The following is a 72,089-nucleotide window of genomic DNA, read 5'->3' as shown; positions in this document are numbered from 1 at the left end:
CACTTCCTAAGTGTACATGCAACCCTAAATACCTTGGATCTATGTTTTCTCTATTATACATGCAAATAAGAACATCCAAGGTATTATCCTAATCTAGCATACAAAAACTATGAATGTAACAAGATAGAATACATACCTCTTGATGTAGCTTGATGTCTTCAAGCTTTAAGAGCTTAGCCCCAATAGTGTGGAAGCCTCAAGTGGAATCACAAATCACCAAGACACCTTGGAATACTTTAGAGAATATGATTACTTGGTTCTCTCTAGTGAAATTGGCTAGACCTTCTTTAGTGTATCCACACTAGTGCCCATTTCACCAACCAAGGACATCTTTATATAGTATGGAGACTAGGGTTAAACCCATGACCTTTCATTTCATATGATCCATGGGTTAAACACTCCATGGACTATCCATGAAAGCTTAGTCCAACCTAAATGAACTTGGCCCATTCCATATATACAAGAGTCCATATTTAATTAGTTCATTTTGATCACTTAATTAATTCTAAATTAATTCTTGATCAATACTAATTAAATAATATGATTCCATATTAATATATTAGAACTTATAATATATTAATATTAATCATAAACATACTATTCTCAAAAGATTATCCATATAAATTGTGTTAGTGAAGTGCAACCCAAATGGACCATGCCGGGTCGGGTTAAGTACATACCAAATATAGTTATGGACTTAGACATTAGTCCAACAGATATCTCACATGGCAATCAAGGTGAAAGATTAATCCCTTTGTTGTGCATTAATGAGACTGGAAATCATGCTTCACTTCATCCACCTCCTCCAATACTTCTCCTTATCCCCTAAGTTTCAAGACTTGAAAAGTTCTAAGTCACTCAATACCTATTGGCAAGAAAAGACTATATGTGCTTACATCTTGAAGGTTAAGTCACATATTGGCAAGACGGGAGAGTCGTGCGTCGAATTCTTGAGGTAGCTGGCTGTTGACTTGGTTCTTCAGTTACTCCCCGATGACAAATCACGACATGACCCATTAGTGATCTTACCTATTTGCTTGTTGTTACTCAATCAGCAATGATTTGGAGCATTGGTAAAGCAAACTAGACTAAAAGATCTACTTCCCAAACCTATTTGGGCATTGACAATGGTGACATTAGATGTCCAGAAAAGGTTTTTGTTCCCAATGGAAAGGGATTAGCCATGGTCAAGTCATTTGACCGATGGTAAAGAGAAAGGCTAAGTCTAAGACAATCATGTGTACCATTTCCAAAGATTCCATATGTTTCTTTTTTCCAAAAGAAGGGGCATTGGTTGCTAAGCTGCCGAATTTACCTGAAAGTTCATAAGGATGGTAAAAGTCAAAAAGATTGACTTTGCTTCAGGTTAAAGTCCATTATATAACTCTATGAAGTCTCTTTTGGAGATTCTTAATACATGATGTAATGTAATTACATTTTTATGTTTTTAAGAATCAAAGGAAACCTAAATAAAGTGTATGCTGATTCTGATCGCAAGGTTCGGTGATCAAGAATTTTGAGCTAGTACTTAAGAGTTATGATATATTTCTTAGGAATAGACAACAACATGTTTTTCATATGTATTTGCATTGTAAGGATAAGTTTTTTTTCCGCAAGTTTTAAAATAAAAGAAAAAAGTTTTGATTTTATTTATTTTAAGTATCCTTACAATGACATTAGTGAAAAATTGTTGTTTATATGTTTCATTGATAGCAATATTGGAAAATGGATTTGATTCTTTCATTTGTGGTAATGTCATAATTTACCAAATAAGGAAATATTCTCATCACCAAAGTTTCAATTGGATCGAAACTTGGAATCATGCAAGTTTTATAGTATGATGAATGAGAATTTTCATCTTTGGAAAATTAAGACTAAGTCCTTGTTCACATGTATGTGTGAGTCAAGTGAAGGACTAAAGGATGGGGTACATTAGGTTGTGCATTGGTCAAGTCCACCACAAAGGCGACTAATATTATTCATTATGATTTACTACATTTTAGTAAATATGGTTATTCTTACAAGTTTAAGTGTAATTCTGAAACATTAGAAAGGTTTCAATGATTGACAGAATGAATAAGAAGAATCAAATTAGGCAGAAAGATAAAAGCTCTCCAATCTGAAGAGATGGGAGAGTGCTTGAGTATCTTGTTTTATGATTATCTTAGTGAAAAAACCATATCACAATTTGTCCTCTAAGGACACCTTAGTGCATTTGTTTGGCTAAGGAGAGGAAGTGTGAATTTTGGAAATGGACAAACCAAAAGATAAATCAAATTTTGTTCCAAAAACAAGTCTTAGAGTCATACTCCCAGATTGTAACTTGAGTGACATAATCTTTAGGAAGTTTATAACACTTGTCAAATGTAGAGTAATATGTTTCCTATTCTTGTACATTTGAAGTTGGTTAGTTGTAATGTTTTGGATAAAACAAAGACCAACTAAGACCAATTGTGAGAAGTGTTTAACTTGTTAAGAATCTGCACTAACTCTTGAATATTTGTTTTGTCAAGGAATGGTTCTTGACAAAGATATTATCATATGTCAAGAGGGCAGTGGGAGTCTTAAAAGATCTTAAGAAACTTTCAAGAACTAATCAAGAATGAAACCTATTGTTTAATCACTAGCACACAACTTGAGGTTGTAAACCTATCGTGTTGACATATTCTTATTTTTGTGTCTATTCCAGTTAAAAGTTGACTCTGCTTGTGAGCTCTATGAGTTCTCAATTATTTTCATAACAAGCTAGAAGCAATGGTAGGCCCTTGTGTTGTCGTGTGGCAAGAAAATGACCGGGCAAGTTTAGTCCATATGAGTTTGGATTTGTCACTAACCTTGTCTTGTGAGTTTGGTTATGACAAATTTAAATGGATAGGAACACTTACACCATAAAAATCTAAGTTTCATAAGGTTTCTCTTTGATTCATGAAAATGATGGTGAGGAAACGCATTCACTAAGTAGATTTTAAGTAGATAGCAATTGTTATTTGCATTCTCATGTCGTTAGTGGAGCGTGTGTGGTTAACCGGCACACTAACTAGTGAGAATGGAGAAAGGTCTAAACATTATGATTACGTCATCCCACTTCATAACTGTTTAGACAAACATGTGAGCTATCTAAGGAAAAGTTTATGGTTTTAATAAAGTCTTATCAAAGTATCTCATATCAGAAATCTAAACTTTGGTAAGAAATTCAATAAAGTGTTGATTTCTAGAAGTCCAGTTGATTTTTGGGTACATGTCAAAGCTAGTGGGAGCATAAAGTGTTATGCTAGTTAGATTATAATTATCATGTTAGTGGGAGCATGATTATTATGTTAAGTGATGCAATTTAGCAATGTTAATTATAGAAAACAAAAGTTTCAATTATGATTTGAAAAAGTTTTTTTGCTATAATTAAGGGAGAGGATTTTATACTTCATTCTAATTCTATAAGCTTAGATTGAGATTTTAATGAACTTTAGTCAAGTACATGTATGAATGTTATGTTGGAATGGTTCAACATAAGGAAATTTTGTATATTTTTCATTCTCAAAATTCGATTATGATTACTGCATCCCTTTTCATAGTTCGAATTGTGAGAACATGGCAAATAAAAAAAATTATAGCATGAATAGATGTCCCATATGCTTCGGGTATATGATCGATTGCATGTGCTATAATATTTATCCTTTCTAAATTTTCCAAATTCCTGGGGGCATTAAGAGGAGAAAAGGTCTAGCATTGGATATGACTAAAATGATTAAGAAATTGTCGAGGAAAATCTGAGGTTTACCTAAGATTGGTTACTCATGGACAGTTGGAAGTGTATAGTTAGGACCATATTGACATATTCTGAAAAGACTATTCAGAAGTGATGGTCAAAATGAAAATATGGAATTGTTTCCTTAGGTGGAAGTTATTCTCTGAATCTGTGTAAGATTAGAAAACTTAATGCAAAGAAGGATGTTCAAAAGAATGTACTTTGAATATGAGACTTTGTTTCCATGGAATTGATCTCCATTGGAATACTTTGTAATGTCTTTTGCCAAGTCTTTGTGACTTTTGTGCATAGTCATTACAGCAGGATCATTGCATATAAGTTTCGAATCTAACAGATTACAGTAAATGGCAAGAGTTTGGTATTCTTACATTTACAAAAAGGATTTGGATTCTGAAATGAGCATCATTGGAGTCATGTTCAATTGATCTATTTCAGAAAAGAAAGGATCATTGGTAAACATAGTGTGCATCCTTGAAGTATGGCATGACTATTATTTAATTCAAGTATAGAGTTGTTAAAATCGAAACAATGAATAATGAGTAATCAATATGGTGCTTAGATAAAAGGGTTTTATTTACACTCAAGAGTTTGGGAGCATAGAGGATTAGTATTATTCTTGTGTTTCCCTTTGCATGTTTTGACTTCCAAAATAACTAGGTCGTTCTTCCCGAATGACTAAGTTATTCAAACCATCCACAGTCGGTCATATGTTGGAAGTAGATATGAATCAAGCCTATCATGAAGCTGGTTTGTAGATGTCCAAGGTAGTGGACATAGCAAGAGTTGTTGCAACATGTCACACCCCAAAACCGGAACGGCGGAAACGTATTGGGGTGGATGACGTCATGTCAAGTATCACAACATATGCAGTATAGTAATCAAAGTATAACAACCATCGCATTAATAGTAATAGTTTTACATGGTTTACATTACATAGAAACATCAAAGTAATACAAGTAATAATAATATAGGTGCAGCTTAGTACTAAACTGTCTTCACCAAAAGCTCCTGGGATGTACCTGTCTATTGCTGACCTGAGAATACAAGTTATTTGAAAGCGAGTATCAACATTTTACAGATGTTGGTGAGTTCATAAGTATTTAGTGTCATTTTATTCAAATAACTATATAAAAAGTAGTAGTTTAGAATCAACGGTGTATTAGAGTCCCTTTCCAGAAAATCCTATATTTTCTAAATAAAAGCAGTCTTCTACCAAGACCCGACAGTGTTATGTTTTAAAAAGAATTTCCCCTAAATATTATCATTACCAAAATACGGTATTTGACTTTAAAGAAAGTATGAGAATATTACTAGTAAAAGTACTAAGGGAAAATATCATATGCCTCAGCAGAAGATACTGCTGACTAAGGAAAAGAAATCATAGACTCCAGGAGAGTATCGAATGAACGACACGCCTGGCTCAGTCTAAATCAAGGAGACACAGACCCCAGATAGTATCAAATGAATGATACATCTAGCAAGGTCTAAAAACAGTGAATACAAACCCCAGACAGTATCAAATGAATGATACGTCTAGCAAAGTCTAAAAACAGTGAACACAGACTCCAAATAGTATCAATTGAATGATATGTCTTGCAAGGTCTAAAAAGAATGAATACAATATTAATTCCTATTACCTTAAGGCCATGAATTATAAGGTAACCCCGAGATACTCGTAACCATACTGATAGACACTAGAGAACTTGACGCCCTGTAAGCGTTGGAAACAATGTGACATTTGTCACCCCTTGGCTTGGTAGGCCGTGGACTGTAGCTAGCAGTCACGGTGTGGGGGTGTCAATCCCGTATAGATCTATACACACAATGCCCGCTCTCCCTACAGGAGACTCTGGTTACCAACTTGACAACGGAGAAGGCCGTGTCCTGAAGATGCATCTCGTATAGTGAGTTCTGAGGTAAATACTGGGCTAATAATAGAGACTCACAAATAACTGACCGATGTAAACCTACATGTCTATACATGTATACATAATATATAATTAATGATCAAACGACCTTCGGATGGATATCCGATCCCACCATACCACATCCCAACGAGGAAAAGGAAATAGGGCGAACTAACCTTCCTGAGTCCTTTAAACATTATTTATATAACTATACAAGTACAGACATACATTTAACTAAGTAGAAACATTTAATGAAGTTGAAGTGTTTAACGAAGTAGGAGTGTTTCACGAAGTAGAAGCGTTTCACGAAGTAGAAGCGTATCACGAAGTAGAAGCGTTAATAAGTAGAAGCGTATGACGAAGTAGAAGCATTAACAAGTAGAAGCGTATCACGAAGTAGAAGCGTATCACAAAGTAAAACATTAACAAAGTAGTAGCATTTAACTAAGTAGGAGCATTAACTAAGAAGAAGTATAACGAAGCAGTAGTATCTAACGATGTAGGAGTATAAAAACATGAAAGAAAACTTTGATGAAAACTTTGGAAAACCTTTACACTTAAAAAATCACGACTTGGTATTCTTTTGTAAACTAAGTTTGAAAACCTTTAGAAATCCTTTGAAAACCTTTCATAAACAAGTCTTGAATGAAACTTTCATAAAACATTATAGGTAAAGAAATCCTTTGTTTAAAATATTGTTGTAACTGAATCTGAAGTAAAGCATACAATGTGAGAGACAATTTGAGAAAAGCTTTGAACAAGCAAAGACGTTTTAGAAAACCATTTACAATATCATACTTGGTAAAACATTTGACAGTGTAATAACTCCTTGTCATGGGTTTTATGCATAAGAAACAATCCTATGTGCTCATACAAACCCTAATGCTTGGATCTAGGTTTCTCTATCGTACATGCTTTGAATCCAAGACTAATAAACTTAGATCTAACATGTTATAAACTGAATTAGGGTTTAGAGAATTACCTTTGATTGTTATATAGCAATAACAATCAATTCCTTGCTTGGATTGGCTTCAAAAGCTTAGTGCCTCAAGTGCTGCACCTCTAATGGAGTCACAAACACCATATACAACTTGGATTAAAGAGGAGAAGGAAAGAGGCTGCCCAAAAACGACTAGAAACCCTAGAGAATCAGTTGTCCCCCATGTTTTTGGGGCCTAAGGGGTCCTTTATATACTTGTGTGGGCTGCTAGGGTTTCAGTCAAAACCCTAATGGACAGCTTAAACTCTAAGCAACCCATGGAACCTTCTGGATAAGGCCATGAACGAAAATATGATCGACTTCCATCATAATTTCGTTCACCCCTTATTTCTTTAGCATTCCTTAGCCCAATAACTCAATTATCCAATAATTGCAGTCCAGTCCCCTAAATTTAATTAATCTCTTTTAGCCACAAAATTAATTCTTAATTAATTGTTGACTAATATTAATTAAACAATATGATTTCTCATTTAATATATTATTCTCATAATATATTAATAAATCATATTTAAACCTTTCTCTCCTTAAATCATCCTACATATTGCTATGGTGAAGGCAACCCAAAAGGACCATGCTCATAATCGGGTCAAGTACATACCAAAATAGTTATGGACTTAGACACTAATCCAACAGTCTCCCACTGGGATAAGTCAAATAACTATTTTCCGTATGACTTCAGAACCTGATCAGCAATCGTAGCTTTCAAAAGCCGCTGTCAACTCTGATCTTATCAGATAGCGTGTCCTCTATATAAGGGATTATATATTCCTCCATTCTCAAGATATCGTATAGACAAAAGCCATGAATTTCAATCATTATCTCTATACTGTTTCCCGACTTCCGATTTATGACGACTGACAACAGACTACAATTGAACACATCAACTTAGTCCCGGCTTGGCCAAGCGCTTAGGTGTCATCACTAAATCATCGAGAGGCCCACATATATCGCTTTTATCTCACTTTGAGTAAAAGGAATGGATAAACTTTGACTCATATGCTTGCTTGCATTTACTGATCGAATTATACACAACAATAAGTTTTATAACACCAAGTTACTGGTGCGTTTACTTATTATCAATGTGCAACCGACCAACAAATAACAACTCACATGTCTCGGTTTCAAGAATATACAATATTATCGTCTCACTAATCACTCGTGATAAATCTATGAAGTGATCCAAGTGAGCGTGGGTTTAATCCAATACTCTAATCTTATCAAAGCACTCATGAACTCTGCAGCAAACTTGTGCTATGTCTAAACACTTCAGACAATCTACAGACAGATTCATGACAGTCTTTATTCATACCTACTCCCAACGGATGACCGACTGTGGATGTTTGAATAACCTAGTTATTATGGAAGTCAAAACATGCAAATTGAAACATAACAATAATATTTAATCCTATATGGCCTCAAACTTGTGAGAGTAAATAAAACACTTCTATTTAACCACCATATTGATTACTCATTATTATCGTTTACTGTTTCAGAAAATCAACTTATTACTTAAATTACAACTCATTATTATCGAAGAGTTAGTATCTGGACTCGGCGAGTCCAGGTCTGACTCGGCGAGTCAGTGCGTCAGGCAGAGGGTATTTCGGGATTTAGCTGCTGTTTTGACTTGGATTTGATCCTTAAATTGTTTTATGAAGCTAAAATCTGAATTTTATCTTAATTATATGTTTATCCTTGCCAAAACAATAGATACTTTCAAATCTTTTAAATATTGGTTGTTTATGTGATAAATATGGATTATTTAAAGTTATTTGGTAATTATCTAATGACTAAAATGTCACACCCCAAAACCAAGAACGGCGGAAACGTTCTGGGGCAGAGGACGTCATGTATAGTATCAACAACAATGTAAAGTAGTAAACAAGCAACAACATCATCCATTGCATTAATAAAATAATTATTATACAATTGTATTATGTCAAATTTTGATAAACACTAAAGCATAAATCAAAATGAAAGATAAGTCTTGAACAGGCTCCATCTTCCTTTCTCCTTGCATCGGTACCTGTCTATGATGACCTGAGGATACAAGTAATTTTGAAAGCGCGTATCAGCTTTGAAGCTGGTGAGATCATAAGTATTTAGTGTCTTAATTTGTATGTAAAAATTTGTAAGTCTTTGTAATTCAAGAATTTGTAAGTGTACAAGAACTGTAAGTATTTGTAAGTGTATATGAACTGTAAGAAATTGGTAAGTGTATATGAATTGTAAGTGTTTGAAAAACCCTGGAATCCCTATGATTCCTATTAGTATGAAGGTGTCTTCTACCAAGACCTAATTGTTCTGTGTGTGTCTCTTGTAAGAGTGTATATTTTCCCAAGTCTGACTACTATTTATCAAAAGATAGTTTCTACATTACCGTGCGTCGTATGAAAAATTCACGAAGTGAATGTAATGGGAAAAGAAATAGTACTATGGTGTAGTGTCGAACTACAACCGTACCTATTACCTTAAATCTAGGGTAATACTTCCAAGTACCGTAGTATTTGATATATATACAAATAACTACATCGATACTCAATTGCCTTATTTGAGGGATAAGCTATAATGTGATGTCTAGATCCCAGACTGTACGCTCCCCTATCAAAGGGATTTTGGGACCTACCCACGACCCCTGCACGAATGCAAGCCGTGAGCATCCACATTACTAATGATCATGTATACTCGATATAACTATCACAATTGCGGTGTGATTCATCAGTATAGTTAGATCCTGAACTGGTTCCGTCCTATAGCCCTAATGACGTCTATTCTATGTATATGTAAGCGTACTCATGTAAGTGTGATCATGTAATTGTACTCATGTAAGTGTGATCATGTAATTATACTCATGTAAGTGTGATCATGTAATTGTACTATAATGTTCTAAGTGTGCTAGTTGTAATGTGTGTTCTCTCTATCTAGCAAGTATAATAATGAAATCATTCTAGTATAGATGTATATGTAATGTACAGTAATGTTCTAGAAAGTATTGACTCATGAATGAACTGACTCATTGTATGATATCGCGTTCTAGTAATGGTTCTAGTATCTTCCTGAACTACCCATATGGTAGCTTACTAGTAATCTAAGTGGTACGTATGGACGTGGATGTATACCCTTGCTACCCAAGGGCATAAGATGAACTGGAAGGACCTTTTATGACTTTATATGTACACATGATATATAACTAATATTTAAACGACCTTCGGACGAGTATCCGATATCCCACCAGACCACATCTCAAGCGCGAAAAGGAAATAGGGTGGATAGCCTTCCTAAATCTTTTAAACATTTCTTATATAACTATACATATAGAGGCATGCAATTTATAATATCAAAGCATAAATAAGTTTAGTAAAACATTTGAAATATAAATATTAGTCTAAGGAAAGATCGACTTGATGTCAATCTATAAAACAATTTGAAGGCATAAGTTTGATAAAACAATATAAGTACAAGGAACATTTGTTTGATAAAACAATATAAGTACAAGGAACATTTGTTTGATAACACAGTTGTAAATAAGTTTGAAATATGATAAACACAGTAAGAAGTACAGTGTAATAAGTAGTTTGAAAACATATAAAATGTTTATAAAAATCATTTGAAGGAAACTGTTTGGTAAAACGGCTAATGAGTAGCCAAATCCTTTGGATGCTGTATATTAATCACATGTGATTGATGTAATAAGTAATATAGTCCTACTTACTAATCACATGTGATTGACATAATAAGAAGCATGATTCTACTTGTATCCCCCCCATAAAACATTTAAAATAATTTAAAACATTAGTTAAGGGGTATGAACTCACCTGCAGTATGTGACTGATATTGAATGGACTGTTATCGTACGGAAGGATCGGACAAGTGCTTGGTGTCAAGTGGAGACTTAGACACACACAATGATCCTAATTACATATGAAGACATATGTATATAAATAATTAGAGATTTAATCACTAATTATACGAGTATAAACATTTAAGCGCGAGGACAACACTTTTGGTCATGTGCTAGGAGGCTAATGGGTTGCAACAAAGAAGTGCAATGCCCCTAATGGAAGTTTAAGGTCAAAAGACCATATTCATTAGAGTTTACGGCCCAGGGGAGTAAGCTCCTGGCCGTAAACTCTCAACCAAGTTATGAAATGGAGTTTAGAAGTACTACAACCTTAGAGGGGAATTGTTTCAAGGCTATACAAGTGTTTGGGCACCACATTGACCCCTTTGGGGAGTTTACGGCCCAAAGACCCTTTTCCCTTGGAGTTTACGGCCGTAAACTCCCTTGGGAGGGTTCCTGTTGTCCTTTCAAGTCTCTAACATTTCTAGGAACAAGTCTAGGTTTCAACCATTGGCTTAAGGAAGATTTATGGCACTAAATGGGACCATTTGATGGAGTTTACGGCCATAGAACTCTTTGGGCCGTAAACTCCCTCACACAAGAGGTTCTAAGAATTTTAACTAGCCCATATCTCATCTAGGTACTTGCCCTAAAAGTCTCTTGGCCTAAGGAAGTGTCTAGGGTGTCCTTTGACCCCTTAATAGGAGTTTACGGCCCAAGAAATACTCTTGGCCGTAAACTCTTCCACACTTGAGTTTCCATGAGTTTTCTAGGTTCTAATCTTTTAGGGGTACATGCCAAAATAAAGTCTAAGCCTTAGGACAAGTTTGAAGGCACTTAGGAACACAAAACTTGGAGTTTACGGCCCAAGGAGCTTCTTGGCCGTAAACTCCCTTATAGAAATGATTTCTAAGGGTTTTGATGGCATAAATCATGAGTTTAAAGCTTCTAGGTTTTTGTTCTAAGGCTAGGGATCACAAGGCACTCATTTGTACCCTTTACTTGGAGTTTACGGCCCAAGAGGTGGTTCCTTGGCCGTAAACTCCTCAAACTACTTGGTTTTGATTTGTTTCTAGCCTCTAATGATCAAACACTAAGTCCTTAGTTAGATGCCTAACACGGAAATGGGACTAGGTGGCCTTTAGGCTTGATTTTTGGAGTTTACTCCCCAAGAACGTTCTTGGGCGGTAAACTCCCGGATCTTGCAGTTTAGACATGTAAATAATGTTATTAATCATATCACAAGTATTAAAATACATCTATGAAAGTAGACTCACAATCTGGGATGAAAACCCGAAGATCCGTGAGAGAGTATTTGACTTTTCTCTAATTGGAAATCAAATAATGAACCAATTTGGTTCAGAATTCTATTTATAGTCCTAAGATTTTTGGCAGAAAATATTTCTATTCTCGGAATGGATTCTAATGACCTAGAGTAATGGAATTACAGTGTTGCACCAAATCCTAGTGCAACCACTCTCCTAATATCTGTTGAGGTGTAAAACCCTAAAACTGCCAAACTTATTCCAAAAGTTTGAATTGTCACTGTAACTGCTCTACTACTATTGGATTGAAATGGTTTGATTTGGATGGAAATTTCGGGTTGTCACATCATCCCCCTGTTAAAGGGAATTTCGTCCCGAAATTAGAATTTAGGCAAGGAAGTATGCACGAATGATCGAGTCGTGAGGAGGAAACTTCCTAATCGGTTGTTTCTAGCGCACTTAAGTGAAATCGGGCTCTCGGTTGGTATCCCAATGAACCTTCACTAACTGACGACGGCGTTGCTTCTTCCGCTTGACCTCTCGGTCGAGGGTCACTACGGTTCTGATACGAAGGCAAGGATCTCGACGAGGGGACTTGTAAGAGTCCAAACGGAAAGGTATGGTTTCACGATCGAGATGCGAAGAGTAGAATGTACGTTACTGAGTTCGCGGAGTAGGTCTAGTTTGTACGAGGCATAGGACAGATTCCGATAAGAATCTCGGAGGTCCTAACTATATTGGATTTAGATTTCCACGCTTTACGAAGCGTATTAAGCCATTCTCAGAGTGAGTTATCCTGAAGAATTTGGTCACTCACTCGGAATCTCAAAGGTTCCTTTTCTTGCGTAATTTCCCAGTCAAAGGCCACCCCTCGCTGGGTCAAAGTCGTACGAGTTTCTGAAGCTTGCGAGGAGTTCTGAATGAACTAAGGCGGTAGGTCGGTAAGACCTAAAATTTTTGCGAAAGCTGTCGGCGTCTCTAGTGTCGATGAATGCTCAATGGTTTTGGCAAATTGAAAGAGTACTCGAAATTTCCCACATTACTAACAGTGTGTCCTAGAAATTTGACTCTTCAATTTCCAAATCTCGTGCCTAGAGAACGTTGCTAAAAGTTCCTCTGTAGGAAATGTTTTCATGGGTTTTCTTCTTACTACGAGGGTAGATAAGTAAGTCATTTCATGGAGAAATGACGAATCGATCCAAGTAAGAAAGACGTAACCCTAATCATTTGTCTCATGAAAACCATGGGCGTATTGGTCCTATCCGAAAGGTATCACTACGAACTCGAAGTGTCCGTATCAAGTTCAGGAGATAGTCTTTCGGACATCCTTCCCTAACACTCGAACTTGTGATATTCGGATTTCAGATCCATTCCTGGAAGTAGTTTCTTTCCTTACGTGTGATCAGTCATTTTGTCTATGTGAGGCAGAGATAATGATTTCTATGAAAATCTTGACGGAATCCTCGATATCCGAGGCACATACAATGCGATCCTTCGATCTCTGGAAGAATCTGACCGGGGTTCTCTAGGGTGAGAAGCCTAGTCTCCCAATTCTATTTCTGTGTGGTTCGCTAAGTTGCTCGTGCTGTTCTTGTATCTCTGTGGGTGTTTAAACTATAGGGTGATCTGTTTTCGGGAGTTGTACTGGGTTCTAAGTTTGTTCACATGACGATGTGATTACTCGTATACTTAAGCAGTTCTCCGTCCTGAAGTTCATATTAGAATTCATAAATGGTTTCACCATCACAATTTCGGGTATATGAGTCGCATATAATTAAGGTTGAAAAGGTAGTCGAATAACTGATTCTTCTTTAAGCTTACATTCCATCGGGGAGAAAGAAGTTAAAGTGGAATCATCAATTCTAAACCCGTAGAAGCTTGATTATATATCACTCTTATGTATACCATTCCTCAGTGATAGATCATCCGCATGAATTCCTGGATTGAACTTGACGTACTGCACGAGTGATACTTCGGGGGTTTCTTTGGAAAGAAAATAACTAAGAGGTACTCCTGGAATGAGTACTTCGGGGATTTCTTCGGAAAGAAAATATCTAAGAGGTACTCCTGGAATGAGTACTTCGGCGTTCTGATATGACGTCTTCGCTGGAAAAGTGATCTAGAAGATAGGGACGTACGTATGAAGTTGTTTTACGTCGATCAAATGGAATCTGATTGTATGATAATGTCGGAATCATACATAAACTTTAAAGACATTAGAATTAAACATAAGATGTTTACAGATAAAACACAACCGTGCAACCATGAACAAGAGTTACAGTACTTTCAGATTTACCACAAGACTATTGCTGCGAATAAGATATACTACAAAAGACAAGTATACGCAGCACGAGACTCCCTATACAGACAGGATCTCGCAAAAGGTAAGACTCTAGTTGCACTAGTTCTAGGTAGTTTATAAGTCTTTTACAACGAAACACCTTAATAACATTAACGTGGTTCCTGAGCAGGCTCTCCTGCAGCTGTGATCCTGAGAATCCTCCCGTCTGCGCCAGAGTTCTGCGTTATCGGGCAATCCTTGTGGAGGTGTCCAATTCACCGCATTGGTGACATATCTGGACAGTACCTACATAAGTGGAGGAAGTGAAGTGTCGGGTAGGAGTTATGGGATCACGGGTTCTTTCCTTGTTTTCCTTCGGGCAATCTCTTTTATAGTGCCCAAACTCACCACAGTTATAGCAATTTAGGCTTGCCCCAGTGGTGAAGGTAGCTCTACAGAAACGAGCGATGTGCCCTTTCTTGTTGCAGTTTACGCACTGCAAGACTCGGCACATTCCCTTGTGGTGGTAATTGCACCGGTCGCACTTCGGGAGTGTTCCCTTATATGGTCTGCTCGGTACTGGGATGGCAGAGGTTTGTGGCTGTTGCCTGGCAATTTTCTGAAATCGTTTGCGTTCTGCTTTGGCTTGACGTTTTCTTTTCTTGTTCTCTGCGTTCTGGCTTTGCGAGCCTGTGGCTGTTACTGTTGGACGACTTCCTGGATGGATATCGCGATTGGAAACTTCATTCCCATCAGCAGCATTGACTGTGCTGTTAGAGCTACGGTGCGCCATGACCGCGGTTACGGCAGCCACTACGGCAGCTGTAACTGCCGTTTGAAAGGTGGCGGCGTCCATCGGAAAAGTAGAGGTCTCGTTGCTTGGCTGGTTGTTTCTGGATGACGACATGATCCTGTAACACGTAAGATAAGGATTTGTGAGCGATTCTGCATGACCCTGATGTACTTAGATTGTTCATGAAAAGAGTAAGAGTATGATCTTGAAACTTTGACCTACATCCCTATGATGCAGTCCTGGTTAAAGAATGAAAGTATGTTCGTGAAGGTTTGAACTACATCCCTATGATGCAGTCCTAGTACGGAATGGAAGTATGTTCGTAGAATGGTCTCAAGACGTTTGTCGTTCGAGCTGAGGTATCGTGGGTTGGGGAATAACAAGATCCAACCACTGAAAGAGACTTGGAAATGCCTCTGGAGATAAATCACCATATTCCAATGACTTGACTAAAGTATGATTCAGATAGACTCCAATGAAAGTAAGATAAAAGTACTTGAGTGAAGAATGACACAAAGGTTAGCCGGCTGTCAATACCTTTGATATTCACGATGTAAAGATTCAGGAAAATGACCTTGTAAAGGTCTTACATCATATCCACAGAAGATAGTTCCTGACAGCATAAAGACCTAACTAAAGTACTTACGGTAAAAGATAATTTCATAGAAAATACCACATCGGGCATAGACAGCAAAACACGATTTCTTTTTATAAGGGAAATAAAGTAAAGCGTCTACTACGGGCGACGGTCATCCCTCTGGTGAACTCTTAGTTCAACCAATTGACGTTCCATGTCAAATAGGTGTCTTTCGAACACCATCTGGCGTACTCGGAGCTCTTTGACTTCGGCTCGTGATTCAGCCAGTGCTTGCAAAAGGGTTTCATGGTTTCTCTCTGATCTCTCGTGAGTATATGCTAGATGAATGGTGTAGAGGGTATGCATTCTAGCATAGGCGACTACTTCCATAATCTGACGTAAGGCTATCCTGCCTTGAATCTCATTTTGGGCCGTTCGGCGGCCCAAGATTGGCAAGACTCCATCTGCTGAGCCCCCATTGCTCGAGTCGTAAAAGCTTCGGTCACCATCAAATAGCATAACTGATGTTGTCCTTAGCTCCCTGTTTCGAAGCATTCCACTCACTTAGGGTCGGGCCATGAAAAGCCGGAAGAGGGTAGGAATTGGAAAGGAGCTGCTTGGGGTAGGTTCTCAACCTCTGGTTCGGGGTTAGTATCATACGAAAGGTCTTCTTCAGGGTGTTCATCCAAGGGGATAGGATGATCATTCTCTGGTTCTTCTCCAAACCAACCAACTATGACTTCATTCGGAAGATACTGGTTGTCAAAGGGATGGAGTCCAGCTATGATTTCTATGCGAGAATTTAGGGTAAAAGGATAATTATTAGACGAACTATCTAAATAATTATTTAGAAAACCTTCATTAGTTACATCGCTATTTGTGAAGTGCATACCAGCTATGTGTAATCTAAACAGGATAGACCCTCAAATAAGTGACCTTAACTCCTTATTCACACAGAATTGGGGTAAGGCAAAATTATCACAGATTCTGAGTCTATAACATCCTAATTACATGTAGCCTCAGTGTATCCACTTAGCAACTATCAACTTAGTAATGAAGAACCCTTTTTTTTATTCTCAAGTATAAAGTACTTATAGTAACACCAAAATACACCTATAGTATTTTAAATTTATTGTTATGTTCTATTGTTCTCATTGTGGTAGGGTTGGTAAGATTTTAGCATTGTTGCAACCACACACTTAAACTTAGGCACATGCTAGTCAACCCTCGGATAACATAGGTGATCAGACTATATCTTCCCAGTTTTGACCATATGTCTCTAAGCCCACTTGTGTTGCCCAACAATCGTAATTCTTTTGTACTGTCCTAATGACATTGATTTTAATATGAATGCAACACGTATACTTACTTAAATATTTTACTATTTAAAGTATAAACTCTTGGTCAGAGTATTTTAAATCCCTTATGTATTTATAGTTAGTATATCTTTTATGGGTTGATATACTTAATTCACTATAAATAATGCTCTGATACCAATCTGTCACACCCCAAAACCAAGAACGGCGGAAACGTTCTGGGGCGGAGGACGTCATGTATAGTATCAACAACAATGTAAAGTAGTAAACAAGCAACAACATCATCCATTGCATTAATAAAATAATTATTATACAATTGTATTATGTCAAATTTTGATAAACACTAAAGCATAAATCAAAATGAAAGATAAGTCTTGAACAAGCTCCATCTTCCTTTCTCCTTGCATCGGTACCTGTCTATGATGACCTGAGGATACAAGTAATTTTGAAAGCGAGTATCAGCTTTGAAGCTGGTGAGATCATAAGTATTTAGTGTCTTAATTTGTATGTAAAAATTTGTAAGTCTTTGTAATTCAAGAATTTGTAAGTGTACAAGAACTGTAAGTATTTGTAAGTGTATATGAACTGTAAGAAATTGGTAAGTGTATATGAATTGTAAGTGTTTGAAAAACCCTGGAATCCCTATGATTCCTATTAGTATGAAGGTGTCTTCTACCAAGACCTAATTGTTCTGTGTGTGTCTCTTGTAAGAGTGTATATTTTCCCAAGTCTGACTACTATTTATCAAAAGATAGTTTCTATATTACCGTGCGTCGTATGAAAAATTCACGAAGTGAATGTAATGGGAAAAGAAATAGTACTATGGTGTAGTGTCGAACTACAACCGTACCTATTACCTTAAATCTAGGGTAATACTTCCAAGTACCGTAGTATTTGATATATATACAAATAACTACATCGATACTCAATTGCCTTATTTGAGGGATAAGGTATAATGTGATGTCTAGATCCCAGACTGTACGCTCCCCTATCAAAGGGATTTTGGGACCTACCCACGACCCCTGCACGAATGCAAGCCGTGAGCATCCACATTACTAATGATCATGTATACTCGATATAACTATCACAATTGCGGTGTGATTCATCAGTATAGTTAGGTCCTGAACTGGTTCCGTGCTATAGCCCCTAATGACGTCTATTCTATGTATATGTAAGCGTACTCATGTAAGTGTGATCATGTAATTGTACTCATGTAAGTGTGATCATGTAATTGTACTCATGTAAGTGTGATCATGTAATTGTACTCATGTAAGTGTGATCATGTAATTGTACTCATGTAAGTGTGATCATGTAATTGTACTATAATGTTCTAAGTGTGCTAGCTGTAATGTGTGTTCTCTCTATCTAGCAAGTATAGTAATGAAATCATTCTTGTATAGATGTATATGTAATGTACAGTAATGTTCTAGAAAGTATTGACTCATGAATGAACTGACTCATTGTATGATATCGCGTTCTAGTAATGGTTCTAGTATCTTCCTGAACTACCCATATGGTAGCTTACTAGTAATCTAAGTGGTACATATGGACGTGGATGTATACCCTTGCTACCCAAGGGCATAAGATGAACTGGAAGGACCTTTTATGACTTTATATGTACACATGATATATAACTAATATTTAAACGACCTTCGGACGAGTATCCGATATCCCACCAGACCACATCTCAAGCGCGAACTGGAAGGACCTTTGAAGGCATAAGTTTGATAAAACAATATAAGTTCAAGGAACATTTGTTTGATAAAACAATATAAGTACAAGGAACATTTGTTTGATAACACTGTTGTAAATAAGTTTGAAATATGATAAACACAGTAAGAAGTACAGTGTAATAAGTAGTTTGAAAACATATAAAATGTTTATAAAAATCATTTGAAGGAAACTGTTTGGTAAAACGGCTAATGAGTAGCCAAATCCTTTGGATGCTGTATATTAATCACATGTGATTGATGTAATAAGTAATATAGTCCTACTTACTAATCACATGTGATTGACATAATAAGAAGCATGATTCTACTTGTATCCCCCCCATAAAACATTTAAAATAGTTAAAAACATTAGTTAAGGGGTATGAACTCACCTGCAGTATGTGACTGGAATTGAATGGACTGTTATCGTACGGAAGGATCGGACAAGTGCTTGGTGTCAAGTGGAGACTTAGACACACACACAATGATCCTAATTACATATGAAGACATATGTATATAAATAATTAGAGATTTAATCACTAATTATACAAGTATAAATATTTAAGCGCGAGGACAACACTTTTGGTCAAGTGCAAGGAGGCTAATGGGTTGCAACAAAGAAGTGCAATGCCCCTAATGGAAGTTTAAGGTCAAAAGACCATATTCATTAGAGTTTACGGCCCAGGGGAGTAAGCTCCTGGCCGTAAACTCTCAACCAAGTTATGAAATGGGGTTTAGAAGTACTACAACCTTAGAGGGGAATTGTTTCAAGGCTATACAAGTGTTTGGGCACCACATTGACCCCTTTGGGGAGTTTACGGCCCAAAGACCCTTTTCCCTTGGAGTTTATGGCCGTAAACTCCCTTGGGAGGGTTCTTATTGTCCTTTCAAGTCTCTAACATTTCTAGGAACAAGTCTAGGCTTCAACCATTGGCTTATGGAAGATTTATGGCACTAAATGGGACCATTTGATGGAGTTTACGGCCATAGAACTCTTTGGGCCGTAAACTCCCTCACACAAGAGGTTTTAAGAATTTTAACTAGCCCATATCTCATCTAGGTACTTGCCCTAAAAGTCTCTTGGCCTAAGGAAGTGTCTAGGGTGTCCTTTGACCCCTTAATAGGAGTTTACGGCCCAAGAAATACTCTTGGCCGTAAACTCTTGCACACTTGAGTTTCCATGAGTTTTCTAGGTTCTAATCTTTTAGGGGTACATGCCAAAATAAAGTCTAAGCCTTAGGACAAGTTTGAAGGCACTTAGGAACACAAAACTTGGAGTTTACGGCCCAAGGAGCTTCTTGGCCGTAAACTCCCTTATAGAAATGATTTTTAAGGGTTTTGATGGCATAAATCATGAGTTTAAAGCTTCTAGGTTTTTGTTCTAAGGCTAGGGATCACAAGGCACTCATTTGTGCCCTTTACTTGGAGTTTACGGCCCAAGAGGTGGTTCCTTGGCCGTAAACTCCTCAAACTACTTGGTTTTGATTTGTTTCTAGCCTCTAATGATCAAACACTAAGTCCTTAGTTAGATGCCTAACACGGAAATGGGACTAGGTGGCCTTTAGGCTTGATTTTTGGAGTTTACTCCCCAAGAACGTTCTTGGGCGGTAAACTCCCGGATCTTGCAGTTTAGACATGTAAATAATGTTATTAATCATATAACAAGTATTAAAACACATCTATGAAAGTAGACTCACAATCTGGGATGAAAACCCGAAGATCCGTGAGAGAGTATTTGGCTTTTCTCTAATTGGAAATCAAATAATGAACCAATTTGGTTCAGAATTCTATTTATAGTCCTGAGATTTTTGGCAGAAAATATGTCTATTCTCGGAATGGATTCTAATGACCTAGAGTAATGGAATTACAATGTTGCACCAAATCCTAGTGCAACCGCTCTCCTAATGTCTCTTGAGGTGTAAAACCTTAAAACTGCCAAACTTATTCCAAAAGTTTGAATTTTCTATGTAACTGCTCTACTACTATTGGATTGAAATGGTTTGATTTGGATGGAAATTTCAGGTTGTCACATAAAATAATATTAGGTCAAATGTAGATAATTATGAAATTAATTGTTTAATTTGAATTATTTGTTATTTGATCCCTAATGTTTTGAAATGTTTCAAAACTTGCCCTCAAGTTTTGGAATTTAAAAGTTGATTATAAGTTTAATTTTGAAATGTCAAATTCTAAAACCCTAGTAATTTGAAAAGTTCGAATCACACCCTTTTGGTTTTGTTAATTAATTAAAGTGTATAATTAAAAGTGATTTAATAAACCCATAAAGTTTTTGGTTTACATTTAATTAAATTAAAAGTATAATTTACTAAGTTAAACCACCTAGTATTTTAAAAGTGTAAAATACATCCTATACTATATATAACATTAAAAGTCTAGTATTATATATGAGTAAACAGTCAGTTTTACCGTTAGTAGGCCTCATTCACGAAGCTATTCTATAAGGGGTGTTTAAGGAAATTGCCTATAAAATGGCGATTGAATGGGTATCCACTCTTACCCACCGCACTCTTGACTAGTGGAGGGTCGTTAGCTGAACGGGTAGGATAGGACAGAAACCTTCCATTATATGTATAATGAAGTACAAAGTAACTAAATGCTTTTTCAAATTCCCAAATCATAGTTACTTTAGGAAAAATGTGAAATTGTATGCTAATCCATAGAATTACACTTTGTACCCCTGTCAAACGTTAGTGGAGCGTGTGTGGTTAACCGGCACACTAATTTGGGGATGACATTGGTAGCGAAGGGTGACTCGATGTTTATCATAGATCAATGGAGCGTGTGTGGCTAACCGGCACATTGATTAGGTGATAGTAGCACTGGGTGCACCACGTGATTCGTATGGTTATTCACACCTTGTTTGTAATCCTCGGCATCCCAGTCACAAATAGTAGGGCATAATCGAGATTAAACATGCCATTGAAAAGTTCAATGAATCTCAAAAGATCTAGGAGTTTCAATTCATTTAAAACTTAATCTTCCTTTTCGTTTTTCATGGTGGAAATTGGTAAATCGTCATTTACCTACCTTCAAATATTTTGCAACTAGATTATGACATCCCTTTTCTAGGTTGTAGAATATTGTGTTGGATCCTAGCTTGATGTTTCATTTGGGTGTTACATCAAGAATTCTAATCAACATAACTTGAATTTTCTCCCGTTTTGTAGATGTCTGAATCTTACAAGGGTCTTCCCAAATCCTTTGGAACAAGCTTTCCAAATGCAGATGACATTCCGAGATACGATCAAGGAAATGAGAATCATGCTTCACTTCCTCCACCTCCTCCAATCGTTCTCCCTGACCCACAAGTACGAAGACTTGAAAAGTTCAAGCTCACTCAAGCCCTTTTGGCAAGTAAACACGAAGATGGGAAACCTGTGTGTGCACACGTCTTAGAGATGAAGTCACACATTGATAGGTTAAGCATGTTGGGTGTCGAGATTTCAAGCGAGTTGGCTGCTGACTGAGTTCTTCAGTCACTTCCTGAATCATATAGTGAGTTCGTTAGAGAGTACTATATGATGGATCACGATGTAACCCTCATTAATCTCACCTATTTGCTTCTAGCTGCTGAATCAGCAATGATTTGGCGTGCTGGTCAAGCAAACTTGTCTGGTGAATCAAACTCCTAAACTTCAATGGACACTGGCAACATTGGATGTGCAGAAAGAACTAAGTCTGTGATTGTCCGATGTGCTGTGCCAAAGGAGTCCATTTGCTTTTATTGCCAAGAGGAGGGGCATTGGAGACGAAGCTGCCCTATTTACCTGAGAGATGGGAGAGTCAAGACGTATGGCTCTACTTCAGGTAAAATCCATTAACTAACTCTTTTAAGTTCCTATTCTAGATTCTTAATACATGATGTAATAAGATTACATTTTGATGTTTTGTAGGATCGAAGAAAAGAGAGGAACCTCGAGGGAAGAAGTGAGCTGAATCTAATCATGAAGAAATGGATTTCGATCGCATTACTTGAAGAATGGATTCTTGAGCTACTACTTGGAGTTAGAATAGATTGTTAAGAAATATGTAATAACATAGTTTTTCAATTGAATTGCATTGTAAGGACAAATTTTTTTCTGCAATAAAATGAATTTTGATTTTATCTTATTTATTTATCCTTGCGATGGCATGTATGAAAAATTGATGTTTGAATGTTTCTATTATTAGCAACAATGGATTTGATTCTTAATTATGTTATTTGTGGACATATCAAAAGTTTACCAAATAGGGAGAGTTTCTCATCACCCAAGTTTCAATTGGACAGAAACTTGGAATCATGCAACGTGTATTGTATGATGAATGAAAAAACATTCACATTTGGGAAATTTAGACTAATTCTTTGACAAAGTGTCAATTGAAGGACAAGGAGATCAAGTACACAAGGTTGTGCGTTGATCAAGTCCACCACAAGAGTGACAAAGATATTCGTCATGATTTACTAAAGTTTAGTAACTATGATTATACTTATAAGATTAAGTGTAATTCTGAGTTGATTGAAAGAGTTTCGATGAATAGTAGAACGAATAAAGAAGAATCAAGTAGACAGAAAGATAAAAGTTTATCTTTTCTAAGAAGAAGGGAGAGTGCCTTTTATTGTGTTTTATGATAAGTCTTAAAGATTAAGAACCATAGATCCTCTAAGTGAGTCTTAGCGCAATTGCATGTCTAAGAAGAGGAATCGAGTATTGTAGAAATGGTTAAATCAATAAGTCAATCATACTTCGTTCCAATATCAAGTCTTAGAGTCAAGATTGTGACATTGAGTGACAAGTCTTAAGTAGGTTTATAACACTCATCAAATGTTGAATTTGGAAAAGTTTTCTTATTCTTGCACATTAGAAATTGGTAAGTTGTGATGTCTTGGATAAGACAAAGACCAACTAGGACCAATTTGTGAAGTGTTTTGTCTTGATAAGAACTACACTAACTCTTGAATATTTGCTTTGTCAAGAAATGTTTCTTGACAAGAGAATCTTATATGTCAAGGAGTCAGTGGGAGTCTTAATGGTCTTGAAAGGTTTCAAGAACAAATCAAGAATATACCTTATCGATCATCACTAGCACATGACTTGAGGTTTGCAACCTATCGTGTTGACATTATTTTGTTTTTGTGCCATTCCAATTGAGTTAATTGCCTATGTGAGTTCTATGAGTTCTTATTTGAATGCATACTAGAGCCTTAGTCGATGGAAAGTACATTGATATGTAAGGACAACTTTCTAAACTACTTGGAAGACATGGTGGGCACTCGTGTTACCATAAGGCAAGAAATCAAGATTAAGAAAGTTCAGTCCATATGAGTTTGGATTTGTCGCAAACCTTGGTTTTGGATAATTCACATGGATAGGAACTCATACACCATAAAATCTGAGTGTCATAAGATTCTCTCCTTCATGTAAATGACTGTGAGTAAATGCTTTCACTAAAAGAGATTTTAAGAAGATAGCGATTGTGAAAATTGTATTCTCAAAATTCGATTATGGTTACGGCATCCCTTTCCATAGTTCGAATTATGAGATTTGGCAATTAGTTTCAACATTTGGAACTTAGTAACATAAGTTCTGAATTGTTTAAACACATATGAGCTATCTAAGACAAAGGTGTATAAGGCTAAGAAGCCTAGATAAAGGCTTATCGAAGCATCTGGTATTAGAAATATGAATTTCAGAAATTCAATAGGCATTGTTTTCTGAAAGTTCATTTGTTTTCTGAATACATGTCAAAGCTAGTGGGAGCATAAGTGTTATGCTTATATGATAATAATCATCATGATAGTGGGAGCATAAGTGTTATGCTTGTGTGATTATTATGGCGAGTATTGCCAGTTAGCAATATTAATTATAGAAAAACAAAGATTCAGTTCGCAAAGTTGCATGGGTTGAAAAGTTGTTTTAATATAATTAAGGGAGAGAATATTATACTTCGTTTCAATATTTAAAGCTTAGATTGAGAAATTTTAATATTTTCAGTCAAAGGATACATTGTGTGTTCTTAAAATTCGATTATGATTACGGCATCCCTCTTCATAGTTCGAATTATGAGAACATGACACATAAAATATTATGGCGAAAGATTGGTAAAGTATCATATCGCTATGTAAGACATTATTCATCGTGTCCCATACGCTTCGAGTATAGGATCGATTGCAAATGTTATAATATTTTACCATTCTAAAATTTTCTAAATGTCTAGCGCATTAAGAGGGAAAAAGGACTAGAATTGGTTTTGACTAAAATAATTAAACAACTATCAAAGGATGATCCAAAGTTCGCTGAGGATTGGTCGCTTGTGAGTAGTTGGAAGTATGGTATTGGATGGACCATATCGACATTATTATGAATAGATAAGATTCTATTAAGAATGAGTTGTCATATGGCAAATGTGGAAATGTTTCCATATTGGGAGTTGGATATTGAGATTCTATGCCTAGATTAGAAACTTTTATGCAGGAAAGATGTTCAAATGAATGTACTTTGAATGTGAAACTTCACGTCTATGGAATTGTCTTGTAACAATGTCCGATAGAATACTTCAAAATTTCATTAGCCAAGTCTTGGTGACTTTTGTGCTATGACTTTATGAAAGGATCGTTGCATAAGATGTTAGAATCTAGCATATTCTAATAGTAGCAAAGAACCTTGTGTTCTTACACTAATGATAAGGATTGGGAATTATGAAATGAGCATAAGAAACAATCCTATGTACTCATACAAACCCTAATGCTTGGATCTAGGTTTCTCTATTGTACATGCTTTGAATCCAAGACTAATAAACTTAGATCTAACATTTTATAAACTGAATTAGGGTTTAGAGAATTACCTTTGATTGTTATATAGAAATAACAGTCAATTCCTTGCTTGGATTGGCTTCAAAAGCTTAGTGCCTCAAGTGCTACACCTCTAATGGAGTCACAAACACCATATACAACTTGGATGAAGAGGAGAAGGAAAGAGGCTGCCCAAAAACGACTAGAAACCCTAGATAATCAGTTGTCCCCCACGTTTTTGGGGCCTAAGGGGTCCTTTATATACTTGTGTGGGCTGCTAGGGTTTCAGTCAAAACCCTAATCGACAACTTAAACTCTAAGCAGCCCATGGAACCTTCTGGATAAGGCCATGGACAAAAATATGATTGGCTTCCATCATAATTTCGTTCACCCCTTATTCCTTTAGCATTCCTTAGCCCAATAACTCAATTATCCAATAATTTCAGTCCAGTCCCCCTAAATTTAATTAATCTCTTTTAGCCACAAAATTAATTTTTAATTAATTCTTGACTAATATTAATTTAACAATATGATTTCTCCTTTAATATATTATTCTCATAATATATTAATAAATCATATTTAAACCTTTCTCTCCTAAAATCATCCTACACATTGCTATGGTGAAGGCAACCCAAAAGGACCATGCTCATAATCGGGTCAAGTACATACCAAAATAGTTATGGACTTGGACACTAATCCAACACCTTGTGCATGCGACTTATCAATCACATGTGATTGATATGATAACTGGCATGTTTTAACTTGTATTCCCCCCCCCCCCATAAAAGCATGTAAAAGCATAAAAAGGTTAATTCAGGGGTATGAACTCACCTGTTGTAAGTGGATCAGACGAAGGTGCCGGTTGGGTGCTCGGTGTCAAGTGAAGACTTGAACACACTTAGTGACCTATTAACATATGATGACATATGTTTACACGCAATTAGTAAATATAATACTAATTAAACACGTATACGCATCCTAAAATGCGGAAAGCACTTTGGTCAAGTGCTAGGAGTGTCCGGGTAACATCTAAGGGTGTGTATGGCCTAGATAGGGAGTTTACTCTTTAAGAGTAAACTCTTTATAGAGTTTATGGCCCTAAGACCTTATCCCCATGATTTTATGGCCGTAAACTCATGGATGGTGTGTTCTTTGATGCATTAAGGTCTTATAACACTTGTGGAATTAGGCTAGGTTCAATTCTAGGGCATATGAAGGGTTTAAGGCCTCAAATGGACCATTTTAGGGAGTTTACGGCCCATGACCACTCCTTGAGGAGTTTACGACTGTAAACACATGAGTTTATGATAGTAAACTCATGTTCGTCCATTTCTTTTGTTGTTTGGTGGTTCTAACTCATGCATGTAAGGTTGTAGTCACTTTTAGGAGCATATGAAGGTGTTTAGGGCACTTAAACACCTTGGAAAGGTGTTTACGGTCTAAGAAGATGTTCTTGGGGATTTTACGAACTTAAACACATGATTTTACGACCTTAAACACATGATTCTAGGTCCAATTCCAAGCCATACAAAGTGTTAAGGGCACTTTAACACCCTTTGGGGTGTTTATGGTCTAAGAATAGGTGTTTACGGTCTAAGAAACCTCTTGGACCATAAACACAAGTGTGACATGATTTTGTATGCTTTGGTGCATATCATGAAGGAAAATAAGGTTCTATGCACTCAAGGGAGTTCATGGAAGCTCTAGGTGGTGTTTGAGGGGTAGTTTAACACTTAAACAAGTGTTTATGGTCCAAGGAGATGGGTTTACGGTCTAAGGATGTTCTTAGACCGTAAACTCATGTTTACTCCCCATTTGATCCGATTTTGGTGTTCTAAGTTCTTTCGGGTAAGCCTCTAAGCAATTGCTAAGCATGAGAAGTGGTTTGGAAGGGTTTTTGAGCATTAAAACCCCATTATGACTGTTTACGGTCCATGAAGGTGTTATTGGACCATAAACTCATGTTCTTGAGGTTTTTGGATGATTAAGTCATGAATTTGCAAGCTAGATAAGTTAGATAACAAGCTAGGAAGGTTTACTTACCGATTTCAGGCTCGGAGGGGCGATTTTTGACCAAAACCTGTTTGTAGAGAGAGAAAGTAGAGAGAGAGTCTAAGGTGGGAAAAAGTTGGGAATGAAATCCACTCCACCCTTATATAGGGTGGAGTTTATGGCCTAGTTGGGGTTCACCTGACGCCAATTGCGAACGAGGTTTTTAACGACTACCGTTAAACACGACAACTTTTTAAAATTATGCCACCTTAATTTTGGTTCGCTTGACGAATATTATTTAAAATATTCCAACGGGTTTAAATCCGGTCAAAAATATTTTCGGGATAAATTTGACTAATTTTTGACGTAATTAATTTCGACGTTAAAACTAACGGAAATTTTTGGGTTGTCACGTCATCCCCCCGTTAGAAGGAATTTCGTCCCGAAATTCAGGCTTAGGACAGGAAGTAGGTATGAATGACCGAGTAAAGGTATGAGGGTACTTCCTATTTGGTTGGTCCTCGCACTCCCAAGTGAATTTCCGTCTTCGCTTGGCCTTCCAGCAAACCTTCACTTACGGGATGCAGATTCCGTCTTGTGTAGTAGTGATTCCTATAGGTTCGTGTACGAAGGTAGGGTTCCCAATGGTTTCTATCAAGATGAGTGGGATACAAAGAGTGACGTCGGGCAAACACTTATCATGTCTGAGAAGTGGATTGATCTGTGGTGAAACTTGTGGAATTTCCGAAAGTAGTAGTGGTCTGACGAGGGTTGGACCAATCTCCGTAAAGAATCTCGGATGGGCCTAAGCTCTCGGAAGGGTAGAGCTTTTCAGTACTTTGAACATAGTGTACATCTACGGCGAGATCATCACTGGCATGAGTGCCATTCCGAAGTTCCAAATGTTCTCTCTCATACTGGAAGTGTCCTTCAGGCTGTTTCATAGAAAGCTCGGGTTGTCCTTGGATTCGTGTTCCCTGTTGATTGGCTCTCCGTGGTTTTCTATATCATTGGATGGATTGCATGTCTACGGGTATCTGTTTGCTGTAAGGTGGCTATCTCAATCTTGTGCAAAATGAACCTCCACTAATGATTCTTGAGATGTTTCTAACGGAAACTCTCATGGTCGGGGAGATAGGGTTTCACCAGACGGGTGTTGGACTATCTCGGGAGGTGGTTCTACTACTTCTATGCGAGACAGTATTCGTGGAACACCTAGTAGTCCAATGAATCTCTAAGACATGTCATATTCTCCAATGCGTTGGTTTATTTTAGTTGCAGAAAGCGCGTGCTCTTGTATAACCCATCGACTAACACCTAGACTGGTGTCAAGTCTATAATCTCTTCAGGATCTAGGTTATAAGGCATAACACAACCTACTCTCGCACTTTATTCAAGTATTCATGGATGCGGAGGTTATCCTGTGGTCCTTGGTATTCTAGTGTTCACTTCGGAGAATGCAGTCTATCGTCTACAGGGCGATGGTGACTTCTTCCACGTAAGGGGGCGGAGTGTCCTAGGCACTACTCGTCGGTAACGGGGTGGACGAAGTGCCTGAGTTGTGCGAACATCTTCAACAACTACTCTTCCGAAGGTCCTGATTTTTCTCGGTCAAGATCAAATCTAGTGAGTATAGGGTTCCATCACTCGGAACTTTCAATATCTTCATCCACTCTCATCAAGGGTTAACGTATCGCAACTTCTAGATTTCTGGGACATCCGCTGAGGTGCTTAATTCGGGGGATCAAGCGTGAGTGGATGGTCGTAGTCAATGTCCTTGACTCTAACGACTCAGATTTCTCTTGACTCTAGCTCCTATTCTATGGAATATGATGAAGGGTTTTACTATGAGGTTCGTGGTAGAGCTCATACTTGGCTTAACCACTAATACTTGGTTTATGTAAGTCGTATATAATTGAGGTCAGCAGGATGTTCAGTTGTGTGACTCCACCCCAGACCCACAACCCAACAAGGAACAGGGAGTAGGGAGGAAGCACACATCTTAAATCTTTTTTTATCTCAATTATATACCGCCTTTATCAATATACTCAGTTATAGTGGTCAGTCCCATGAGTTCTATCCTCTTGATTCACGAACCTGATTGCGAGGTGCGAAGGGTCTGTCTGGGTTTCTACGGTGTCTGCCTCGGATGGTTATCGTCTTTTTGAATGCCTGCAGTGCCTTTCGCTTTGGTTTCTATCTATCTAATAAGGGTTGGTTAACAGCGCGCAGTACCCTTCTCCTAGGTACTTTGGAAGGTCTGAAACAAGAGTGACGACTGACGGATCGCATTAGTCTTTATTATTTTTATTTTGTTTAGGTTCGGAAGAACCTTTATTTGCCGAAATGGCTATGGAGAAAGTTCTTTTTACATAGCACTAAGGATTTACACATGGTTGCACGAAGTCGAACCATGATTGATAGAGGCGTCGAAGTTGGCATACTTCGACATGATATAGAATAAGGGTCGATAGAGTCATGTGCCGAACGGGCACACAAGTTCTAGGCGTCTCGGGTTTCGTCCTGTGTATCACTGTCGCAGATACTTGGACCGATAGAGTCGACGCGGAACTATAGAGGGTCGTGAGTGTTTCTGAGTAAAGTACCTTTTCATGAATGGATTCTCACGAGGCATTTCTACAATCGCCTAACATATACTATTCATGTATAATTAAGGTGGGGAGGACTGTTGACTGAGCGACTCCACCCTAAATCCACAACCAATCGAGGAACAGGAAATGAGGCGGCCTTTACTCACTCTAGGTCTATCCATCTCAATTATACATGGCCGTAACGTATATATTTAGCCATTATAGTTTTACCTGATGAAATTTTAAATTTTAAATCCGTGCTGCGACTTTCGCCTTAACGGGGAAGTAATTACATTTTGAATTAGTATTTTAATGTTTTCGGTTAGTTATCTGAGATTGAGAGACGTACCAAAAATCTATCAGGTTCCTTGATGCGTCTCCCTAAGCATTAGAGTTAGACTCCTCCTGTGTCCTTGTCTTTTCTTTCAGTTGGACAGTCCTTCTTGAAGTGTCCAATCTCACCACATAGGTGGCAAACTGTATTGGTCGCCACATTGGTGGTTGATGTAATAAACTCAACCGGGGTTTTGCAGGCGCAAGCGATATGCTCCTTCATGTGGCACCTATCACAATAGAGTTCCCGGCATATACCATGATGATGGTAGCTACACTTGCTGTAGTGGTGAAGGTTTCCTAGGTATGGTCTCCTAGGTGTAGGGATGGAAGGGTTGGCAGAGATATTGACTGTCTCAGCTCGTTATCGTTCGAAAGGTCCATCAGCCGAGGTACTTCCCTCCTCGATCTTAATCTTTCTCTTAAGTGGATTTGATTGAGGTCCTTGGGTGGCTGGGTATGCAGGTGTTGGTTGCTGTTGTCCATTGCTAGGATCGGAATTTCCGATAGGGCTCTTGCTAAAATTGGCGTTGTTATCATTCAGTTGAGCCATGACAGCTGCTACAGCTGCCGAGACTGCAGCTTGGAACGTAGCTTCATCGAATAGGAGAGTTGGTTTCTTGCCGGTGGATGGGTTACGCTTCTTTGGAGGCATGGTTTTTCCTACACGGAAAAGGAACACAAGCTGATGAGAGACGAAGGTTAACCCTGGATGTATCTGTCCTTACTATATTAGGCATAATTTTTTCCCGTGCATCGGATACTGGTTGTCTGAGTGTCGACCTACATCCCTATGATGTAGTCCAAGTATTCAAGGTAGGAGTATGAGTATCGGAAAAGCCATAAGATGGGAGTCGTTCCTACTAAGTTACCTTTATACTGGGAAAGGTTCACTCTCCGGCTTGGAAAGATTCGAGAACAGTTAGGAACGAAGACCGCCGGAAAAAGGCTCATGAAGACTTATGGATAAACAACCTCAATAGAGGTGTCGGGATCCGCTCTAAGCGTATTACTTGCAACGGGAAAAGCACGATTTACCTAACACATAGCGTGAGTAGTGTAATCACCAACTCACTAAATTGTATTATTTTATAGGTGTATTAGCATGACGAATACGAGGAAAAGACACCTCTCAGGTTCCATGTACTGGTTCCCTCTGCCTATCTCGTATCTTTGACTAAGACCAGCGTTGGTTTCCTTCGGGTGGTTACCTAGGGTTTTCTTCTCCTATAGACATATTGAATTTCTACCCCACCTTACTTTTGAATCCGACTCTGGGTGTCATCACTTCATGATGGATGACTGGAAATCTCGGAAGTTTAGGCGAATTTTTCACCGATGTCCCTAAATGATATAGACACTTGGTGATTTCAATAGTCTCGACCTAGTTCATTTATTTCCGAACTGGAAATCTTCTCAATGAACCTCTTCGGGGTCTGAATTAACTCTTCTGCCGAGTACTAAAATGGATATGGTTTTCTACAGGGTTCGTGCGAGAATGGAAATGTCTAAAGAATCCTAAGGGATTATTAACATTTCACTGGGTGATCCATATCGAGTCCTGCTACGATTACATAGGGTATACAAATCATATATAGCTTAGATCCGATAGGCCTTCAAATATGTGATACTAATCTGTATCCACATCCCAACGAGGAAAAGGAAGTAGAGCAAAACCACACATTCTTAGCCTATGGGATCCTTATTATATATAACCTTGGGAGTATACCCTCTATAGTTGTAGGTATATCAATAAGTATCTTTTTAGTTCTTCACACAAGGTTATCTATGGATCCTAAAATACCCCTATGGTATTTTAAATTCTTGTTTGTTTCTTATCTTCTGAATATGATTATGGGATTAATGTGAGTCTTTTAGTATTCCAAAATACTTCCATAGTATTTTAAACTTTATGTTTGGCTCTAGCATTCCTAGTTGGTAAGTTTCATACCTATTGCAACACCACTATCACTCCTAAGCACACGTTCATCACATCTCGAATAAATGTAGTTGATCAGGTTACATTTATCCTAGCTTACGATTACATAACTGCCCAGGTTTGATGGTAATGCTCAACATCTGAAGACTTTTATTCTTGTTCTTCTTGTGATACTTGTGTTCGAGTGTTTAGATTCTAGATGTTCCTATAATTTGGTAAAATATGGTTATATTTTAAAGTATAATTCTTGGTCAGAGTGTTTTTATCACTTTGTATTTATAGGCTGTATATCTTTTATGAATTGATATACTTAGCTCACTATAAACAATGCTCTGATACCAATCTGTCACACCCCAAAACCGGAACGGCGGAAACGTTCTGGGGTGGATGAAGTCATGTCAAGTATCACAACATATGCAGTATAGTAATCAAAGTAAAACAACCATTGCATTAATAGTACTAGTTTTACATGGTTTACATTACATAGAAACATCAAAGTAATACAAGTAATAATAATATAGGTGCATCTTGGTACTAAACTGACTTCACCAAAAGCTCCTGGGATGTACATTTCTATTGCTGACCTGAGAATACAAGTTATTTGAAAGCGAGTATCAGCATTTTCACAAATGTTGGTGAGTTCATAAGTATTTAGTGTCATTTTATTCAAATAACTTTATAAAAAGTAGTAGTTTAGAATCAACGGTGTATTAGAGTCCCTTTCTAGAAAATCCTATATTTTCTAAATAAAAGCAGTCTTCTACCAAGACCCGACAGTGTTATGTTTTAAAGAGAATTTCGCTTAAATATTATCATTACCAAAATACGATATTTGACATTAAAGAAAGTAGGAGAATATTACTAGTAAAAGTACTAAGGGAAAATATCATATGCCTCAGCAGAAGATACTGCTGACTAAGGCAAAGAAATCATAGACTCCAGGAGAGTATCGAATGAACGACACGCCTGGCTCAGTCTAACAAAAGGAGACACAGACCCCAGACAGTATCAAATGAATGATACGTCTAACAAGGTCTAAAAACTGTGAATACAAACCCCAGACAGTATCAAATGAATGATACATCTAGCAAGGTCTAAAAACTGTGAACACAGACCCCGGATAGTATCAATTGAATCATACGTCTTGCAAGGTCTAAAAACAGTGAATACAGTGTTAATTCCTGTTACCTTAAGGCCATGAATTATAAGGTAACCCCGAGATACTCGTAACCATACTGATAGACACTAGAGAACTTGACGCCCTGCAAGCGTCGGAAAGAATGTGACATTTGCCACCCCTTGGCTTGGTAGGCCATTGTAACGCCTGTGTTTCCGGGCTTGCCGTTTTTTAGCAATGTAATAGTCTAGGTTAACTTTTGTAACCCTTTTTGAAATAATAGAAGTATATTATTTGAGTATTATGTGTTTTGTGCCTAATTGCTTAATTATGTGGTTTGATTAATTAAGAATAAAAATAAGCGTCAAAAGTAAAGTATGAGATAAGTCCGATATCTTTACATAAAGTTGTAGTGGTCGAAATGAGGTTTCCGAATATATAAGGAATGCCGAAATCCGAGTTATAACGAAGAAGTTATGACCTGTCGAAGTTTCGCGACAAAACCGGCACGACCCAACGCGACGTAAATACTGAATTTAAGGTAGATAGATATCTATCCTTAGTGATCTAAATGAGAATTGAAGATCTCATTGATAGTAGTGCAACGACGGAAAGACAGACGGAATCGGAGTTCAGATGAAGGAGTTATGAATTTCGAACGGAGTTTTCCTGTCCCGGCCTACTAAAGATAATATATAAGTAATATACTTATAATATATTAAACATAAAGTCACAATTAGCCAATGGAGTCTAAACGAGAGTTTTAGAGCATAATCTCACCTTCGCGGCAATATAAAGAACGTCGAAAACGGAGTTCGTATGCGAAAGTTATGAATTTCTGAAGTTCGGGGCGCGAAACCCCAAAACTGTCAGATGCCACGACGTGGCAAGCAGTGCCACGACGGGGAAAATCTCCTGTCACCTATGGAAGGCCCCCAGATGCAACTTGGGATGACGAATGCAGTGACGACCAAGCCCACGACGTGGAACAAGGTTGCCACGACGTGGCAAGGGCCAAATTTGCCCTATAAATAGATTTGAAGGGCCAGCCGTTTATGGTTGCTATTTTGTCGCTTCTCTCTCCCGTTTTACATCGTTTTGCGTGCCAGAAGTACCCCGAAGACCCGGTAATATCCCCGAGACCCGAAGCAAGTCTCGAGATCCCGAAGATCCCGAGAAGTGCGATTCCCGAGTCGAAGCTCTGCCCGCGAGAAGTTCGATTTTTGTAGAGATCTTCCAGATCTGCTGAGGATTACTACTTCTGCAAGTCATAGTGTTGTCCGATCATCTTTTGATCAAGTGAGTGTATACTACCTTTCATAAACACGATAATAATACAAGTGTGGTTTGAGTGTATTAAGTAAATTGTGGTTTATATGTGTGTAGGTGCAGTTGCTTTCTTCTAACAAGTAACTATGAAGTATTTTATGCGATATACTTGCTATGTGTATATTTTGTGATTGTATGCGTGAATGGATATTCACTTTATTCCATCTCATAGATCTGAATTGCTTTCTATGAAATACGTGTTATGTGGTATGCCTCATCTGTTATATGGAATATATGTATTGAATGAAAATGATATATAGGCTTTAAACTATGTATGAAAATATATTCTTATCTACTAATATGTTGGGTAGAACATGGGTAAATAGTTGGTTTGTAATAAACAGATGAGAGGCCTCGATGTTGTTGTTGTTGTTGATCTAGTTATTCAGCGGAGTATGGATAACGACCACGGACTCTTTCTAAACAGTCCAGTGGAACGCTAGCAGGTTCATAACCTGTAGGTGTTGTGAACGATATGTTCACTGTTGTACTCTATCCCCCTCATGGTTGCCTTTAGGATATCTATTGTTGAGGAAACCCCTTAGCAGTGATGTCCGTCCCGATGAAAATCCTAGATTAGGTGCCTTGAGATAGTTGTTGTTTTAGGGACGTAAAGTGAGGATAACGGGAATGGGTAATCGGGATAGTGATTGGTTGGTGAAATTAAATATAACTTATTTATTGTGGGTTGAAAAACCTATATGCTCACCAGGCTCCCAAGCCTGACCCACTCAGTTTTAATTGTATTACAGGTAGTGGCGCGAGGGCATAAGATGGTTGAATCATCAAGTTGTTTGGTTTACAAGTCTGTATATGTATATATTTGTTGAATGACTTGTAATGTTATCGTTTATGCTTTATGGTATGTATCGGAACATGACATCCCGAGTTTTGATTATATAATGAATATGCATCTCTTGATGAAATGCTTTGATAAATATTATTTTATCATGTTTTGTTTTGGGACAAATTCCGCAACTCTTTCAAATCAAAAGGATTTACTCTGAAATTATTTAAAAGCATAAATGAAAATCGGTCTTTTCTGGCCGAGATTTTGGGGATGTCACAGTTGGTATCAGAGCATTAGTTTAAGTGAACTAGGAATTTGTTGGATTTCTAGACTTAAACTTAGAATGCTAAGTGGAATGTTGAGATGTGTGTCTGTTGGATTTTAGACACGAGCACTAGTTTATTTTAGGAAAGTTGCCTAAAATGCTCTTATGTGCTAAATGTTATATGTTGCCATATATGATATTAATTGTTAGGATCTACGGTCTGTTGCCGACCGGATCTGGAAACCTTATGTGTGTAGGATTCTAAGCGTATGCCTACGTTATTAGAACTAGCATGTAAACGTTTCGGAGTGATAAGGATGATTTGAATATCTATCGTGAATGAGGATCTAATTTCACCTTATTCGGTGTGTAGATCAAAAATGGTAAGAACAAGGAGTGGCGTTGGAAACGCGGATGAAAACAGGAATCAACCGCCAGTGATTGAGCAAATACCTGTTGTAGCAGCAGCACCAGAACCAATAACAATGGCTGCGGTGCAAGCCATGATTCGGGCTATGCTAGCCGAACAAAGGGAGGAGATGCGAAAAATGTTGCATAATAATAGGGATGAACCTATCATACCTATTGAGGAACCCGAATTAATTCCCGAGCAATCAGAGGAAGGGAACAATAGTCGCATGATGAGTCAAGTTGGGACTCAAGGGGAACGAAGGAACGATCCGGAAAGGAAAAACAACAAGGATGGGCGAATGTACAAGAACTTCTTGGGCGCCAAGCCGCCAAGTCTTTCTAGGAGCCCAAAGCCTGTTGAGATAATGGATTGGATCTCCGAAATGGAGATGGTATTTGAAAGTTGCGACTGTAGCAACAAGTAGAAGACCGTCTTTGCAGTTAGACAACTGAAGATTGGAGTCTTGAGTTGGTGGAAGTTGTTGGCAGATACTATGCCACGAGGAGAAGCCCTGAAAATGTCATGGGAGGAGTTCTTGGAACAACTAAGGGTGCAGTATTGTTCGGAGATAGATCTAATTGATCTAAACAATGAGTTCCAAAACTTGAAGAAGGGGAAGATGAGCATAGATGACTATACTACTGCATTTACTGAGAAGATGAAGTTGTTTCCGTACCTAGTGCCAACGGAACTCTCCAAGATTGAGAGGTTTGCTAATGGACTGCCTGCCGACTTTGGTCCGACAGTCAAAATGGCAACCACTCTGAAAACGGCTGTTCGTGCAGCTAAGAATGTGGAGGCCCAGCAGAAGGAAAAGGGTCTGGAAAGAATAGATGTTGGTGAAAAGAGGAAGTTCGATGGAACTTCAGGTTCCAACAAGAAAAACAAGTTCTCGAACTCTGGTTCGAGGGGAGGTCGAGGTGAAGCGAAATGGTGCGACAAATGTAAGAAGAAGCATCATGGAAAATGTGAGGTGGCGAACACATGCTATAAGTGTGGAAAGCCAGGGCACTATGCCAATGAGTGTACCCTCACAAAGAAAGTTTGCTATGGTTGTGGTGAGGAGGGTCATATGTCGAGAGACTGCCCGAAGAAGAAGGAGGCAGCTAGACCCAACATTCCGCCAAAGCCAAAGGCGAGAGCATTCCAGATCACACTGGAAGCTGCTAAAGATGAAGTTGATGTCGCTTCAGGTACCTTTCTCGTTAACGAATTGCCTGCCCAAATTTTATTTGATTCTGGAGCCAACTACTCCTTTATATCGCATGAATTTGGTAGAAAGCTAGCTTTTCCTGTTGTTAGACTAGATAATGCCTTATTAGTCGAAGTTGCTAGTGGCAAGTTTGTACCTGTTAGCTATCGCATGAAAAACATCTTACTTGATCTGAATGGGAATAACTTTGTAGCACTAAAATGTATAGGGACCTGAAACCCTACTACTGGTGGCCGACGATGAAGCTTGATGTTGCAAAGTATGTGGCCGAGTGTGTGACTTGTGCGAGAGTCAAGACACAACATCTGAAACCGTACGGGAGTTTAGAACCTTTGCCTGTGCCTATAGGTAAGTGGGAAGACATTGCTATGGATTTTGTCACTAAACTGCCCAGAACAAAGAATGGTCACGACATGATTTGGGTGGTCGTTGATCGATTCACTAAGAGTGCGCATTTCATAGCGGCCAAGGAGAAATGGTCTATGGAGAAGCTTGCGAATTCTTACGTGAAGGAAATTGTGAGGCTTCACGTTGTTCCGTTAACGATTGTGTCGGATCGTGATAGCCGTTTCACCTCACGATTTTGGAAAACTCTACAAGAGGAATTGGGTACCAAGTTGTGTTTAAGTACAGCTTACCATCCGCAGACTGATGGTCAGAGCGAACGAACGATACAAACGCTTGAAGATATGCTGAGAGCATGTACTCTGGAATTCCTAGGTAATTGGGATGAACATTTACCATTGGTAGAATTTTCCTATAATAATAGTTTCCACTCGAGCATTAAGATGGCATCGTACCAAGCTTTGTATGGACAGAAGTGTCGTACGCCGTCTTGTTGGCTTGAGGCTGGGGAAAAGCAGTTTATGGGACCGGAGATGGTTCATCAAACTGCTGAAATGTTGAAAATAATTAGGGAAAGAATGTTAGCAGCTCAGGATCGTCAAAAGAGTTATGTTGACAAGAAGCGAAGACCGACGACTTTTGAGGTTGGGGATTCGGTTTTGCTTAAGGTCTCGCCGTGGAAGGGACTTATAAGATTTGGTAAAAGGGGAAAGTTGAGTCCAAGGTTTATTGGACCATTTAAAGTTCTTCAGAGGATTGGGAACCAAGCTTACAAGCTCGAACTACCAGAAGAACTGAATGGAATTCATAACACTTTTCATGTGTGTTATTTGAGGAAGTTCACAGGAGAAGTTCCCGACATAATTCTAATCTCTGAATTGAGAAATGATGAGAACAAAAGGTTGATTGAAGAACCAGAGGCAATTGTTGACCGAAAGACTAAGAAATTGCAACGCAAGATGGTTGGGTTAGTGCTTGTCCGATGGAAACACACGAATGGGCCAAATCTCACCTGGGAGACGGAGAGTGACATGATGGGTCGCTATCCGCATTTGTTTGTTGATGTGTGATTCCGGGGACGGAATCATTCTAAGGTGGAGAGAATTGTAACGCCTGTGTTTCCGGGCTTGCCGTTTTTTAGCAATGTAATAGTCTAGGTTAACTTTTGTAACCCGTTTTGAAATAATAGAAGTATATTATTTGAGTATTATGTGTTTTGTGCCTAATTGCTTAATTATGTGGTTTGATTAATTAAGAATAAAAATAAGCGTCAAAATTAAAGTATGAGATAAGTCCGATATCTTTACATAAAGTTGTAGTGGTCGAAATGAGGTTTCCAAATATATAAGGAATGCCGAAATCCGAGTTATAACGAAGAAGTTATGACCTGTCGAAGTATCGCGACAGAACCGGCACGACCCAGCGCGACGTAAATAGTGAATTTAAGGTAGATAGATATCTATCCTTAGTGATCTTAATGAGAATTAAATATCTCATTGATAGTAGTTCAACGACGGAAGGACAGACGGAATCGGAGTTTAGATGAAGGAGTTATGAATTTCGAACGGAGTTTTCCTGTCCCGGCCTACTAAAGATAATATATAAGTAATATACTTATAATATATTAAAAATAAAGTCACAATTAGCCAATGGAGTCTAAACGAGAGTTGTAGAGCATAATCTCACCTTCGCGGCGATATAAAGAACGTCGAAAACGGAGTTCGTATGCGAAAGTTATGAATTTCTGAAGTTCGGGGCGCGAAACCCCAAAACTGTCAGATGCCACGACGTGGCAAGCAGTGCCACGACATGGCAAATCTCCTGTCACCTCCGGAAGGCCCCAGATGCAACTTGGGATGACGCATGCAGTGACGACCAAGCCCACGACGTGGAACAAGGTTGCCACGACGTGGCAAGGGCCAAATTTGCCCTATAAATAGATTTGAAGGGCCAACCGTTTATGGTTGCTATTTTCTCTCTTCTCTCTCTCGTTTTACATCGTTTTGCGTGCCAGAAGTACCCCGAAGCCCCGGTAATATCCCCGAGACCCGAAGCAAGTCCCGAGATCCCGAAGATCCCGAGAAGTGTGATTCCCAAGTCGAAGCTCTGCCCGCGAGAAGATCGATTTTTGTAGAGATCTTCTAGATGTGCTGAGGATTACTACTTCTGCAAGTCGTAGTGCTGTCCGATCATCTTCTGATCAAGTGAGTGTATACTACCTTTCATAAACACGATAATAATACAAGTGCGGTTTGAGTGTATTAAGTAAATTGTGGTTTATATGTGTGTGGGTGCAGTTACTTTCTTCTAACAAGTAACTATGAAGTATTTTATGCGATATACTTGCTATGTGTATATTTTGTGATTGTATGCGTGAATGGATATTCACTTTTTTCCATCTCATAGATCTGAATTGCTTTCTATGAAATAAGTGTTATGTGCTATGCCTCATCTGTTATATGGAATATATGTATTGAATGAAAATGATATATAGGTTTTAAACTATGTATGAAAATATATTCTTATCTACTAATATGTTGGGTAGAACATGGGTAGATAGTTGGTGTGTAATAAACAGATGAGAGGCCTCGATGTTGTTGTTGTTGTTGATCTAGTTATTCAGCGGAGTATGGATAACGACCACGGACTCTTTCTAGACAGTCCAGTGGAACACTAGCAGGTTCATAACCTGTAGGTGTTGTGAACGATGTGTTCACCGGTGTACTCTGTCCCCCTCATGGTTGCCTTTAGGATATCTATTGTTGAGGAAACCCCTTAGCAGTGATGGCCGTCCGGATGAAAATCCTAGATTAGGTCCCTTGAGATAGTTGTTGTTTTAGGGACGTAAAGTGAGGATAACGGGAATGGGTAATCGGGATAGTGATTGGTTGGTGAAATTAAATATAACTTATTTATTGTGGGTTGAAAACCCTATATGCTCACCAGGCTACCAAGCCTGACCCACTCAGTTTTAATTGTATTACAGGTAGTGGCGCGAGGGCATAAGATGGTTGAATCATCAAGTTGTTTTGTTTACAAGTCTGTATATGTATATATTTGTTGAATGACTTGTAATGTTATCGTTTATGCTTTATGGTCTGTATCGGAACATGACATCCTGAGTTTTGATTATATAATGAATATGCATCTCTTGATGAAATGCTTTGATAAATATCATTTTATCATGTTTTGTTTTAGGAACAAATTCTGCAACTCTTTCAAATCAAAAGGATTTACTCTGAAATTATTTAAAAGCATAAATGAAAATCGGTCTTTTCTGGCCGAGATTTTGGGGATGTCACAGCTGTGGACTGTAGCTAGCAGTCTGGGTGTGGGGGTCTCAATCCTGTATAGATCTATACACACAATGCCCGCTCTCCCTACAGGAGACTCTGGTTACCAACTTGACAACAGAGAAGGTCGTGTCCTGAAGATGGATCTCATATAGTGAGTTCTGAGGTAAATATTGGGCTAATGATAGAGACTCACAAATAACTGACTGATGTAAACCTATATGTCTATACATGTATACATAATATATAATTAATGATCAAACGACCTTCGGATAGATATCCGATCCCTCCAGACCACATCCCAACGAGGAAAAGGAAATAGGGTGAACTAACCTTCCTGAGTCCTTTAAACATTATTTATATAACTATACAAGTACAGACATACATTTAACTAAGTAGAAACATTTAACGAAGTTGAAGTGTTTAATGAAGTAGGAGTGTTTCACAAAGTAGAAGCGTTAACAAGTAGAAGCGTATCACGAAGTAGAAGCGTTAACAAGTAGAAGCGTATCACGAAGTAGAAGCGTTAATAAGTAGAAGCGTATCACGAAGTAGAAGCGTTAACAAGTAGAAGCATATCACGAATTAGAAGCATATCACGAAGTAAAAGCGTTAACAAAGTAGTAGCATTTAACTAAGTAGGAGCATTAACTAAGTAGTAGATGTATAACGAAGCAGTAGTATCTAACGAGGTAGGAGTATTAAAACATGAAAGAAAACTTTGGAAAACCTTTACACTTAAGAAAGTCATGCCTTGGTATTCTTTTGTAAACGAAGTTTGAAAAACTTTAGAAATCCTTTGAAAACCTTTCATAAACGAGTTTTGAATGAAACTTTGATAAAACATTATAGGTAAACAAATCCTTTGTTTAAAATACTGCTGTAACTAAATCTGATGTAAAACATACAGCGTGAGAGACAATTTGAGAAAAGCTTTGAACAAGTAAAGACGTTTTAGAAAACCATTACAATATCGTACTTGGTAAAATAGTTGACAGTGTAATAACTCCTTGTGCATGCGGGTTATCAATCACATGTGATTGATATGATAACTGGCATGTTTTAACTTGTATTCCCCCCATAAACTCATGTAATAACATTTAAAAGGTTAATTCAGGAGTATGAACTCACCTGTTGTAAGTGGATCCGACGAAGGTGCCGGTTGGATGCTCGGTGTCAAGTAAAGACTTGAACACACTTAGTGACCTATTAACATATGATGACATATGTTTACACACAATTAGTAAATATAATACTAATTAAACACGTATACATATCCTAAAATGCGGAAAACACTTTGGTCAAGTGCTAGGAGTGTCCCGGGTAACATCTAAGGGTGTGTATGGCCTAGATAGGGAGTTTACTCTTCAAGAGTAAACTCTTTATAGAGTTTACGGCCCTAAGACCTTATCCGCATGAGTTTATAGCCATAAACTCATGGATGGTGTGTTCTTTGATGCATTAAGGTCTTATAACACTTGTGGAATTAGGCTAGGTTCAATTGTAGGGCTTAAGGCCTCAAATGGACCATTTTAGGGAGTTTACGGCCCATGACCACTCCTTGAGGAGTTTACGACCGTAAACACATGAGTTTACGGTAGTAAACTCATGTTGGTCCATTTCTTTTGTTGTTTGGTGGTTCTAACTCATGCATGTAAGGTTCTAGTCACTTTTAGGAGCTTAGGAAGGTGTTTAAGGCACTTAAACACCTTGGAAAGGTGTTTACGGTCTAAGAAGATGTTCTTGGGGAGTTTACTACCTTAAACACATGATTTTACGATAGTAAACTCATTTTGTCCATGAATCCTATGTTTTGGTGGTTGTAGGTAAATGATACGAAGTTCTAGGTCCAATTCCAAGCCATACAAAGTGTTAAGGGCACTTTAACACCCATTGGGGGTGTTTATGGTCTAAGAATAGGTGTTTACGGTCTAAGAACCTTCTTGGACCATAAACTCAAGTGTGACATGATTTTGTAAGCTTTGGTGTAGATCATGAAGGAAAATAAGGTTCTATGCACTCAAGGAAGTTCATGGAAGCTCTAGGTGGTGTTTGAGGGGTAGTTTAACACTTAAACAAGTGTTTATGGTCCAAGGAGATGGGTTTACGGTCTAAGGATGTTATTAGACCATAAACTCATGTTTACTCCCCATTTGGTCTAATTTTAGTGTTCTAAGTCCTTTCGGGTAAGCCTCTAAGCAATTGCTAAGCATGAGAAGTGGTTTGGAAGGGTTTTTGAGGATTAAAACCCCATTATGAGTGTTTAAGGTCCATGAAGGTGTTCTTGGACTGTAAACTCATGTTCTTGAGGTTTTTGGATGATTAAGTCACGAATTTTCAAGCTAGATAAGTTAGATAACAAGCTAGGAAGGTTTACTTACCGATTTGAGGCTCAAAGGGGCGATTTTTTACCAAAACCCGTTTGTAGAGAGAGAAAGTAGAGAGAGAGAGAGTCTAAGGTGGGAAATAGGTGGGAATGAAACCCACTCCACCCTTATATAGGGTGGAGTTTATGGCCTGGTTGGGGTTCACCTGACGCCAACCGCGAACGGGGTTTTTAACGACTACCGTTAAACACGACAACATTTTAAAATTATGCCTCCTTAATTTTGGTTTTCTTGACGAATATTATTTAAAGTATTCCAACGGGTTTAAATCCGGTCAAAAATATTTTCGGGATAAATTTGACTAATTTCGACGTTACAGCTAACAAAAATTTTTGGGATGTCACACAACATTCATGAGTGCTCATAAGTTCTGAGTATTGGATTCAACCCACGCTCATTTGAATCACTTCATGGATTTTATCATGAGTCAATCTTGAGACGATAATATCTTATATTCTTCAAACCTAGAGATATGAGTTGTTGACTATGAGTTAGTTATACATTGATTGCACAAAAACACATTGGTAACTCGATGTTATAAAATGTGCCTTTGTGTATGATTCAACAAGTAGTTAGTACAAGTATATAAGTCAAAGTTTATCCATTCCTTTTACCCTTAAAGGGATAAAAGTGATATATGTGGGCCCTTCGATGATTTAGTGATGACACCCTAAGTGCTTGGCCAAGCCTGGACTGATTTGATTTGTTCCATTAGTCGGTCGTCATAAATCGAAAATCGGGAAGCAACAAATGGACAGAAAGAATGATTATAATCCATATCTCAGACCATATGATATCTAGAATGGAGGAATATATGATCACTTATCTAATGGATGCGTCATTGATTTGTTCAAATTTCGACAACAACTTTTAAGAGCTACGATTGCTAGTCAGGATGGAGTTGTACTTTCAATAATAGTTATTAGACTTATCCAAGTGGGAGACTATTGGATTAGTGTTTAAGTCCATAACTATAATTGGTATATACTTGACTCGACCTGGCATAGTCCATTTAGGTTGCATGGCATCGGAATATTTTGGATAGACATTTTGTGAGAAGAGGATATTGTGACATATTAATATATTATAAGTTCTAATATATTTATGAAATAATATTATTTAATAAGTATTGATCAGGAATTAATTTGGAATTAATTTAGTGATCAAAAGAGACTAATTAAATATATGGGGATTGGTTGTGTAAATCATTCAATCTTACATATGTGGGCGTATGATCCGTGATTCTTTATGTTGGGTTTAACCCATATGGTGATCCATGGATACTCCATGGAGGTTAAAACCCATGGAGCATAAGGAATGGGTAAAGTCATGAGAGACATAGTGTAACCCTAATACCACACTATATAAAGACCCAATTGGTTGGTGAAATTGGCACTAGTGGATACACAAGAGGGCAAGCCAATTTCTATGAGTCAAGTATCATCTCTCATCGTTATTCCAAGAATTTCATGATGTTATGTGAACCATTTGAGGTGTCACACTTGGGGCACTAGGATCTTAAGCTCCATGGAATCAAGCTACAACAAATAGGTATGTATTCTATCTAGTTTTGTTATCCTAGTACATATGATTGCATGCTAGTTACGGTAATACCTTGGAAATTTGATATCTACATGTATAATAGAGAAAACATAGATCCAAGGTATTTATGGTTTCATGTACACCTTAGGAGTGTTAGAATGCTCAAAACCCAACAGTTATGACGTGCGGGAACTAAAAAGAAGTAAGGATGTGGAGAACGGGAAGATAAACTTGATCATGGGGAATAAGAAGGTTTCACCTGTCACCAAGATTGGAGTTTACTCTTTATTGCTTAGTATTAGGTTAGAATTAGATTTGAATAATTGTTGCTACTCATCTGAGATGGTGAGAAATATTATTTCCTTTCAGTTTGTACAAACAAGGTTTTAGTTTTTCATTTGATAATGAAATTGGTGCTATTAATGCTTTTTATAATGGTGTTTTTTATTTTAAAGCATTGGCTTCTAATTGTCTATATGAAACTGGGATGATTGTAGACAACTTAGGAAATAATGTGTTACATATTGCTTTTTCCAATGAATTGGATAAGTCATGCTTGTGATATTGTCGTCTTGGACATGTCAACAAGAAGTGTATATGCCAATTCCAAAAGGCTAGAGTCTTGGAGTCATTCGACTTAAGGTCGGATGACACTTGCGAATCTTGTTTACTTGGAAAGATGACCACGTCACCCTTCACTGGTACTTGTGAAAGGGGTGAAGGTTTGTTGGATCTTATATACACCGATGTGTGTGGACCTTTCAGAACCGCCACAAGGGATGCTAATCGCTTCTATGTGACTTTTACTAATGATTACAGTAGATATGGCTATATCTACTTAATCAAGCATAAGTTAGAAACTTTTGAAAAGTTCAAATAGTTTAAACAAGAAGTGGAGAATTAGATGGGCAGGAAGATAAAGATGCTCTGATCCGATCGGTGTGGTGAGTGTCTTAGTATCGAGTTCCTTGACTATATTAATGAATGTGGAATTGTTTTACAATTGAAGCCACCTAGGACACCATAGCTTAATGGTGTGGCTGAGAGGCGCAATCGAACCTTGTTGGACATGGTTCGCTCCATGATGAGTCAAGCTTCATTACCTATCTCATTATGGGGGTATGCCTTAGAGACTGTCGCCCATATCCTTAATCTAGCCCAACTAAGAAGGTTGCCAAAACAACTCATGAGATGTGGACAGGGAAGGTTCCCTCGTTAGCACACATCAAGGTTTGGGGTTGCGAGGCTTTCATGAGAAGCGAGACTCACGACAAGATTGAAGTAGTGAGCGGTGTATTTTCATCGGCTACCCACATAAATCCTTTGGTTATCTATTCTATATACCGAGTGATAATGGTGTCTTCGTTGCGATGAGAGGAGTCTTTCGCGAGAGAGAGCTCTTAGGCCGAGGAGATAGTGGGAGGAAAATTGACCTTGAAGAGCTTCAAGAGTCAAGTGGTTAAGGAACCTCAAACACTAGCGAGCAACATGAGGAGGAAACTCCTGTTGAGCCGATTGACAAGTGCGTACCTATGAGGCGTTTCATTAGATTTAGTGTTCCACCTATGTTACACGGTTTTCATATAACATGTGAGGGTGATACATTTATCAGTGATAGCACACCGATAAATTTGGATGAACCTAACAACTACAAGGAAGCCATGGCAGGCCCCGAGTCTGCTAAATGGAAAGAGGCTATGGACAGCAAGATTTAGTCCATGTATGAAAATCAAGTTTGGAACTTCGTTGATAATGTATTGGGTCGTAAGACAGTCGGGTGCAAGTGCATCTTCAAGAAGTAGACCGACATGGATGGGAAAGTACACACTTATAAGGTGCAAGTGGTTATGAAGGGATTTACTCAAACTCTGAGAGTTAACTATGATGAGACCTTCTTGCCAGTAGCGAAGATTAAGTCTATTAGGGTTATGCTAGCCATAGCTACATTGCATGATTATGAAATATAGAAAATGGATGTCAAAACCGCTTTCCTTAATGGAAAGTTGGTTGAGGATGTTTACATGAGTCAGCCAGAGGGTTTTGTCAAGGCAAATTACCCTAATAGAGTATGTAAGCTTGAGAAATCCATTTATGGATTGAAAGAAGCATCGATCAAATCTTTGTTTTGATGAGAAAGTCAAAGAGTTTGGATTTTTGAGAAGCGAGGATGAGTCATGTGTATATGTCAAGGCTAGTTGGAGTACAGTTAGCTTTCTGGTGTTTTATGTGGATGACATACTACTCATAGGAAATGACATTCCAACCTTGCAGGAGGTTAAGTCCTGGCTTGGGAAGTGTTTCGCTACGAAGGACCTCAGAGAAGCTACCTGTATTCTGGGGATAAGGATATTGAGCGACAGGAGTAAAAGTCTAATTGGATTTAGTCAAAGTACCTGCTTGGAAAAGATGTTGAAAAGGTTTAACATGATGGATTCCAAGAAAGGTGACTTACCGATGCAAAGCAATGTCAAACTAAGTAAGACCCAGAGTCTAAGTACAGAGGCTAACATCGCTGAGATGAGTCGAATACCATATGCGTACGTTGTTGGATCGATCATGTATGCTATGACTTGTACTCGCTCTGATGTCGCCTTTGCTTTGACTATGGTCAATAGATATCAAGGGAATCTTGGTAAGACTCACTGGACTGCAGTAAAGAACATTCTCAAGTATATGTGTAGGACTAAGGACTAGGTCCTTACCCTCGGTGGGAGTGATGACTTGAGAGTAACGGGGTATAGTGACACCAATTTTCAGACCGACCTATATAATTTCTGCTCTCAGTCAGGCTGGGTATTTACCCTTAATGGAGGAGCAATCACTTGGAAAAGTTCCAAGCAGGAGACTGTAGTTGATTCAACGTGTGAATCGGAGTACATAGCAGCAAGCGAAGCAGTGAAGGAGGCGATATGGCGGAAGAACTTCATCGGAGACCTTGGAGTTGTACCAGTTATAAAGGAGCCAATGGATATTTTCTATGACAACGAGAGTGCAGTTGCCTTAGCCAAGGAACCAAGGGATCATGGCTGATCCAGGTACATTGACAGAAAATATCACTTCATAAGACATCGAATAGAAGAAGGACTCCTCTTAGCAAAGAGGATATCGTCAGAGGAGAACCCAGTAGATCCCCTCACAATGATTAGATAGCTGTTTAGAAACTTGTAATAGTTGAAATGTAATTGACATTCGATGATTAAATAAATGGTGTTTTTTATTTATAATTAATGTTACTATCTTGTGTCAATCATTTACTATTGTTTCATTTTGCATGTTTGGACTTCTAGAATAATTATATTATTCAAACTCTCCATAGTTGATCAAAATTTGGAAGTAGGTATTGAGGCAAGACTGTCATGAATTTGGCTTGTGTATTGTCTGAAGTGTATTAGACATAGTAAAGTTTGCTACATCATTCATGAGTTCTCATAAGGTCTGAGTATTGGATTAAACCCACGCTCACTTGTATCACTTCATGGAATTTATCTCGAGTGATCGTGAAACGATAATATCATATGAGTCTTCAAACCAAGATATATGAGTTGTTGACTCTGAGTTGGTTGTACATTGATAGTCGAAACCGCGTTAGTAACTTGATGTTATAAAACTCACTATTGTGTATGATTTAACAAGTAGTTAGTACAACCATATACTGTCGAAGTTTATATGTTCCTTTTATCCCTTGGAGGATTAAGTGATATCTTGGGCCCCTCAATGATTTTGTTTTGACTTATGTGTCAGGCCTGTTCAAAACTCAATTGATGTGTTCGATTAAGTTCTATGTCAAACAAATCGGAAATCGAGAAACAAACTGCTGGACAATAAATATGACATTGTTCCATGTATTTGTCCGGCTCATATCTTGTAGAACATAGGCTTATATGACCTCTTATATAAAATGGCGTGTCAGAGTTCGATAAAGGCATTTAAGAGCTATGATTGCTAGTCGGTTCCTGAAGTCATACTTGTAGCTATAGTTATTAGACTGATCCAAGTTGGAGATAGTTGGATAAGATGTCTAAGTCCATAACTATATTTGGTATGTACTTGACTCAAAAGTAGCATGGTCCATTTGGGTTGCATTTCACCGGAACAATTTGTAAGGATTGAATTTTAAGAAAAGGTTATTTATGATTTATTAATATATTATAAGTTCTAATATATTAATATGAAATCATATTATTTAATTAGTATTGATCAAGAATTATTTTGGAATTAATTTAGTGATCAAAAGAGACTAATTAAATGTAAGGGGTTGATTTGGTAAATGAATGATTCTTATAGTGTGGGCTAATGGTTATTTAGGTTGGGCTAAACCAACATGGTAGTCAAGGGATAGTGTGACAAACCGAAATTTCTATCTTGTACAACCATTCAATTCAGTCAAAGTCAGACATGTTTCTGCTAACTTTTAGCACTATTTAGAGTCTATTTGAGCATTCTAAGCCTAGTACATCAGAGGGTTAAGTGTTTGTATGTGTCAACTGAAGTTCAAAACCAACAAACAAGCCATAAACCCCTCAGTGAGGAGTTTACGGCCAGGACACATGAGTTTACAGCCGTAAACTGATGGTGGCCGTAAACTCTAGGCTATAAGTATGAAGCTTGGCCATTTTTCTTCACTTTTACCATTTCCATGTCTAGAAACTCGAAATCTCTCTCACATGTCATAGGATCTTGCTTTCAATTCTTCAAAAATGTAAGTGACTTCTTCCATATATGTGTTAATACATCTCTTATTCTTGAATCACCTTTGAATTCATCCATGAATTTCATCTTTTGGGTCTAGATCTTCAAGATCCTAAAGAATATCAAGAACATATTAGTTCCGTGGGCCGAAATCTACTCTTCTAAGCTTCAACATCGTAAGTATCTTCTTATATACTTTCTATCTAGTTAGGACTCTTGAATCACACCTTGAAAGCAAGGTTTTTCCAAGAACAACAAGATTTTATAGCCAAGAGCCTCACCCTGGGCCGTAAACCCTTAATATGGGTGCATTTGGACCTTAAACTCTTCCTAAGGCTTGGTTATGAACCTAGAACCATTCCTCTATGCTTTAAATCCCTTTAAAAACACCCATATGCACAAAGTAGCATTAGTTTATATCCGTAAACTCATGAGGCCGTAAACTCATGGACGTGAACTCCCTTCGTCATGCCATTTTGGTCGTAAACTCCTTAGAGTGGCCGTACACCCTTAGTATGCAATCATATGTGATTCATAACCTTCAATTTACGTGTTTCCAAAGTCCTAGAGTGTCTTTCTTTACATGATTAGTTGTTTAAACACTAATTGTATGCATATATGTGTCATTATATGCTAAATAGGATTCGTATGTGTGCTCAAGTCTTCACCTGACACTTGGCATCCTATACCACTCGTTCATCCAAACCACTCACTACAGGAGAGTTCATACCCCTTAACTTATCTTTTAAATGATTTTAAATGCTTTTATAGGGGGGAATACAAGTTGAAACATTATAGTTATTATATCAATCACATGTGATTAATAACTATCAAACATATAGATTTACTATACTTTTAACCGTTTTATCAAACAAACTACTTCAAATCGTTTTACGACGTTTTTACATGCAAAACTCTTTATTAAACTCTTTCAAACTTATATATTGTTAAAATCATGTCTATATAGATATAGTTATATAAGTAGGATTGAAAGGACTTAGGACTAATAAATCGCCTTACTTCCTGTTCCTTATTTGGTTGTGGAATTAGGGTATTCGGTTGTTTGTCCGACGGTCATTTGAATCTTAGTTATATATTATATGTATGTATATGGATATTAAAGTTCTACATTCAGTTCAATACCTTTGGGTAGCAAAGGTGTACAAACATGTTCATTTATACAAAAAACTTTACTAGTAAACTATAATAGGTATAGTTTAGGAAGTGACTGCTCACTATTTCTAGTACAACGAAACATACAAGAGTCAGTTCATTCACGAGTCAACACAAACTTACTATTATGAGAAATAGAACGACCATAATATGACAAGAAACTAAGAGAACATACACTACACTAGTACAGAGAGAACATACAATACAGTAGAACATACTATAAAAACACAAGGAGACTATAACATTAATGTGAGCCACTACTGTTGGATTAATGTCTAAGTCCATAACTATATTTGGTATGTACTTGACCCGACCCGGCATGGTCCATTTGGGTTGCACTTCACCGACACAATTTATATGGATAATCTTTTGAGAATAGTATGTTTATGATTAATATTAATATATTATAAGTTCTAATATATTATTATGGAATCATATTATTTAATTAGTATTGATCAAGAATTAATTTATAATTAATTAAGTGATCAAAAGGAACTAATTAAATATGGACTCTTATATATATGGAATGGGCCAAGTTCATTTAGGTTGGGCTAAGCTTTCATGGATAGTCCATGGAGTGTTTAACCCATGGATCCTAGGAAATGATAGGTCATGGGTATTCGGGTTTAACCCTAATCCTCCATACTATATAAAGATGTCCTTGGTTGGTGAAATTGGCACTAGTGTGGATACACTAAAGAAGGGCTAGCCAATTTAACTAGAGAGAACCAAGTAATCATATTCTCTAAAGTATTCCAAGGTGTCTTGGTGATTTGTGATTCCACTTGAGGCTTCCACACTATTGGGGCTAAGCTCTTAAAGCTTGAAGACATCAAGCTACATCAAGAGGTATGTATTCTATCTTGTTACATTCATAGTTTTTGTATGCTAGATTAGGATAATACCTTGGATGTTCTTATTTGCATGTATAATAGAGAAAACATAGATCCAAGGTATTTAGGGTTGCATGTACACTTAGGAGTGTTAGAATGCTGAAAACCCAACAGTGGTATCAGAGCCATGGGTTGTTTTCTATTATATTTGATGCAAATGAATTTTTTTTTTCCAAGTTGAAGAAAAAAAAAACATGAAGTTTGTCAAATTTTAAGATAATTTCTTGTTTTTGTGAAAAACTAATTATTTGTAAAATTTGAATCATTTGCTATATGAGCTGAATTTGGTCAAATTTAGTAAAAGTTAAAACGATATGATTATTTTATTAGTTTTAAAAGGTTGATCTAAAGAGTTTTTTGAAACCTCCATAAGTTATGGATATGAAAAGGTTTTAAAAAATTGATTCAAAGTTTTTTATGGAGTTACAAAACTTGGTCTTAATGTTTTAAAGAATTCCATAACTTGTTCTTAAGTTATGGAACATGAAAAGTTTTTTTTTTGTGTTATCTTGTTTTATGAGTTAATTTAGATTGATGAAAAATATTATTTGTTAGTTGGTTTTAATCCAAATTAATCTAAAAGAAGTTCATAAAATGTGTTTGTGTAACTTTTCCTCAAGTTACATGAAAAGTCACATTTAAGACTCATAAAACTCATAAAAGTTGGCAATGGTTACAAAATGAAGAGTCTTGTGTCATTGAATAATTTTTTTTTATGACTCCATAACTTGTCCTCAAGTTATGGAAGTTCAAGAGTCACTTCATTAAAGAAAAATATGTAACCATAATTAAATCCATAAGTTATAAAATAAAGAAAAAGTTAGTTCTTTTATTAGTTTAAAATCTTCCATAACTTGTCCTCAAGTTATGGAACTTGAAGAGTTTTTCGATTAAAACTACTTTAAACACATAAGTTATGGAATTAATTAGTTTTGAATAGTTTCAAAACTTTCCCTCAAGTTTTGGAATTTGAAAAGTTTTCACTTATGAATACTTTAATTCCAAGTTAGCCCTTAGAATTTTAAAAGTTAAAATTCAACCCTTATACTTTATAATATTATAAGTTAATAATATATATATGTATAAGAGTAAAGTCAGTCTCACTGCTAGTACGCCTCATTCACGAAGCCGGTCTATAAGGTGGGTATAAGGTTGTTGCCAATAAAATGGCAACTTAATGGGTGTCCACTCTCACCCACCGCTTGCTTGACCGGTGGAGGGTCGTTAGCCGAACAGGTTTGACAAGACTATAATTCTCCTTCATTAAAAGTATTAATGATAATACTAAGTAACTAAACTCTTAATAATACCCAATCTTAGTTACTTAGGAAAAATGTGAATAAGGTGCTAACCCATGAAATTACACTTTACACTTTGTCTAAGTCGTTAGTGGAGCGTGTGTGGTTAACCGGCACACTAACTTGGACTTAACAAGGTAGGTAAAGGGTGACTTAATATTTATCATAGTATCGATGGAGCGTGTGTGGTTAACCGGCACATCGATTGAGGGGTAATTTATTAAGGGTACCAAGTGATTTGCATGGTTACTTCACACCTTGTTTTGTGATCCTCGGCATCCCAGTCACAAAACCTGAAGGGCACACTCGAGATTGAAACATGCCTTTGAACAGTTCAATGAATCTCAAAGATCTAGGAGTTTCAAAACCAATTAAAACCTAATAATACATTTCGTTTATCTTGGTGGAAATTGGTGAATCGTCATTCACCTACCTTCAAATATTTTATAGCTTGGATTACGGCATACCTCTTCTAAGTTATAAAATAGTTTGTTGGGTCCTAGCCTTAATATTTCATATTGGGTGTCATATTAAGGACTTTAAATCAACTATCTTGAATATCTCCCAAAAGATGTTTGGTTTAGACACCTATGATCTTCCCAAATCTCATGAAACAAGGTTTCCTAATGAGGATGATGTCCCATGGATATCATACTTCTTTCTACTCCTCCAATCTAAGGTTTACCAAAGGTTGTTTACTCAAGGACAATTGGAAGTATAGTGATAATTCTGGAAGGACCATATTGACATAATCTGTAAGGAGGCAACTCTTGTTCAGAAGTGATAGTCAAAATGGAATCTGGAAATGTTTCGAAGTTAGAATTTTCAATCTGTGTAAGATTAAGGAAACTTAATGCAAGAAGGATATTTCCAAGGAGTTGATCTCCTTTGGAATACTTTGTAATGATTGTTGCCAAGCCTTTGTGAGTTTGTGCATAATCGTTACAAGAGTATCAATGCATATAAGTTTAGAATCTAACAGATTTCAGTAAATGACATGAATTTGGAATTCTTGCATTTGCAGTAAGGATTTGGGAGTGTGAAAAGAGAATCATTGAAGCTATGTTCAATTGATCTAGTTCACAAAGTAAAGATCATAGACAAACATAGTATGCATACTTGGTGTGTGGCATGACTAGTGTTTAAGAAAACATAGTGTACATGCTTGGAGCATGGGACAACTATTGTTTTAAATTCAAGAATAAAGTTGATAGCTGAAACAGTATACAATGAATAATGTGTAATCATATGGTGATAAATAAAAGGTGTTTTATTTATGTTCAAAGGGTTGATACCATATTGGATTCAATTATTACTGTGTTTCATTTTGCATGTTTTGACTTCCCGAATAAACTGGGTTATTCTTCCGGAATGACTAAGTTATTCAAACCATCCACAGTCGGTCATATGTTGGAAGTAGATATGAATTAAGAATGTCATGGGTTGGCTTGTAGAGGTCTAAGGTGTTGGACAAAGGGCTACAACACTCATGAGTGCTTATAAGTTCTGAGTATTGGATTCAACCCGCGCTCATTGGAATCACTTCATGGATTTTATCACGAGTGATCATGAGACGATAATATCTTATATTCTTCAAACCTAGAGATATGAGTTGTTACTATGAGTGGATAGTACATTGATTGCACGAAAACGCATACGGTAACTCGGTGTTATAAAACGTGCCTTTGTGTATGATTCAACAAGTAGTAGAACAAGCCATATGAGTCGAAGTTTATCCGTTCCTTTTACCTTCGGGATAAAAGCGATATCTGTGGGCCCCTCGATGATTTGATGATGACAAATGGAAGTGCTCGGCCGGGCCAGGACTGATTTGATTTGTTCAATTAGTCAGTCGTCATAAATCGAAAATCGGGAAACAACAAATGGACAAAGAGAATGATTATAATCCATGTCCCAGTCCATATGATATCTAGAATGGAGGAATATATGATCCCTTATCTAATGGACAAGTCATTGACAAAGGTCAGAGTTCACCGACAAGGTCAGAGTTCGACAGCGGCTTTAAGAGCTACGATTGCCAGTTAGGTTTGAAGTCATACGCAATAATAGTTTTAGACTTATCCAAGTGGGAGACTGTTGGATTAATGTCTAAGTCCATAACTATATTTGGTATGTACTTGACCCGACCCGGCATGGTCCATTTGGGTTGCACTTCACCGACACAATTTATATGGATAATCTTTTGAGAATACTATGTTTATGATTAATATTAATATATTATAAGTTCTAATATATTATTATGGAATCATATTGTTTAATTAGTATTGATCAAGAATTAATTTATAATTAATTAAGTGATCAAAAGGAACTAATTAAATATGGACTCTTATATATATGGAATGGGCCAAGTTCATTTAGGTTGGGCTAAGCTTTCATGGATAGTCCATGGAGTGTTTAACCCATGGATCCTAGGAAATGATAGGTCATGGGTATTAGGGTTTAACCCTAATCCTCCATACTATATAAAGATGTCCTTGGTTGGTGAAATTGGCACTAGTATGGATACACTAAAGAAGGGCTAGCCAATTTAACTAGAGAGAACCAAGTAATCATATTCTCTAAAGTATTCCAAGGTGTCTTGGTGATTTGTGATTCCACTTGAGGCTTCCACACTATTGGGGCTAAGCTCTTAAAGCTTGAAGACATCAAGCTACATCAAGAGGTATGTATTCTATCTTGTTACATTCATAGTTTTTGTATGCTAGATTAGGATAATACCTTGGATGTTCTTATTTGCATGTATAATAGAGAAAACATAGATCCAAGGTATTTAGGGTTGCATGTACACTTAGGAGTGTTAGAATGCTCAAAACCCAACAACTACTTCATGACATGGCAAACAATTATCGTGTTGCGTTTTGCAACCAGAGTCTCCTAGAGGGAGAGCGTGAGTTGGTGTATAGATCTATATGGGATTGACTATCCTACACCTTCTTGCTAGCTACAGTGGGACCTGCAGGTCTACGGGTGACTAATGTCATACCATTTCGATGCCTTAGAGCGTCGTGTTTCAACTAGTCGATCAAGCATGGTTACAACTATATCACATTTTTCCTTAATTAAAAACAATGGATTTAAGGTAGATAGTACAATGGTAGCAGCTATATACTAATACTACATGTACATCATTATGATTTTCCCATTACATTCATAATGTGAGCAACTCACTTAAACGGTAATGTAAACTATATTTCTGGTAAATGATAGTCTATCTTTGGGGAAAATTACACACTTTTACAATCGAATAACATACAGAACATTTGGGTCTTGGTAGAAGTCAACTTTTAGTAGAAAATATAGGATTTTCTAGGAGATGCAAACATTTAAAAACATTTACAAACAAAGACTACAAACACTTGTATACAAGCAACGACACTAAAATACTTATGAACTCACCAGCTTTAATGCTGATCTACACTTTCAAAATAACTTGTATTCCTATGTCACCAGTAGACAGGTACCAATGACCAGGTTTTGAGAAGATGGAGCACATTCAAGACTCATCTCTTATTTTGATTCATATTTTTGGTGTCTTATAAACTATATAGAACACACTTGTATTAAATTATATTATTAATGCAATGGACGATGTTGTTGCTTGTTTACTATTATGCATTGTTGTGATACTGTACATGACGTCCTCCGCCCCCGAATGTTTCTTCCATTCAGGTTTTGGGGTGTGACAGATTGTCACTAGGACAGAACAAAAGTATTACGATTGTTGAACAACACAATCAGGCTTGGGAACATATAATCAGATCTGGGAGTGATATAGCCTGATCAACTATATCTTTCCAAGAAGTGATTAGCATATGCCTAGGAATGGTTGTGGTGTTGCAGCAAGTCAAAAAAAAACCTACCAACACTACTACAATGAAAACATTAGAACAGAACGTAAGCTTAAAATACTATAGGAGTATTTTGTGTTACTATAATTACTTATTTGAGAACTAAAGGTCTTTATTAGTAAGTCAATAGCTGCTTGGTGGATACGCTAAGGTTATATATGACTAGAGCGTCGTAGACTTAGAATTTGTGATCTTTGCTTTATTTCCTGTTCCTTGTCTGATTATGGATTTGGAGTTAGGGTCACTTATTCGAAGGTATATCCTCTTTGATTACATATAATTGGTATGCACTATGCAAATATTGAAGTAACTGATAAAGATCATCTTATATAAATTAGTACGTTTATTAACTACCTCTTTTACCCCTTTTCTTGCATAGATCACATGGTTGGATTCCATCTTCCTGGCGACCCGTACTTTCCCAACCAAGGTAACGGAGGATGGCTCGATGCCGAACCAAAAGAAAATCATCCAATACATCTAGATGATGACTTCGTAGAGAAATTCCCGGAAGATTCTGAATCCGAGCCAAAAGTCAATGACCAACCTTTGGTAGCTCCAAACCCAAATCCAAACCCCCGTCCGACTTTTCAAGGTCTGAAGCCTTTGTGGGTGGAAAATCTGGAGACATGGAGTCAGGAACAGGGACAACCCATTCCATATAATGGAGAACGAAGCTTATATAACCTGAGCGAGGGAGGCTCAGTGGACAGAGTCCTGCCTATTCTGGTCCGCAGGGTTGCTCGTAATGAGATTCAGGGTAGGACAGCCCTCAACCGAATCGCGGAAGTTGACGCCAATTCAGGAGTCAATACTTTCCGCATTCGTCATCTGGAAGATGCTCGTAAGTGAGCAGAAAGAGACAATGAATCTCTAATTCAAGCACTAGCTGAGACTAGGGCCGAAGTCATAGAACATCACTTGCGCCAGAGAGTGTACGAGTGACACCTTCTTGACTTGGAACGACAACTGGCTGACTTAAGGGTTCGCCCAAGGGGTTCCCGTCGCCATTAGGGAATGATCTGCTCAAATTTTCTTTTGCCTTCGGAGTAGCCTTCTTTTCTATGCTCTTAGTAGCACTTCTCCGTGTAATTTCCTGTCATTTTAAGACCTTGAACTTTCGGTCGATAGGTCTTTATTCTGTCAAAATTTTCCTATCGTGGTTTGATGTAAGACCTACTTCTAGGTCATTTTTTCCATACTTGTTACATCTGTAATACCAGAATAATTGACAGATATCTAATCTCATGGAAATTTAATATCCAAATGCTCTCATCTTTCTATTGCTAGGTATATATTCAATCACACTCTCATTTATGTTGTTGGACTATGGAGAGTTAATCCATGAGTCACTCTCATCATTTTCTCTATCAAATGCTTACCAATATCTTCATCTTTGTGATCTTATAGCTACAAGATGCCTCCACGTCGATCAAAGAGGCACACTACTCCAATAACTCTGAATCAAACTCCAACTCCTCCTCCTCAATACAACCCAACAGCTATCCAAGCTGCTGTGAATGTGGCTGTTACGGTAGCTCTAGCACAATTCACCACTACCGGTACTAGTGGGAGAGGGACTTATGTGACAACCCGATATTTCAACTCTTTGTAATGACCTAAAAGGTCAAGTATTGTAACCACTTTTGAGTTAATAAAATTAACTTTCATAATAAAATGTCCAATTAGTTTTATTTAAATTCCTTCTATATTTAAATGTCTTTAAACCATGATCGTACGTAAAAAGAACGCCCAAAATCCGACTTCGTATAACGAAGTTATGATTTTTCCAAGTTCAGTTTAGCAACAGACAGCTAAAAACTCGAATCGGAGATCGAGCGACTTTTGGCCGAAATGACCTAAACGAGAATCGAAGGTCTCGACAATGGTATTTCAGCGGTAGAAAGTCTGGCAAAAACCAACGTCAGATAAAGAAGTTATGACTTTTTGAAGAAATTCCTTAAACACGATGAGTTATAAAATAAATAATAAAAATAATTTCGGAATTTGCCAACGGAGTCTAAACGAAAGTTGTAGAGCGTAGTCTCACCTACGCGAGGATATAAAGACCATCGAAAACGGAGTTCGTATGAAGAAGATATGAATTTTTGAAGTTTATTAAATAAATTATATATTTATTTAATTCAAAATTCAAGCATTATCCGAAGAGGAGTCAGCGTCCTCATTTGAGGTACGCGCTGCGTACCCCTGTACGCCCTGTGTACCCGAGGGACTTGGCCTCGGATCGTCCACGTCGCCCTATGCGAGGCTACCGACCCGCCCGTCCGACCGACCCGTCCGACCCGCCGTCCCATCCGACCCGCCAGACTGATCCGTCCCATCCGAATCCGAGGCAGTCGAGGCTTCGGTCATGCATGACGTATGCATACGCGCTGCGTACGAGCATACGCCCCGCATACGAGGCTTCTCAGACCCCCTATAAATAGCATGCGAGGGCTTCCGAGAAAATTGCACATTTCTCTCCTTTCTCTCTCGATATTGCCTCGTTTTCCGTGTCCGTTCAAACCCGAAGCGCTGGTCTTTTTGCTCAAGTCCCGAGGGTCGATTTTACTCCCGAGATTCCCGAGAATCCCAAGAAAAATCCGTTTCCCGAGACGAAACTCTGCCCGGTTTTCCATCTCGCTATCTTCAAACTTTCAAGTGAGTTCATACCCCTTAGTTTACCTTTTAAATATTCTATAAATTCTTTTATATGCTTTCAAGGGGGGATTACAAGTAAAACACACGAGTATTATCGTGTGTTACATAAAGAACTCTTTTATATGCTTTTATATATCCAAATCACATGCGATTTACAAACTTTTAAGGAACTTTCATATATATAACATATGTTAAAATAGCATTCTATCTTTTGAAATATAAATTTGTTGTAATGCATGTATAAACTAAACTTTTCTTAGATTATTTGTATACTTTTCTATCTTAGGCTCTACACCAAAAATCTATGCTTTCATAGCAAATGATTCCTTTTCTAGGTATTTCTAAACAAACGAGACACACTTTTAGAAAACTATAATAGGTATAGTTTTATGAACAAATTTCTAACTCTTATGTACTAGAAACATGAATTTCAAGAAGTCACTTTTGTATACAAGAACAAACGTAACATTTTAACAAGTAGATCTGTTTTATACCACGGTTTTTGTGAGACACTAACTTCATGTACGTTCGAGTACACATTTCAAGTCCTGTATTATATACCAGAATCTCTTGGAGGGGGAGCATGGTGTTTGTGTATAGATCTATACGGGCTTGACAACCCGCGCCCTGACTGTTAGCTGCAGTCCACCGTTTGGAATGACAAACGTCATAACATTCCAACGCCTGAAGAACGTTGTGTATAGGCATTCCGAGTCAGTAGTATGGTTATAAAACTCACATGGGGTATTAAAAATGCATTGATTTACAAGGTTTTCAAACACATTGGTTATTTTACACTTACATACATTTTTAGAAACAAACATTGGTCTTGAGTGAAGGCTACTTTTATACTAGTAGAAAATATAGGATTTTCTAAACACAAACAAACTAAGACAAAACATTTCATTTCATACAAACATCGTCACTTAAATACTTATGAAACTCAGCCGCTTAAATGCTGATCTACTCTTTCAAAATTACTTGTATGTCCCAAGAAATCAGTAATTTCAGGTATTCATTATGCTTTTGATGAAGGGATGCTGCGGCGCCAGTTTATTCTCGTATTTTGACATCATATTGTAATTGGTTTTGAACATGTAACATTTGACAAATGTAAACTTTCAATTATATATATGATGGTTGTATTGCTTTCTTTACTATGTATTCATTTGTTACGTTACCACATGAAGTAAACTTTTGACAAACCCAATATGTCACACCCCCAAACCTGAACGGCGGAAACGTTCGGGGGCGGATGACTTCATGTGGTAACGTAACAAATGAATACATAGTAAAGAAAGCAATACAACCATCATATATATAATTGAAAGTTTACATTTGTCAAAAGTTACATGTTCAAAACCAATTACAATATGATGTCAAAATACGAGATTAAACTGGCGTCGCAGCATCCCTTCTTCAAAAGCACAATGAATACCTGAAATTACTGATTCCCTGGGACATACAAGTAATTTTGAAAGAGTAGATCAGCATTTAAGCTGGTGAGTTTCAAAAGTATTTAAATGACAATGTTTGTGTGAAATGAAATTTTTTGTCTTTGTTTGTTTGTGTTTAGAAAATCCTATATTTTCTACTAGTATAAAAGTAGCCTTCACTCAAGACCAATGTTTGTTTCTAAAATGTATGTAAGTGTAAAATAACCATTGTGTTTGAAAACCTTGTAAATCAATGCATTTTTAATACCCCATGTGAGTTTTATAACCATACTATTGACTGGGAATGCCTATACACAACGTTCTTCAGGCGTTGGAATGTTATGACGTTTGTCACCCCAAATGGTGGACTACAGCTAACAGTCAGGGCGCGGGTTGTCAAGCCCGTATAGATCTATAGACAAACACCATGCTCCCCCTCCAAGGGATTCTGGTATATAATATAGGACTTGAAATGTGTACTCGAACGTACATGAAGTTAGTGTCTCACAAAACCGTGGTATAAAAACAGATCTACTTGTTAAAATGTTACTTTTGTTCTTGTATATAAAAGTGACTTCTTGAAATTCATGTTTCTAGTACATAAGACTTACAAATTTGTTCGTAAAACTATACCTATTATAGTTTTCTAAAAGTGTGTCTCGTTTGTTTAGAAATACTTAGAAAAAGAATCATTTGTTATGAAAGCATAGATGTTTTGTGTAGAGTCTAAGATAGGCAAGTATACATATAATCTAAGAAAATGATTAGTTTATACATGCATTAACAACAATTTGTATTTCAAAAGATGGAATATAACATATTTTATATTTATATGAAAGTTTCCTATATAATTTATAAATCGCATGTGATTTGGATATATATAAAAGCATATAAAATAGTTCTTTATGTAACACACGATAATACTCGTGTGTTTTACTTGTAATCCCCCCTTGAAAGCATATAAAAGAATTCACATAACATTTAAAAGGTAAATTAAGGGGTATGAACTCACTTGAAAGTTTGAAGATAGCGAGATGGAAAACCGGGCAGAGTTTCGTCTCGGGAAACGGATTTTTCTCGGGATTCTCGGGAATCTCGGGAGTAAAATCAACCCTCGGGACTTGAGCAAAAAGACCAGAGCTTCGGGTTTGAATGGGCATGGAAAACGAGGCAATATCGTGAAAGAAAGGAGAGAAATGAGCATTTTTCTCGGAAGCCCTCGCATGCTATTTATAGGAGGGTCTGAGAAGCCTCGTACGCGGGGCGTACGCTCGTACGCGTACGTCATGCATGACCGAAGCCTCGACTGCCTCAGCTTCGGATGGGACGGATCAGTCTGGCGGGTCGGATGGGACGGCGGGTCGGACGGGTCGGTCGGACGGGTCAGTAGCCTCGCATAGGGCGACGTGGAAGATCCGATGCCAAGTCCCTCGGGTACGCAGGGCGTACAGGGGTACGCAGCGCGTACCTCGGATGAGGACGCTGACTCCTCTTCTTCATACGAACTCCGTTTTCGATGGTCTTTATATCCACGCGTAGGTGAGACTACGCTATACAACTTTCTTTTAGACTCCGTTGGCAAATTCCAAAATTATTTTTATTATTTATTTTATAACTCATCGTGGTTAAGGAATTTCTTAAAAAATTCATAACTTCTTTATCTGACGTCGGTTTTTGCCAGACTTTTTACCGCTGAAATACCATTGTCGAGACCTTCGATTCTTGTTTAGGTCATTCCGGCCAAAAGTCGCTCGATCTCCGATTCGAGTTTTTAGCTGTCTGTTGCTAAGCTGAACTTGGAAAAACCATAACTTCGTTATACGAAGTCGGATTTGGGCGTTCTTTTACGTACGATAATGGTTTAAAGACATTTAAACATAGAAGGAATTTAAATAGAAGTATTTGGACATTTTATTAGGAAAGTTAATTTTATTAACTCAAAAGTGGTTACAATACTTGACCTTTTAGGCATTTACAAAGAGTTGAAATATCGGGTTGTCACATCATCCCCCCGTTAGAGAGAATTTCATCCCGAAATTTAAAGTAGTCAAGATACTAGTGAACATGAAAGAGATGAGGGTACTTTTTTTTCATCTGATCTTCGCGTTCCCATGTGAATTCAGGTCCCCGCTTTGGCATTCCAGCGAACCTTCACGATGGGTATGCGACTTTGTTTTGTTTGTTTGACCTCTCGGTCCATGATCTCTACTGGTTCTTCCACAAAGTTGAGGCTCTCGTTGATCTCGATCTCGTTGAGTGGAATAACAAGAGTCTCGTCGGACAGACACTTTTTCAAGTTTGAGACGTGGAAGGTGGGATGGATGTTACTAAGTTCGCGCGGTAGGTTAAGCTTGCAAGCCACAGGGCCGATTCTGGCAAGAATCTCGAAAGGCCCTATGTATCTTGGATTTAGTTTCCCACACTTTCCAAAGTGTATTAAACCCTTCCACGGTGAGACCTTTAATAAGACGTGGTCTCCTACCTGGAATTCCAAAGGTTTCCTCCTTTCGTCAGCGTAGCTTTTCTGTCGGTCCCTAGAGGCTTTCAATCGTTCACGAATCTGAACGATCTTCTCTGTCGTTTCTCATATAATTTCCGGACCGGTGAGAGTGCTCTCAGGAACTCTTCCTCTAGCTAATTGGGTATCGCCAACTTCAGTCCAGCACAGAGGGGATCTGCACTTTCGACCATAGAGGGCTTCAAACGGAGCAGCCTTTATGCTTGTATGATAACTATTGTTGTATGAAAATTCGACAACGGGTAAATGGATATCCCACGCCTTTCCAAAGTCAATCACACAGGCTCTCAGCATATCTTCTAAAGTTTGTATTGTTCTCTCACTTTGTCCGTCTGTTTGTGGGTGGTAGGCTGTACTCATGTCTAGCCTAGTTCCTAGGGAACTTTGTAGTGACTGCCAGAATCTTGAAGTGAATCTACTATCTCTATCAGAGATAATGGATATCGGAACACCATGCAGTCGCACTACTTCCCTTAGGTAAGTTCTTGTAAGCTTCTCCATTTTGTCAGTCTCCTTGATGGGTAGAAAATGTGCGGATTTGGTCAATCTGTCGACAATGACCCATATGGTATCAAGTCCACTTGTCGTCTTGGGTAACTTGGTTATGAAGTCCATAGTAATCCGCTCCCATTTCCATTCTGGTATCTCTGGTTGTTGTAGTAATCCTGACGGTTTCTGATACTCGACCTTAACCTTAGCGCAAGTAAGACATTTACCTACGAAGGTAGCAATTTCTGCTTTCATGTTAGGCCACCAGTACAGTTTCTTAAGATCCAGATACATTTTATCTGAACCCGGGTGAACAGAATACCTTGAGTTGTGAGCTTCGGTCATGACTACGTTTCTGAAACCACCATGTTTCGGGGTCCAGATTCGGTCCATGAGATAGTAGGCTCCGCCACCCTTGACTTCTAGATTCTTTTCCATTCCTCGCAGGGATTCACCCGCCACATTTTCAGGTTGCAAAGCTTCCATTTGTGCCTCCTTAATTTGTGTGGTTAAGTGGGAATGGATGGTCATAGTCAGAGATTTGACCCTCCGACCAGTGTATTCCTTTCGACTGAGGGCGTCAGCTACTACGTTGGCCTTGCCAGGATGATAACGAATTTCGCATTCGTAGTCATTTAGTAACTCAACCCATCATCGTTGTCGCATGTTGAGTTCCTTCTGATCGAAAATGTGTTGAAGGCTCTTGTGATCGATGAAAATAGTACTCTTTGTTCCGTATAAGTAGTGTCACCAGATCTTCAGAGCAAATACCACTGCTCCTAACTCGAGATTGTGTGTCGTATAGTTCACTTCGTGTGTCTTAAGCTGTTGGGAGGCATAAGCGATAACCTTCCCTCTCTGCATAAGAACACAACCAAGTCCTTGATTTGACGCATCGCAATACACTACGAAGTCTTTTATCCCTTCGGGGAGGGATAGTATCGGTGCGGTGCACAAGGCCTGTTTTAGTGTCTGGAATGCCTTCTCTTGTTTCGCTTCCCAGTCAAAGGCCACGCCTTTCTGGGTTAATGTAGTAAGAGGTTTCGCAATGCTAGAGAAGTTCTTTATGAATCTGCGATAGTAGCCAGCGAGACCTAGAAATTGACGAATTTCTGTAGGTGTCTTTGGTGCCGACCAGTTCTCAATGGCCTTAATTTTGGAGGGGTCCACGTGTATACCCTTCTCGCTAACAACGTGGCCTAAAAATTCGACTCTTCGAATCCAAAATTCGCATTTAGATAACTTCGCATAGAGTTTGTCCGTTCGCAGTGTTTCTAGGACTTTTCGTAGGTGCTAACTATGCTCTTCCTCACTTCGGGAGTAGATAAGTATATCATCGATAAAGAAGATGAGGAACTGATCCAAGTAAGGACGACATACCCTATTCATTAGGTCCATAAATACGGCTGGTGCATTGGTCAATCCGAACGGCATCACTACAAATTCGTAGTGTCCATAACGAGTTCGGAAAGCTGTCTTTGGAATGTCCCCCTCTAGAACTCGTAATTGGTGGTATCCGGATCGTAGGTCTATCTTTGAAAAGTAGTTCGCTCCCTGAAGTTGATCGAATAGGTCGTCGATACGGGGTAGAGGATAACGGTTCTTGATAGTAAGTTTGTTCAGCTCTCTGTAGTCGATGCACATACGGAACGGTCCGTCTTTCTTCTTTACAAACAAGACCGGTGCTCCCCAAGGTGAGAAACTTGGTCTTATGAATCCTTTTTGAAGGAGTTCATTAAGTTGACTGGAAAGTTGCTGCATCTGTGCTGGTGCGAGATGGTAAGGCGACTTCGCTACTAGGGTAGCTCCTGGAACTAAGTCGATTCTGAACTCAACTTGGCGTTGCGGTGGTAATCCTGGTAGTTCTTCTGGAAAGATATCGGGAAAGTCGCATACTACCGAGATGCTCTTGATGTCCTTCAGTTCTTGACTTGTATCAACGATGTGCGCAAGGAATGCTCGACAATCCTTCCGTAAGCACTTTCGAGCTTGGATGCACGAAATGATGCGAAGGTTTGTACTAGATTTGTCGCCGTAGATAACTAATGTTTCGTTGTTAGGGAGATTAAGACTGACTGCTTTCTCAAAGCACATGATGTCGGCGCGAAGAAGACTCAACCAATCCATGCCGACTATGACATCGAAACTTTTAATTTGGACCGGCATGAGATTGATTGGGAAAGAATGGCTGTCTAAAGTTAACGTACAGCCCATGTATACGCAGTTAGTGTTTTCGGTTTTTCCATTGGCCATCTCTACAGTGAATGATTTTTCTAACTTGCTAGGTTTAGGTTTAAGTGAATGAATAAAGTTTTGACTCACGAAGCTTCTCTCCGCTCCACTATCGAATAATATGCATGCATATGAATTATCGAGAAGGAACGTACCAGCAACTATAGTTGGGTCAGCTACAGCTTCGTCGTGGCCTATAGCCAAAACTCGTCCCACACCGCCGGTGCCTGCTTCCTTAGGGCAGTTCCTCTTGTAGTGGCCCACCTCGCCACAACCGTAGCAAGTCTGCCCTACACCCGCACCGGGAACTTGAGTGATCGTCTTTGCGGGGTCCTTGCAGAAATGGGCTGTGTGTCCTTTCCTGTTGCAGTTGGCGCACTGCATTTCTCGACAAGGTCCATGGTGGTGGTAATTGCATTTGGTGCACTTTGGGAGGTTACCTGTATAAGGCTTTGTTGGGTAGGCATTTGTAGGAGCTGTAGTAGGTAAAGTGGCAGCATTCACTGAAACCAGTTGCTTCTTTGTGGATTCTTGGGAAGACCCACACTTCCCTTTATTCCACACTCTCTTCCTGCTATTGTTGTTGTTGTTGTTGTTGTTGTTGTTGTTGTTGTTGTTGTTTCCTTTCTGTGGTTCTGGTGCAGAAGTGGTTGAGTTCTGATGACCTCCATAGTCAATCAGAGATTATGCCAGTTCCATAGCACTATCAAAGGTGTCAGGTTTGGAAGCTAACACGCTTGATCGAATTGGGGGCGTCAGTCCCCAGATGTACCTTTCTATTTTCTTGCTCTCGGGAGCAATCATATCTGGACAAAGGATTGCCAGCTCGCAGAATCTGTTGGTATAAGTAGCGATGTCGGTACCAACCATTCCGAGAGTCCATAGTTCGTGTTCGAGCTTGTGAATCTCTCCCCGTGGGCAGTTTTCTCTCATCATCATGGCTTTCAGGCTCTCCCAGGTTATGGATTTTGCCACGATTAGGGTAAGTACTTTAACGTGGCCATTCCACCAAGTCAAAGCTTTATCAATAAGGGTGAAAGTTGCAAATTTGACTTTGTTGTGCTCGGGACAGGAGCAGATTTCAAAGACTGCCTCTGTCCTTTCAATCCACTGCCTCAGGGCCATCACACCACCAGTTCCATAAAACATACGGGGTTTGGCATTAGTGAAGTCCTTATAGGTGCATTCTCGAGGTGGTCCATGACTCTCGCCATGGTTGGATGGGTGTGTGCCAGATCCCGAGCCATTAGTACTCGAGTTATTGATCTGTGACATGGTAGCTGCCACCGCTGCGGTGACTGCTGCTTGAAACATAACAGCATCAAATTGAGGTGGTGGAGGTGGTGGTGGTACAGGTGCTTCCCCACCGTTGTTTCGCCTTGGATTCCGACGCGGAGGCATCCTTCAACTATAGGTTGAAAAGACAAGGATAAGAATTTCATAGAATAGAAAATGTATGTGTCTCATGAACTAAATCGCTATAGTTCAACAAAAGATGATAGTATGAGTCTTAAAATAGAAGAATGAAAGTTATTTGTAAGACTGAAGGTATGAAACAAGTATTTGGTTTCACAAAGACCTCTCAAGGTTTGAACGAAATACTTAACATAGTAGTAATAGTGTCACTTATATTAATATAAAAGTTGTTACAACGATCATGAAAATTTGACCCCTATAAGGGTCTCCGATTACAAAGTTCGAGAAATTTAAAGACTTTTAGCCGATGTCCTAACCTATAACAAAATTTGAGTCCTTGACAAGCACTACTTGCGACGTAGGTTGCGCTTGGAGCTTGACTCCGCATCTGATTGCTTCGACTCCGTTAGATGCCTATAAAAAGCAGCTTGTTGCTCCCTCAGTTCAGCGAGGGCTGCAATCATTTGCGCTTGAAATGCTTCGGTTTGGAGTTGAGCATTGTCTTGTATCTTGTCCAGCCTACGGATGTCAGAAGTGTGAACCTGCACTTCCACGTTGACATCCCGGAGTCGACTAGCTTGAACTCCAGAATGGTAGGACTGATTGGCTAACTTACCTACCATTACCGGGAGTGCTCGATCAGCCGAACCTCCGCCGCGGACATCATAAAAGTCCCGGCACATGCCATAGGGAGGGCGTAGGTTTTGCTGTTGGCTCCAATGGTGGAGGTGACTTCCCCAGACGGGAGTCGGTCCTTGAAAGTTCCTTACGAATACGGGAGGTTGAATGGGTGGTGGATCGATAACTTCCGGCTCTGAGTCGGTACCGGAGTCATCACCCACTTCTATGGGTTCCTCGTCCTCTTCGGGATCATCTTCGATCCATCCTCCGTTGCCTTGGTTGGGAAAGTAGGGGTCGCCAGGGTGGTGAAATCCAGCCATTTGACTGTACGAGAAATAGGGTTATAAGAATGGAATAAAGTTGAAAACATGCAAAACATGTAAGTTAAACTAGTTCAGATAGCAAATACTCCTATAGTATTTAAATTTTTGTGTTTGATTCTAGTAATGGTTTGGTAAGTTTAGACTTGTTGCTTACTACGATCATTCCTCGATATACGTTGATCCAATCTCGGGCAAATATAGTTGATCACGCTATATTTGTCCAAAATCTGATTACATATATCGAGTCTCAATCGTAGTGTCAACTTGTCTAAATACTTGTATAGTTGGATAACATGAAAATAATTTGTGGTATGCATGTAATTGTACTTAAATGAACTATCAATTTAAGTTGAACGCTATGCTGCTTAAGCATAAAAAGAAAATTTGTTTTCTCAGAGAGTATTAGTCCCTTAAGCATTTATAGTTTGTATATCTTATGTGGTTCGATATACTTAGTTCACTATAAACATTGCTCTGATACCAATCTGTCACACCCCCAAACCTGAACGGCGGAAACGTTCGGGGGCGGATGACTTCATGTGGTAACGTAACAAATGAATACATAGTAAAGAAAGCAATACAACCATCATATATATAATTGAAAGTTTACATTTGTCAAAAGTTACATGTTCAAAACCAATTACAATATGATGTCAAAATAAGAGATTAAACTGGCGCCGCAACATCCCTTCATCATAAGCGAAATGAATACCTGAAATTACTGATTCCCTGGGACATACAAGTAATTTTGAAAGAGAAGATCAGCATTTAAGCTGGTGAGTTTCATAAGTATTTAAATGACAATGTTTGTGTGAAATGAAATGTTTTGTCTTTGTTTGTTTGTGTTTAAAAAATCCTATATTTTCTACTAGTATAAAAGTAGCTTTCACTCAAGACCAATGTTTGTTTCTAAAATGTATGTAAGTGTAAAATAACCAATGTGTTTGAAAACCTTGTAAATCAATGCATTTTTAATACCCCATGTGAGTTTTATAACCATACTATTGACTCGGAATGCCTATACACAACGTTCTTCAAGCGTTGGAACGTTATGACGTTTGTCACCCCAAAAGGTGGACTGCAGCTAACAGTCAGGGCGCGGGTTGTCAAGCCCGTATAGATCTATACACAAACACCATGCTCCCCCTCCAAGGGATTCTGGTATATAATACAGGACTTGAAATGTGTACTCGAACGTACATGAAGTTAGTGTCTCACAAAACTGTGGTATAAAAACAGATCTATTTGTTAAAGTGTTACGTTTGTTCTTGTATACAAAAGTGACTTCTTGAAATTCATGTTTCTAGTACATAAGAGTTACAAATTTGTTCGTAAAACTATACCTATTATAGTTTTCTAAAAGTGTGTCTCGTTTGTTTAGAAATACTTAGAAAAGGAATCATTTGTTATGAAAGCATAGATTTTTGTGTAGAGTCTAAGATAGGCAAGTATACATATAATCTAAGAAAATGATTAGTTTATACATGCATTAACAACAATTTGTATTTCAAAAGTTGGAATATAACATATTTTATATTTATATGAAAGTTTCCTATATAATTTATAAATCGCATGTGATTTAGATATATATAAAAGCATATAAAATAGTTCTTTATGTAACACACGATAATACTCGTGTGTTTTACTTGTAATCCACACCATGAAAGCATATAAAAGAATTCATAGAACATTTAAAAGGTAAATTAAGGGGTATGAACTCACTTGAAAGTTTGAAGATAGCGAGATGGAAAACCGGGCAGAGTTTCGTCTCGGGAAACGGATTTTTCTCGGGATTCTCGGGAATCTCGGGAGTAAAATCGACCCTCGGGACTTGAGCAAAAAGACCAGAGCTTCGGGTTTGAACGGGCACGGAAAACGAGGCAATGTCGTGAAAGAAAGGAGAGAAATGAGCATTTTTCTCGGAAGCCCTCGCATGCTATTTATAGGAGGGTCTGAGAAGCCTCATATGCGGGGCGTACGCTCGTACGCAGCGCGTACGCGTACGTCATGCATGACCGAAGCCTCGACTGCCTCGGCTTCGGATGGGACGGATCCGTCTGGCGGGTCGGATGGGACGGCGGGTCGGACGGGTCGGTCGGACGGGCAGGTCGGACGGGTCGGTAGCCTCGCATAGGGCGACGTGGACGATCCGAGGCCAAGTCCCTTGGGTACGCAGGGCGTACAGGGGTACGCAACGTGTATCTCGGATGAGGACGCTGACTCCTCTTTGGATAAGGCATGATTTTTGAATTAAATAAATATATAATTTATTTAATAAACTTCAAAAATTCATATCTTCTTCATACGAACTCCGTTTTCGATGGTCTTTATATCCACACGTTGGTGAAACTATGCGCTACAACTTTCTTTTAGACTCTGTTGGCAAATTCCAAAATTATTTTTATTATTTATTTTATAACTCATCGTGTTTAAGGAATTTCTTCAAAAATTCATAACTTCTTTATCTGACGTCGGTTTTTGCCAGACTTTTTACCGCTGAAATACCATTGTCGAGACCTTCAATTCTCGTTTAGGTCATTCCGGCCAAAAGTCGCTCGATCTCCGATTCGAGTTTTTAGCTGTCTGTTGCTAAGCTGAACTTGGAAAAACCATAACTTCGTTATACGAAGTCGGATTTGGGCGTTCTTTTTACGTACGATAATGGTTTAAAGACATTTAAACATAGAAGGAATTTAAATAGAAGTATTTGGACATTTTATTAGGAAAGTTAATTTTATTAACTCAAAAGTGGTTACAATACTTGACCTTTTAGGCCTTTACAAAGAGTTGAAATATCGGGTTGTCACATCATCCCCCCGTTAGAGAGAATTTCGTCCCGAAATTTAAAGTAGTCAAGATACTAGTGAACATGAAAGAGATGAGGGTACTTTTGTTTCATCTGATCTTCGCGTTCCCATGTGAATTCAGGTCCCCGCTTGGCGTTCCAGCGAACCTTCACGATGGCTATGCGACTTTGTTTTGTTTGTTTGACCTCTCGGTCCATGATCTCTACTGGTTCTTCCACAAAGTTGAGGCTCTCGTTGATCTCGATCTCGTCGAGTGGAATAACAAGAGTCTCGTCGGACAGACACTTTTTCAAGTTTGAGACGTGGAAGGTGGGATGGATGTTACTAAGTTCGCGCGGTAGGTTAAGCTTGCAAGCCACAGGGCCGATTCTGGCAAGAATCTCGAAAGGCCCTATGTATCTTGGATTTAGTTTCCCACACTTTCCAAAGCGTATTAAACCCTTCCACAGTGAGACCTTTAATAAGACGTGGTCTCCTACCTGGAATTCCAAAGGTTTCCTCCTTTGGTCAGCGTAGCTTTTCTGTCGGTCCCTAGAGGCTTTCAATCGTTCACGAATCTGAACGATCTTCTCTATCGTTTCTCATATAATTTCCGGACCGGTGAGAGTGCTCTCAGGAACTCTTCCTCTAGCTAATTGGGTATCGGCAACTTCAGTCCAGCACAGAGGGGATCTGCACTTTCGACCATAGAGGGCTTCAAAAGGAGCAACCTTTATGCTTGTATGATAACTATTATTGTATGAAAATTCGACAAGGGGTAAATGGATATCCCATGCCTTTCCAAAGTCAATCACACAGGCTCTCAGCATATCTTCTAAAGTTTGTATTGTTCTCTAACTTTGTTCGTCTGTTTGTGGGTGGTAGGCTGTACTCA

Source organism: Lactuca sativa, chromosome 5 (genome assembly GCF_002870075.4).
Source record: "Lactuca sativa cultivar Salinas chromosome 5, Lsat_Salinas_v11, whole genome shotgun sequence".
Classification (NCBI taxonomy): Eukaryota; Viridiplantae; Streptophyta; class Magnoliopsida; order Asterales; family Asteraceae; genus Lactuca; species Lactuca sativa.
Note: the sequence above shows the minus strand (reverse complement) of the source record.